Raw genomic sequence first — 72,089 nt, forward strand, 5'->3', positions numbered from 1 at the left:
GTGATCTGTCCAATCCTTTCTGCTGCTTCTCACCACCTTAGTCAAAATCCCTTCCAATGCTCTATTAGTGACTTCCACCAGCCCATTTTCTTGTGGATGATATGGGGTGGAAGTCCTGTGTTTGATCTTGTGATGAGCGAGCAAGTATTCAATCAGGTTAGAGGTGAATTGGCTTCCTTGATCGGTGACTAACTCTCTTGGGTAGTCAAACTTGTAGAAGATATTTTCCCTTAAGAACTCAGCCACATTTTCTTCTCTCGTTGCTTTGATTTCCTTTGTTTCTACCCACTTGGTCAGGTAGTCGGTGCACACAATGATGTAAGACCTTTGCTTTGAAGGAAGGTTGATAGGACCCACAAAATCCATGCCCCACTTCTCAAATGGCTCGAAGGTCACTTGAGGATGGAGAGGCATTTCATCCCTTGGAGTCGGTTTCCCCATCCTCTAACATCGGTCACACTGGCTGATGTACCTTCTGACATCTTGATGAAGAGTAGGCCAATAGTAGCCTACCTGTAGAATTTTGAAGGTAGTCGTTTTTGCCGCAAAGTAGCCTCCACAAGGCCCATCGTGATAGCTTAGGAGGATGTCAAAGAATTCCTCCTCCCTAACACAATGCCTCAAGATCTAATCTGGGCCAAGTTTAAACATGTTTCCCTTGATCCAAGTGAAGGGGGCACTCTTCCTCACAATTTTTCTCTTCTCCTTTGAGGATAGATGTAGAGGGAACTATGCTGAGACCAAGTAATTTGCTATATCAGCAAACCATGGAGAGAGTATTGATATAGCAAACAGGTGTTCATCTGGCATCTGTTCATCCACTATCCCTTCTTCACCTGCAGGCAAATCCAATCTAGACAGGAAGTCAACAACAACATTTTCCTTACCTGGCTTGTCGACAATAGTCAAATCAAATTTTTGCAACAAAAGTAACCATCTAATGATACGAGCATTTACATCAGGCTTATTCATTAAATATCTAGTCGCAGCATGATGAGTGTGTACGAATGTTTGATAACCAGTGATGTAGTGTCTAAACTTGTTTAGAGAATGGACTACGGCCAAGAACTCTTTCTCAGTTACAGTATAGTTCATCTTTGCCTTGGACAGGTTTTTGCTGACGAAGTATATGGCATAGGGTAGTTTCTTCTCAACTTGTCCTAAGGCTGCCCCTATGGATTTGTTCAAGGCATCAGTGTGGATGTGGAATGGTAGGGCCTAGTTTGGACCTCTCAAAACCGGGGCGGACACCAGCTTATCTTTCAACTCATCCAGAGCCCCTTGACAGTCGTCAGTCCATTTAAACTCAACATCTTTCCCTAAGAGGCCAAACAATGGTGAGGCTAGCTTACTAAAATCTTTAATGAATTTTCTATAATATCTTGCTAAGCCTGGGAAACTCCGAACATCTCTTACCTTTTGAGGAGGTGGGACCTTTTGGATTATAGCAATCTTGTTAGGATCCACTTGTAATCCTTGTTGAGAAATTGTATGACCTAGCACAGTCCCTTCATTCATCAAGAATTTACATTTTTCGGGACTGAGGGATAGGTTCATCTCAATGCACTTGGTTAAAACTATTCCCACGTTAGTCAATGCTTCTTGGAAGTTGGACCCATAAGGAGTAAAGTCATCCATATAAATTTCTACCGAATCGTGGACAAACTTGGAAAATATGCTCAATACTGCTCTCTGGAAAGTGGCAGGAGTGTTGCATAGCCCAAAGGGAAGGACTCGGTAGGCAAAGGTACCCCATGGACAAGTGAAGGTGGTCTTATCTTGGTCCTCCAGGCTGATTTGGATCTGATTATACCCACTGAACCCATCTAGGAAAGAGAAGAAGTTCTTCCCTGCTAGTCCATCCAACACTTGATCTGTGAAAGGCAAAGGGAAATGGTCTTTCTTGGTGGCTTTGTTAAGTTCTCGATAATCTACATAGATTCTCCACTTCCCGTCTTTCTTGGGCACAAGCACTAGAGGTGAGACCCACTCACTGTCGGAGATGGGGTACATGAATCCTACATCCAACAATTTTTGCAATTCTTCTTTGACAATGTCTTTAAGGGCAAGATTCATTCTCCTCTAAGGCTGCCTGACTGGTTTACAATTTTCTTTAATGTAAATGTGATGGGTACAGACTGAAGGGTGGATTCCTTTCATCTCCTTACAGCTCCAAGAGAAAGCATCTAAATGATTGTTCAACAAGCTACGCAGCTCCTTCTCTTGGGAGGGAGATAGGGAGGAGTTGATATTTAAAGTTATTTTGGGGCCAAACTCCACATTCTTAACTCTGGGAGAGGTCGGATCAGTCACACAGAGGTCCACTAAAGCGCTGGCTTGGGTACCTTCCACCAACGCCTCTAAGGGCAGTGCACTGGGAGGTGGATTTTGAATCAAATTCTCAATCAAGTCATCCTCGGTTTGAGGGCCTCCCCTAGTGGCTTCTACTGCGCACAAAGGTGCAGCGTAGACCTCATCCTCATCTCCCTCTTCCAACCAGAGTGGTAAGTCATGTTCTAGCAAAGGTTGGGCAGGAGGGTATAGGACTAGCTGTTTGGACATAGGCCCATTCTTGATGGTCATTCTCCTCGCTCGACAACTAATGTAAGCATCCGCAGTAGCTAACCAAGGCCTTCCCAAAATGAGGGGGTATCCAGTGAGCTTTGCCTTTGGCTAAAGGACCAAGAAGTCCACAGGGTACTCCCAAGAGTCAACAGAGACCAGGACATCTTCCACAATCCCTTCGGGAGTCACGGTGGAGCAGTCTGCTAACTACATTACTATCGAGGTATTCCTTAAGGAACTCTAAAGGTTGACTTTAAGCATAGTGTCCATGGTCATCACATTAATGTCAGCCCCTAGATCAATCAAGTTATGGGGGATTATGGTGCCATTGATGTGCACATCAACTACAGGACTCCTAGGGTCCAAATACTTTGGACAGATTACTTGCCCTAACATTAGATCAGACTGTTGTCCTATGACATTGATAGTCGAGGCATCTCTCTTTCGCCTGCCTGGGTGCCTGAAACACTTCTCCTTAATCAATTTTTTATATATTGGTACATCTTTTATGGCCTGGAGAAGTGGTATTTTCACACACAACTGTTTAAGTTCTCCCAGAAGTTCTGTCTCCTCTGGGTTTGGTTGCATGGTTATTGTTAGTCGCTAAGGAAAGGGTGGAATGGCTTTGGGTTCACTTTCCTATTTCTCTTCCTCATCCTTCGGGGGAGGAGGTTGGCGATCTGGAAGGACCTTCCCAGATTGTAGGTTGATCTCCTTGATCTCCACAACATAAGTAGGGCATGTTGTCTCCCCAGTGTACACCTGTTGGGCCTGTCTGTTGTTGGGATTCGGGTTTGCTTGAGCAAGAATTTGGGGTTGTCTTGGAGGAGCAGGAGATGATGGTTGTGGTTGAGCCGATGGTGGAGGCAGAATGGCAGGAGGAGATTTGTATTGGGGCCTTGTTGTGGGGAAAAGTATCCGATGCGGATGACCCTATCCCTACTCTAAAGGTGACAGTCTTTAGCAACAACTGAAAGTAAAGCTTTGATATTTCCCTTTATGAAAGTACAGAGAGAAGGAAGAAAAGATAAACCAACCTGGTGTCCTTCGCTTAGTCGATCTTTATCCTCTCTCTTTGTCTCTTGTTCCCAGCTCCTTGCTCTATTTGCCGGTCCAGCTACACACAGATCCTGCACAAAACAAGAGAGCAAACTACAAGATACATGTACTCATAACTGATGCATGGATTAGAGTGAATCAAATATACATGTAAATACAATACATCAATGCAATACAAGTATATAGGAGAACATGCAAAACTTTATTGATAGAAGTAACAGGGTTCTGAGAAGGTTACAACCAATGATGGCTCCAATCCAGCAGCACCTCCCCAGCAGCAAGAACTCTCCTCTTCACCTCTAGTAAAACAATCACCCAATAGCTCTAACTGTAAACCAACAGCACCTCCTTTCTTTACACAAAATTCCAGCCTCCTTAGACCTCATAGAAGAGCTCTATATATAGGATAGAAGAAGAGAGGATGAGTCAGCTTGAGACTCACATGAAGCTGCCTTGTGTCCTCTCCCTCTTCAGTTAATCTTCAGTTCTTGAGTCCACTTGGAGATCCTTGCTTACACATGGTGATCAAGTACCTCTTACTCATCACAGGGCGAATCTCATGAACCAAGTGTCAGTTTGGAAGCTTCCTGGGCAGTTGACACCTTGCAGGATGACTGTGCCACTTGGCCAATCTCGCCCAGCGCAGGTAGCCTTCATTAATTTTGACTTCCAGCGCAGGTACAAGGAGGGACAGTTGCATTCCAGCGCAGAAGCTCAGTGGAGCAGCTGACATGATCCAAAATAAGCCCGTTTTGAAGTGTTTTCAGGTGGAGAACTGATTGGAAGTGCTGTTGTTTGATGACCTTGTTCTTTTAGGGGTAAGAACAACATGTTTAGGGACTGAGGATCCCTGTAATTATTGACATTTCATGCTCCATGCTGCGAGGCACAAAAATGTCTATAACAGGCCTCCACCCTGGTTTAGGTGCATTCCACTGAGGTTGTGGCTGGACATGTGAGTGAAATGAATGAGCAGTGGGTTGAGTATGGTATTGAGATGGATAAGACCATGGAGGAGGTGCGGACTAGGAAGGATGAGCAGGGGGGCCCCAAGAAGGTATGGAGCAGATTGGTTGGGGCTATAATAAGCTTGTGATGTCCCTTTCATCACCTTCTGGAAAGGTCTGGGCCCATGCGGCCTCTTTTGGTTGAGGGAGTAGAGAGGTTCAGTGGTTGCTTCAGTCCCTTGGTACATGGCTTTAAATCCGGGTAAGGTTGGGCATTGGTTTGTGGGGTGGTCTTCCTCACAAACAAAACATACCTCTACTGAGTGCAATGGACACTCATTCTTAGGGTGCTTCCTCATACATTTGGGACAAAAAATGGCCAAAGCCCTCTCAACTTCCTCTTTCTTTTGTTGGATTTGGAAAGTACCAAGTTGCATGGCAATGGCTTGTCTCATCTCACTTTTGAGGTCTTCCATCTGATTAGAAAACTCATGCTTCGAGAAGGCGGCACTAGCTGAAAGTGGATTCCCCCTACCTCTTTTCCGGGCTGCCTTAGAATGGTTTCTAAACACAGTCTTTATGACCTCATAAGGTAGTTGGTAGATGTCCCCTCCAACTAGCAAATGAAGGGTATCTAGAAGGTCTTCAGGGACTCCTCGGAGCAGAAATAGCTTTAGAGATTCAGGGTCAAGTGTGCACCTGGTCCGTTTATAACTAAGTTGGAATCTTTCCTCGTAGTCTTCTAAAGACTCATCATTTCCCATTGTCATTCAGAAGATTTCTCCCTTTGTTTCCTTGGACCTACAGTAGTCCTGGTATTTGTTGTTAAAGTCTTGCTGCATCTGAGCCCAAGTGGTGATACTGTTTCCAGGTAACCCCATGAACCAGCATAGTGCTACATCCTTGACGGTAGAAGGGAAGAGCATCAACTTTTGCTCGTCCTCAGCAGAGTCATAAGTTCGACAAAGGACAACAAACTCAAACAGGAAGGTATCAGGGTATTCAGTGGTCAATCCATGGAAGTGAGGTAAGGCTGAGGGACTTATGTTTTTCATTTTCATGTCCCCATTGGTCTCTCAGATGGGAAAGGCCCCTTCTATTCTCTCGTCATCTTCTATATTATTTCTGTGCTCGGCCATGGTCTCAAGAGGAATGTTCTCTCACTCCTCTTCTCTTATAGGATCTTTGTATATCTCAGGAGGTTCACCTATAGTTTCGTCTAGATCACTGTCACCAAAGAAGAGAGAAGGGTGACTTAGTGATGTGGTGGGGATGTTGGGCAAGAATTTTCCAGTATTTTTCTCAATTCCTACGAGGCATGAAATGAAATATTTTGGTTGCTTTTGCTTTTTTCTGCTTGTACCTGAAAAAATGAAACAGATGGAATTGCAACTAACTAAAATCTATCTTGCAGAAATGAAAATGCGGAATTGGAATGAAAGTAGGAAAGGACTAATCTATTTTGCTGAAATGAAACTGTGGAATTGAAATGCTAATCTAAGCTTGCAGAATTGAAATTGTGGAATTGAAATGCTAATCTATGAAAGCAGGAAATGTCTAATCTACTTTTGTAGAAATGAAATTGCAGAATGGAAATGAAATAAACTACTTAGCAGAAGGTTCTAGTAGAAAAATAGAAGAAAAGCAGCAATCACAAATACTCTGACGCTTCCCCGACAATGGCGCCAAAAGGATGGTGGGCTCCACTATTACAGCAATAATGTTGCAACTCCTGGGACTCCCTTCTTTACTTTTATCAACCCGGTAGTTCGTAACAAACTTGGAAGCAATGGTGTTGTATGCACAAGTACTAGCTCTTGCCGCAACTATCACTTGGTCAGTTGGCAGAAGTCTGCTAGGAGCTTAAGCCAACTTCTATGAGCTCTGAGAAGAATATTTCTAACTGATGGATGGAAGCTAACTCAAAGGAGGCTAATCTACTTGCAGAAAGAAACTAAAAAGCTGAAAGGAAATGCAAACCCTAGAAAACCCTAATTTTTCCAGCTAATCCTACTGATGCAAGAAAGAGCACGAAAGCTACTAAAAGAGATGCCATTGACTTCTAAGAAGGTGAAATGCATGTGTCTAAGCTACTTCTATAGTAAAATCTGAAAAAGAAAACATCTTTTTGTATTTTTGAGTAGAGTGTCAGAATTGTCACGCATGTGTTTTAGCTGGTTTTTGACTGTGCAGAGGTGGATTGGAAAGCGGAAATGCTTGCAGGAGGTTAGGAAGGTTGGAAGAGGGCCTAAGGGGTCCCTAGCACCCTTCTAGAGAGTTTCATAGAGTTTGGCTATCAAGAAGCTGCTTTCGTGAGCTTCTACAGGAAGTCTGCAGGGGTTCTACAGGATGTTCTGTATTTTCTACAGGATGTTCTGTAATGGGATTCTGGAGGGTTGATGGAGGAAGAAAGGTGAAGAAGTGGGTATGGAGGTGAGATGAGGGTGTGAGGAGGTCCAGGACTGGGTGGATGGAGCTGAGGAGTGATGAGGATGGTTGGATTTGTTCAAGGAGGAGTGGAGCAATGTTGCACAAAACTTAGGGCTATGCAAGCGAATAAACGTAAGGCAAGAATCCAACTTAGGGGATGGAGTAGATGGGATTGACGGAGTACGGGTAGATGGAGAGGTATTATAGGTTCTCTGCAAGTTATTTCTCAAACTGAACAAACAATGACTTGGAAAACCAATGACCTAGCTACTTTACTCTAATCTGACCTAAGTAACAGCAAAGGAAATGAACAGAAGTTTATTTGCAATGAAATCATGTGAAATAGCTATGAAAACTAAGCAATCATGGACTTGAACACGTAACCACAACTGGTATCAATTTCTGCAAATGAGAATCTAACACTAATGATTGCATGGTGAAGCAAAGACATTGTTTATGTTGGCAGTAAGGTCACCTTTGTCCCAGCTCACGATCCCACTGAGGGAGAGGTGAGATCAAAGGTGCTTCATGGCCTTTTTCTGAAGATATTCCCTGTTATTAACCTATCAACTCAATCTGAACATGAAAATCCTTTCTAATCATCAACAATGACCTAGGTAACAAGCAAGATTTTAATCTACTTAACAGAAATTATTTTGCAAAGAAATAAAAAGCAAATAACAGTACATAAAGGAAGCCTTGGCACTTTGGTTGGGCCCAACCCCAAGGGCTATAGGCTCCTAAGATAAACTCAGAACTGATGCCAAATAAAGCTGCTTTTCATTACTCAAAAATAACCATGTCACAAGAAATTTATACAGCAGTAGCTATGAAAATGAGCTGATAAAATGACAGCACTATAGTGCAAATCACAACAGTTCAAAAAGTAACCTATGAATGTTGAAAGCCTTTCTATTTATGCACTACGAAGATCTTCAGCAGCCCTCCTTAACTCAAGGGGCTCGGTTGTTCAAACTTCCAGTAAATAGTCACTTTTCACAAAGCTACTCGGCTACCTTTAGGATTCGTTTTGGTGGCCTGCTGAGATTCGAGTTGAGGGTGGAGATTTCGAGGAAGGGCCATTTAATACAAGAGACACCCTTCCTATGAATCCTCACCCTTGTTCCTTCATGCTTGGATGTCATCTAGCTCATAATTGCTTGGCTTTGTTCCAAAATTTGTCCAAAAACCTGAAATAACCATGTATTAGCCTTCTTGGTAAAGTGACCATCCCCATTCGTTCAACTAACATAAATATACTCAAAAAACATGCATAAATTACGAAAAATGGTGGATTGATGAAGAACAGTAGGCAAAATGAGCCCAATAAGTTACCCATTTTTGGGGCTCATCACTACGTTATGTGCTTACTAGGTATAACTACATTGGCTATGGCTGGCTGATGAGGCATGCCTGCCTAAAGATAGGCTAAAAGAGACTAGATAATACCCTTGAGCCACAAAATATGACACAATAAAGTTCATAACCTCAATCGATACACCACAACATAGCTCATGAATTGCACCCTCAAATCCAACAATACAACATAATAGAGCTCATGACCTGAGTCAACACCCAACAACAAATTTTACAAGCTACACCAATACACCACAATATAGTTAACGACTTAAGTCAATACACCAAAACAAATTTCATGACCTAAGCCGACACACCATAATAGAGTTCATGACCTACACCTTTGGGTTAAACAACATAACAATGTTGATGCCCTAGGCCAATACATCACAACAGAGTTCACGGCATATGCCCTCTAGCCAAACACTACAATAGAACTCATGACCTGCACACACAACAAATATCATGAGCTACGTCAAAAAAGACATGACCCATGCCTTCGAACAATAGTAATGATCTAATATTCCAAAATAAAGATAGCATCCACAACTCAATATGCAATGAAGTTACCAATCCAACTCTTGACGTCTTTGAACCAAACATATATTGCATTGAGCAAGAACACCCCTTAATCAAATTTACCACACTTATATATATAATTATGAGTGGGAATGAAATTGATCAAGGCAGATGTGAAGTTAAAGTTTCGGGGCTAACATGAATTTGAAATTTTGGGGCTCACACAAATTAAGGAAACTTCATGTGCCCTCCCCATGTGACCCAGTCTTGGGGTCCATATACAAAATGATGTTAACATTATCATGAAATCACTCTTAACACATGTAATTCCTTGTATGGGCAATGTTTCATTGAGATTCCATCTAATTGGCCAACAAAAAAACATAGTCAACATGCCACATGCTAGCTACGACATCATAATGCACACTAAATCTCTTGCCACCACGTGACATTAGGGTACTAAACAAATCTTGTCATGGCATGTGTGTTTCTAGTCACCCTGCAATGTCATCTACTGAGGGGATATTTGAAATCATTTAGAGACTACCACATATCATATGTTGATTGGACAAACTTGGTGGAGGAAAGTGAATGAGGAAGGCATGTAGATGTCATCACACAATCCATCATTCATGAATTCTTTGTTGGCATTATGATGCATGTGTTGTACTTGATCGCAACCCTCTCATAGAAGAATATCTCACTTATGTATAACTAGATGAATTTTCAGAAGAGATGTCAGATGTGAATGATGGAGGACAGCTCAAAGGAATCAGATGATAGTTCTAAGTGTAACAAGTTAGCTTTGCCATCAAGTCCAAAGGGGGAGATTGTTGGCATTATGATACAAGTGTTGTCCTTGATGGCAAATCACACTAATGACAAATCATAGTGCAGAAGGATAACAGCAAGGAATTGATGATCAGTCTACAAGTATGAAGAAAAATATATACACGCTGGTTCACTATATACCAAGTCGCATATACAAGCAGGTTCACTATATACCAAGTCGCGTATACACAGGTTCGATATATACCAAGTAGGGTATACACGCATGTTCATAAATGGAAAAGGGCGTATGTGTCGGAAAGCTTACTTTTGGTCCGTGGTAGTTAGTCCTCAGTACTTGAGCCTATGTTTTTGGACCAAGGTATCTCGACAGTCGTGTTGATCCCGAGTTTTGAAGTTGATGGTATTGTATTACTATGGTTTTGGCCCATGGTATTGAGCAAGGCCTAAGGCTATATAAGGAGAAGAAGATCATTAGGCAAAGTATCCGAAAAGTCTTGAATATCTGATGAAGTATTAGATCTAGTATGCAGGTTATGGGTTGATGATGCATTGCTTGATCTGAGCTAAGGAGAGATCTCACCAGTTGATAGAGAACAAGATCTAAGGAGAGATCGGGATCAAATGGTTTGAAATGAACTATCTTTATATGGTTGATTATGCTTATTCTAGATCTGCATACTGACACAAATAATGTTCTATAAGTGTTATAGTATGATTGATGTCTGGTATGGCTGCAAAGTTATAAGGAAATATTTTTAGATCTGTACGCAGGTTGACCTTGGAAAAAGAGCGTATACACGCAGGTTGGGTTCATCCAAGTAGCGTGTACATTGTAAAGCTTGATATTTGAAGTTGCAGATGGGTCTGATGGTTATTGCAGAGTTCTGTGTCTACTCTGTGTTCTGGTGACTATGTTGTTGACAGAGTTTCAGTGTTTCAGTGATTAATGATGCAGGTTGTACTACAAGGTGATTGTCTTATGGATCCAGTATGAAAATGTATGAAATGTGGTCCTGGGTAGATCGTAGGCCGGAACCTACGTACTGGTAAACATATCAGCCAGTACAAGAGCAAGGGGAGTAAAGGTTGGAGCATTCTGTAGGTAGGCACCTACGTACTAGTAAATGGATTGGCTAGTACAAGAGCTAAGAGGATTGTAGCCCTCTGCAGGTTGTAGCCTGCGTGCTGGTAAAGGACTGCACCAGTACATTGTAAAAGAAGTTTCTTATTAAAGAAGAAAGAGACGAATTGCAGCAGGTGGTTTTCACCCACATTCGGTTTCCACCTTATATCATGATGTTCATGTGTGTGGCTTTTGTGTGATGATCTGTTCTGTTATACTACACCTGTTTACTGTTAATATGGTTAATAATGTTCTGATGCAATTACTGAAGATAAGCTAACTGAATCATAAGATCTCTTGATATACGCTAGTTGCAATAAACACAGTCGCGTGTACACGCGGGTTCACTTAGCTGAAGTAGTGTATATGTTTCTAAGTATGAAATGAAAAGTTTTATTGATCTGATAATACTGATTCACCCCCCCCCCCCTTCTCAGTATTATTTCCAACATTATTCAATGGTTAGATCAACCCTAAAAGGCACGATCTTTAACTTATTAACAACTGTAAAATTTCCTATGCCATATGCCCTAGATCACACCACATGATCATAGATTGATTTGAAGATGCTTAACCTTTAACAAATTTGGTGTTTTTCAGAATATATTTGGTGTTTTTCCCTAATTGTCCCTATCAACTTAAAACTGACATAAATTCTCATCTGGGAGGAATTTTACCAAGTTTGTTACACCATTAGAAAGGTATTTGAGAGGACTATCTAACCATGCCATCCATAGTTTCATTTAAGAAACACAACTTCAAAAAACGTTATTAAAATTTTAGCCACTTTCACACCATTTAATGGGACCTTGTCAAGATGTCAAACTTATCTTTGAAAAGAGTATCCAACCATGAAATTAATAGCTTCATTTCCCTTACCCTTTGACATTAGTGACATAGGCTATCCTCAATTACAACATTATGTCCAATAATATCCCCCTTTGTCATTGATGGCAACAACATGAGACATAAAGGGTCCTTAATGGTAATAACATGAACTCCCCCTATCAAGCTGTTACTAAACCAAACACTACTCTCTACGGTATTTGTGAATAATTACTTTATCTGCTTCTATATCATAATTTTTTATTCAATGTCTTCTCTCTCTCTCTCTCTCTCTCTCTCTCTCTCTCTCTCTCTCTCTCTCTCTCTCTCTCGCCCCCCCCCCCCTTTGACATCAATTAAAAAGGGTGCTACTAATCGTAGCTTCTCATCGATGATTAAGAAATGTTCTTGTATTTTTGTATGTACTTGTTTTGTTGCGAAATAATTATTCCCTTGATAATACGCTCCATAATATGTGTATCTCCCCCTATCAATAAACTCTCTTTCCTTGAATTTTCCTTTAATGACCATACTCCTCCTATGTAGGTTTGTGGTGAAGTTTCTTTAAAGTTGCATGATGTCATATCCTTTTTGAAATCAACCATGTATGAGATATCACATTCACCTATCATTTAAACACATACTTAACTCAATATGAGTTTCTCAATTTCTCTAGATTGTTTAATTGCTCCATGAAAAGGATAAGTTCCTCCTTCATAACTTCTCCTCTTCAATTTCTCCCTCTTCCTAGTGTATAATCTTCCTCCATTTATCTTCCATAATTTTGCTTCTTTAAGTTTTATATATAAACATTATGATCTTTGAATAAGACTTCACCAATGGATTATATCTTAGAGGATATATCTTACCTTGGCTCTTCTTGTTTTACTCTAAATTCCTTGGAGTTCATTCTCAATTTAATATCAAGTCATTTTCACCTTTACCATCTAAAATTGATTAGTGCTAAATGATCCTCATTATAACACTTGAAAAATTATAAATTGGATTTTAATATTGGCAGGAACAACCCATATGACCTGTTGTCATAACTTTTAATTTGATTACCCATGTATTTGTTCCTGGGAGTTTCATAGAATTGTCTATACCTAACATAATCATTTAAGGCACAGTTTCCAGAATCCCTGGGTTTATGTCCAAACTTTGACCATGAGAAACAATGACCAAAAAACATATTTTGATACCTAGTTGCATGAAGTTGTCTTAACGAGGAATATACTCTGAAGTTCTTCCTTGGAATATCTTCATTTCTTTGCTGATTTTTTACTCCTGTTATGTTTTTTTGTTGTGGATTACTTGAGGAGATTCCTCGACTTATTGGGAATTTTACTTCCATCCTAGTTCCTTTTCTTAATTGGGCTAGATGTATCTTGTTGAGTCATGGTTTCCTTTCGAGTGCCATTTGAGATGATGAAATGAACATGCTTGGGTTGATTCATTGATTGATTGTCCAATATTTAACTGAGTTACTCCTAGATCCAATGAATGTTTGTACATGATTCTCATGTTGTTCTTAATTTGAGAGATATTTATATTTGGATAATTTACCATCTTCCTGATAACCAAGATCTATTTTTATGAGAGGAGACCTTTGAATTTTGAGGATGTGACCTAATGACTCAAACCATTTAATGAGTTTTAGGTTGTGATTGATTTTTTCTAATTCTCATTTCAAATAGACAACTTCTTCTACCAAGTTTTCATAAAGTTGTTGCTTCTTATTTTTTTCAGTTGTTTTGATAGAAGCTCCTATATCATTTTCACTTCTTCTAGTTCAACTCTGTAGGAGACAATGGAATATGCACCTTGTTCTTTGTCTTGCATTTGTTGTTCTATTTGACCCACCATATTTTTAAGATATTTTATTTATTTTAATGCACTTATAAGTTCTCCTTCATAATCTACTTCTACTTCAATTTCTTCTTTAGATAATAACAACATCTCACCTCTGTTATCATCAATCACACTTTCATTAATCTCATAATCACTTTCTTTCTTAGAGAACAAGCTTTTCCTTTAGATTTCATCTTTTCATATGATCCTTAGACTTGAATTTTATTTCATTATCACTATCATTTATTTTTTCATAAGGACATTTAGAAGTATAATTTCTTATTCTTTGACATTGAAAACATTTTAGAAGGAATCTTACATTTAACCTTTCTAGTTCCCTTCTATAGATTTCTAATGGACTTGGCTTCTTCTTCATTCGCTTCATGACCAGAGTCTTATTGATTCAAGTGCTTTCCTCCATCCTTGGCTACTTTAAATGTTGCTTCCTAATTCCTAATTTCTCCTTTCTATTCTTTCCTCATATTTTTTTAGTGCTCTATGAATCACATCCATATTAAACTTATACATGTTTGATAGTTATTCATGGGCTGATACCTTGGGATTGGATCTTAAAGGAAGTGATCTCATCAAACAATATCATGTTCGTTAACTTCTTCACTGAGACCTATGATAGAGTTGACAATATTGTCTAATCAAATAAAGTATGAAGCACTATTCTCATCTTCTTCCATTTTCAAACTTTCAAACTTGTTTTCCCAAAGTCCACACTGGGGGGGTGGTTAAATCAATGTGAGATCAATTTTACAAGATCACTACATTTCATAATCATACAACCATATAGCAATGAATCATAAGCATTATATCAACAACCATAACAATGCATCATCATATTAGTAACTTAACAGGAAGCAATCACAATAGAAAGAGACATGGGTTTTTAAGTGGAAACCTATATGAGAGAAAACCACTAATATTCTTATTTTTTATATGCTTCAATTCATTTCATCAATTTGCATGCTTTGACCTGCTAGAAGATAATGCCCCCAAGAAATGCAGGTTACCACCTTAATTCAAAAAATAAAGAGAAAAGGAGGAAATGAAAAAAGGACTAGAATTAGTACCAAGGACAAGGTGGAAATATATCCATTAAAACTATGTATGATGGGAGAAATTTGAACACCACAAATTAAAATCAATATGTTAACCAAAACCAAGCAAGGAAAGAAACCAACTTTGAAAGATATTTCCTTGCATGCTTTGCAACCAATATAGGTATTATAATCATCACTAAAATCAAGAAGATCATGATGCTCCAAAATTGAGTCATTCCCTTGGTATCAGTACAATGGACCTACTACAATTTTTACCATGCTACATGGGATCATGAAGACACCGGGAAGGTTGAAATACCTCATCCTTTTGAACAGTATCAGTTGTAAACATGTATATAAAGTACTACATGCATCACATAATTTTTTTTGTTTTTTTTGCAAGAGGGGGGGTGGGGGTTGAGGATGTAATACCCTAATGCAGGAGCATTCAACCCAAGGAAAATCATTGTATTTTAGTAGACATAGGGGGTCATGTGTTTTAGGGAAGTTGGTTTCCTAAGTGTTAAGCTAATGTAATATTTAGGCTTTTGAGTGAGTAGAATAGGAATTAATTAGATAATGTGAGATGTTTGTAAATGCTCTTGAATGAAGAAGGACATGAGTGGTTAATAATGACAAGAGAGTTAGAAGTTAGTTATAACTCTTAAGGTAGTTTCGTGATTCGAGGAACTAGAGAGGATTCTTAAGGATTAACTGGAGTTAGAAGTGGACATAGATGAAATTTAGGAGTTATTTCAGTAGATTAAGGATTTGAACCAGAATTAGTTCAACGGAACCTTTCTAGTATAAACGTAAGCCTATAGGCAGAGTGTAAGGGAAGAGGCCACTAATATTGAAGACTAAGCCTGAGAGACGGAGAGTCTCGATATGTAATCAATTGCTTATATTTATATATACAAATGTTTATTCCATAACTGTATAGATGTGTGAAATGAATATTGAATGATTGAATTACGTGAAAGTTGTGTATTCTGCAACAGAGATTGCAGGCAAATTTTTGTAGAACTACGCAAAGAAGAAGAGTTATTCGGAGGAATCATAATGGATCATTGAATCCAGTTGAAGGATCAGAGTGAAGCTATGGAGAGGCAGCGATGTGGGAATTCGTGGAGTTAAGCTCAGAGAGAGTTGAGCAGTGGAAGAGCAGAAGGTTGAAACCCTGAAGAAAAACCCGAAGCCACAAATAATGAAGAAATGACGCAAAGTCAAAGTGAGGAGACAGATGGAGAATGAATGCATAGGATCCATTGGATCTTGGAGATCAACGGATGAGTTTGAAGGAAATGAACGATCAAGATTAAATCACGTAGATTGGAGTCAAGGAATGAATGGTGGAGATTAACCAGAAGCAGTGGTGGAAGAGTAATCTAGAGGAGTCGTCACAGTCATCGATGGTTGAAGATCTACAATCATCGGGTGTGAAAAAGTCCGAATGTTAACCAAGGAGAAAGGCAGGTTTATAAATGGAAGTGGTATTTCAGGTGAGGTAAAAGTGGTAAGTGGTATTGAAGGGTGAGCACCCAATTCCACTAACCAAGTGACACGTAGCAGCGAGGAGGAGAGAGGAAACTGCTTTATTGGGCGGTTAATCCTCGTGCATGTTGTCTACCCGAAATCGTTGTGAACCGTTAGATCCATTCAGTGCAGATCGGCGATGGATGATTGTTGCGTAAATTTGATTGATCGAGAATAGATATCAACTATCAAATTGTGGGGTTGAAATCTGCAGTGGAGAGTGAACCCGATAAAGGTGGGCCTCGGTAACTGTGTGAAGGCGTGGATTGGTAGAAAGGTAAGTTTATGTTTATTTCTATTAAAAATGGGTATAATAGAAATAATGCGTGGTTGTAGGTTTATGGGTTAAGTCCGAATTAACCAAAGTTAAGAGCGGGCATGGTTATATATATATATATATATATATATATATATATATATATATATATATATATATATATATATATATATATATATATATATATATATATATATATGCGGCTAAGGGTTAATGAAGGTTTATGAGGGCGAATGAGTCCCGATAGAAAGAAGAGGATGGATTAAGGGTTAGACTTCGTTAGTCTATAAATTATTCTGTAGAGATTAATAAAGGGTCCTTAACCATATTCTAAAGGAATATTTGACTCCTTAGAGAGTTAAAATTCCTGGGACAAATGTGCTTATGCATTTGATATGCATACTGTGGGTGTAACTGGGGGTAACCCTACATCATTTGGTATCAGAGAAAAATTGCAATTGAAATAATTGGTGTTAAAACAGAACAAAGAAATTTGATGTGAAAGAATTAAGAACAAAGTTATGTTTTAAGATGTTTATGCATGCAAGGAAGGATCAGATTCTAATCTAACAGAAAGTAGGCACATAGAGGTGATGTGCAGCAGAACTCGCAGATGCAAGAACCAAAGGACAATCCATTCAAGATACAGGTGGAATGGTGGAACAAGATCATGCAGAGATCTTGAAGGTGAGGTGATATGTTCTATTTTGATTTGATTGGAGAATGTGTGTTTGTACATTGATGCATAGATAACAGCAAAAGAAGGTGAGAAGGTTATAACATCTAGAGCAAGGATTACTTCAATTGGTTCCAGAGGAAAGAACTAGAGAAATGCTAAGAGATTGAACTCAGAGCAGAGAAGCTTAGTAAATCATATGTAGCAAGAAGGAGACTTATTACTGCGAAGGTATTGTTGCAGCTCAAAAAGGCAATTCCACAAAGGATGTGGGTAGAATTGCTAAGTAATGAAGGAAGATGGTAAGACTTTCTAAGTGAAAGAAGAGGTGGTCAGAACCAAGTATTTTATGGTGATTGAAATACAAGAGGACAATTGTGTTCCTAGGAGATTGTTGTAGGGAAAAGTATCCGACTCGGATGACCCTATCCCGCTCTAAGGGTGATAGTACCTCAGCAACAACTGTAAAGAAAACTACTTAAGGTTTACTTCTTTACGAAAGCAAGAGAGAATGAAGAAATGCACTAACCGTTGCCTTGCTCTTAATGTCGAATCATAACTCTTCTCTTTGCTACTTGCTCCCAGCTCCTTGCTCTTTTGCTGGCCCAGCTACAATGAGATCCTGCAAAATAACAAAGAAGGAAACTACAAGAAGCATGCAATCATAAATGATTCAAGGATTAGCATAAATCAAATATACAATTATCACAATACATCATTGAAACAAGTGCATATAGAAGAACCTCAATAGATTTTATTAATGGAAGAAGTAAAGTTCTGAGAGTATTACAACCATTGAAGGCCCCAATCCAGCAACGCCTCCCAGCAGAAAGAATTTCTCCTCTTCACCTCCTTCAAGCAATCACCCAATAGCTCTATAGTGAAACCAACAGCATATCATTACTTTGCACAAAATTCTAGCCTCCTGAGCTCATAGGAGAGAGCTCAATATATAGATGAATTGAGAAAGGATGAGTCAGCTTGCAACTGATGTGTAGCTGCCTTGTGTCCTCTCTCTCTTCAGTTGATCTTCAGTTCTTGAGTCCACTTGGAGAACCTTGCTTCCACTTGGAAAAACAGAGCCTCTGACTCATCACAAGGCGAAATCCCTGATCCAAGTGTCATTTTTGGAAGATTCCAGAGCAATGACTCAGTGTGCCACTTGTCCCATCTCGCTCAGCGCAGGTGGCCTTTGTTCTACCTGCTTTGCAACGCAGGTACACCATGGAGGAGTTGAGTTTCAGCGCAGAAGCCTAGTGGAGCACCTGCTTTGATTTCAGGATTGCTTGTTTTTGAGTGTTTTCAGGTGGAGAACTGATCTCTGAGCTGTTGGTTTGCTGACCTTGTTCCTCTAGGGGTAGGAACATCATGTTTAGGGACTTTGGATCCCTTGGATTATTGACAATTCATGCCTGATGCTATAAGGCACAAAATTGTCTATAACAGATGCCCCCTAAAGTATGAGGTCGTTTATCGGGTGAAATGCTTTATTAGGAGGATCCGAAGTTCATTCAATCTGCTGAGAAGTGTCCTGTAATAAGATACAATACAATACATTATTTTTCATTCTTTTTCATGATCTAGCTGAGGCGGGCATTCCCATGCTCAGCTTTATAAATTCATTTTGGTACATAGCACAGACGATCGTCTGATGATAGACTGATAATTCTCTGCTGAAATTATCATCCTTTGAGAAGGATGATCATCTGCTGCAATGATGTACATATCAAATGTCTTTATATCCTGAATATATATCGCAACCCGGATGGATGAAACTAGATCTGGGGTCTTCAATCTCTTCCGATCTTCACTCGATGTACAAGTCGATCCACGTGAGAATTTCTTGAAGTCGAACATGGAAAGACATTGCTTGATTACCGGTCAATGATGTAAACCGTTAACAAGCGCGAGAGGAATCACCGATAAGGATGATGACCCTCAAGGTACGGCAGTACAATTCACATGGTGGGAATAAAGGACTTGGCGTCGACCACCATGCAAAATCTTCTGGTCGAAGGTCATTGATGTATACCTGTCGCCGGAAGTGAGAAACTTGCCATTGAGGCATGCAAGCTTCAAAGTACTGAAGGAGTTGTTCCTAGATCAACTCCTTGGATAATGAGCTGATGTCGACAAGGAGCGATCCGTCAAAGGAGGGCCTTAATGAATCCCACATCAGTGACACGGAACGGAGCTAGTGATTGTGATGAGGTGAAAACAAACTGTGATGTATGATTCAGGGTGGCGGTCATGAAATGGATGAAGGACAATGTATGGCAGTGGATGGGACACGGTTGACTCTTTGCAGAACAACATCTCTTGAACATATAACGACACTGATGTGATGGATTGGTAGCATTACCCCAAATGTGGATGGTGTGGCGAGGACCATGGTGATGAGACCGGTGAATGAAACAACCCAACCCGATGTGATACGGAGGACAAAGTGTCATGTTCAAGAGTGACTTGCTACCATTAAAGCTGTGAGGTTCTCCCAATTTTTCCCCAGTCATTGCTGACCAATACCTCTTTATTTTTATCAAGCTTGAGGAGGATAACATATGCTTGTTCTATAACCTGCCCTTCGGGCAAGCCTATCGCTATTTTTTAACGAGCCTAGCGATAGGGAAACTCGTTCTCGTCTAAAGACAAGTTTGTCACTATTTAATGAATTTAACGAGTCTAACGACAAGGATAACTCGGTCCTTTTCATTTTTAGAGAGTCTGAAAAGGTACATAAAGTCAACTCCAGGATTTCTTTTTCGTCATCTAATCCCTTAAGTCCGAAAAAGTATAAAACAATACAGAAGGGATGAATTTTCGATTGCTTTAACGAGCCGACCAAAACAAGCGCTCGATCTTTTTGTGCAATAATCCCTCAGGTCCAAAAAGATTAAAATCTAGAGGAGGGATAGCTCTTCTGGTCGTTTAACGAGCTGGAAGGCCAAAACTCGGCAAACTTTTCATATTTTACGAGTCAGGAGAAAAGAGCTCAAAGAAGACTCGTCTTTTGAGGAACGAGTGATAAACAGGGATAGCAGCAGATTCCAGGTACAGGTTGGAATTTTCCAATCACGGCAGTGTCACAAGGATGGCTAAGTGAAATCACTCTTCGCAGCTGTTCCTCAAAATGGGCAAACAAACATATGGAGATGAACGATTGGCCAAATGAACGGATGGAGGTGAGACTGCAAGAACACGACCAAGGGCTTTAATATGGCTGTCAAAGGTTACATTTACCAAGGTTATTTACCGGTTCATTTTTTCTGTGTGAGCTTGAACTGTAGGGGAATATTGCTCACAACTTATGTTTATTTTTTAACGAGCATGAACTATGTGCTAAAACTGCTCGGATCTTGCGTTTATTTTTTAACGAGCATGAACTGTGTGCTAAAACTGCTCGATTATATGGTTTACTTTTGATTTTTTTACCATAAATAGCTTCTCTTTTTTATTGATAGCACTGCATTTTCAAATTGCTGCAACAAACTAGTTAGAAATGAGTAATATTTACTTGAAAATGAGATTAACACATTAATATTTACCTTGAACTACGTAAAAAAGCAAATAAAAAGGGTTTTTACCTCTCACTTTACCATTTCATTTGCATTTTGCTTGTTGGAGCTTTGGAGGAGCCTCTTTCCCCTTGATTTTCACCAGCTGATTCCGGGAGATTCTGCGGACGATTTTCGGCGCCGTTTGGAGCAGGTAGGAGCTAAACCTTAGCTCTTCATTTTCATGGTTTCATTTTCCTGTTTTATGCCTGTTTTGATGTTCTATTGAGCCTCTGGGGTTTTGCCAGGGCGCCCTCTGATCAGCGCAGGTTCCCCATTCGAAAACTGCGTTGGGATTCAAGTTGTTTGAAGGCAGCTTGTCCCCCAACGCAGGTAGTACCCTGGGCACCTGCGTTGGGGCATAAAAACAACAATTTTTCACAGATTTTGATGAAATTTTTGCCAGTTTTTCATCAATTTCAGGAGCTGACTCATTCTCTTGTTTGTTTTGCAGGGATTCTTGATCAAGATGGCCCTAACATGGCGAGAACGAGAACATGAAGAAGAAGATATGATTGCCCTTCATGATCCTGTTACGGTGGGCGCATTACGAGACTGTGGTTTGCTGAAGTTTTTCCGTATCTCTAGCATGAGAGCACAGATTTCTCTACTGCAGTATATGCTTGATGCTTGGGATCCTGTTAACCAAGTATTCCAGATCAGGAACAAACCTATTCCATTGACTGTGACAGATATTTATTTCTTGACTGGCTTGTCAAGGCGGGGTGCCCCCATTTCTTTATCAGGTACAGTTCGGGGGAATGATTCCGTGAGAGATTATGTCCGCCAGTACTGCAGGGAGGGGTCCCAGCCGAGCAGAGACGGCAAGGTGGTTATCCGTGATGTTACTAGCAGGCCTCTCAGGTCCATTCTGTATACTCTTGGTAGGATGGCCGGTAGCGCATCTTTACATGTTGCCAACAGGTCTCATATGCAGCACGCCTTGGAATGTCTCCAACCGAAGATCTTCAACTGGAGTGATGCAGTGCTTACTCAAATGAAAAGTCAACTGAACAAGGTGAAGGACGGGAAGCTGAAGAACTTTGGTTTTGGTTCGATTCTGACTGCCTTCGCCTTGGAGAAGATCCCTCTGATGCAACCTCAGTACATTGATCTCGGAGTGCCTTCTCCTACTGAGCCACGTATGCAGCGATGGGTCGATCACATGTCCAGACATGCAGGTCAATCCCAGATTTCTTTCAATGCCGCTTTCTTCAGGTGGTTCGATAGCCAGGAGATGGCTTTTTCCGAGTACCCATATGTTGGTATGGATTTCCGGGGTGATCCGGATATGGTACTGCCAGACGGTGCTCAGTGGGATCCTACTGGTAAGAACTTCAACCATATTACTGTTCATTGTTTTCATTTATAATGTTCTTGTGCTTTATTCTATCAAGACTTTAATTGAACTCATGTGTGCTTGCAGATGTCGGCCCTGTTCGTCCGGCAGTTCGTCTGAGACCACCTGTTGCTGCTCCGGCAGAGGAACCTGCTCGGAGAGTTATTATCCGTGATCTTAGCGATACTGAGACCCTTACAGCTGTGCAGGGGCAGGTTGAGAACCTTACCCGTGGTCTACCGGATGTACAGATTGACGAGTTACCTTTACCGATGCAACAGCATACTATCGGTGTACCTAGACGATGGACCCGTCTTCTGCGCATGATAGCACAGACTGTGGCTTACTATCAGGAGCATCACTAGGCTAGGGTGCCCCCTAGCATTTTTGAGTTTTTAGGTCACATGACCAATTTTTGTCTCGGTTACAGGACATTATGTATGAACTTTATGAACAGCTTATATATATTTTGATTTTCGAGTCTCATTCTGGTTGATTTGGATGATTCATATGTACACTTTTTATGATGTGTCTTTTTATAAATGTTGCAAATGTCTATCTAACACATAGTTTGCCAATGAGTCAGTTAATGTGTTTAGATTTCTCGAAATATGTTGATATTGAATTGAATCAAATCGTCTTTCCAAGATCTTTACCCTTAGGAACATGCGATAAATAGCTGGATTATGAACAGAATATATACCATTGAGTTGTAGTACTACGAGCTGTGAGTCTAGCATGACAATTAGTCGACGTATGCTTCGTGTGATGGCATCAGAGAGTAGTTCTATCAACGCGCTATACTCAGCGATGTTATTCGTTGATTGCCCAATACATACACCTCTGAAACTTACTAACTCGCCACTTGGATCAAAAATGGCCCATGCTCCGGAGGATAGGTTCCGCGAACTACGACTCGCTCCGTCGGCATATCCAACACATGTCTCCATAAGGCTTGACATCTGCAACGAACGAAAACAGGGGAATCACTCAACCAGAACAAGAACTTTGGCGAAAACAAAATACAACAAAAGCATGCAGGTTACTATTTAAGCATAGTAACGCTTGAGGTACAGCCCGTTCCGGGGCTGCGCCAGTGGAATTCCGTCGTAATCTATTAACTCGTAGGCTCCTTTTGCTAACACTCTTTTAACAATATAGGGGCCCATCCATAAGGAATTGAATTTACCTGCTCCTAATTTATCGGATTCTTGGTCATAAAGCAAGACCAAATCACCTTCTGAGAAGACACGGGGTTTGACATTTTTGTCGAACTGAGCCTTGACTCGTTTCTTATGGGCTTCATTAGCCAAAGTGGCATCACGACGGGTTTCATCCAAGTGGATTAATTCCAAGAAACGAGCCTCTTCTTCCGAAGTTCCGGGGAGGAGATCAATTGCGAGTTTAAGTGACAAAATTTCACACTAGATCGGTAAGACTGCTTCTAGACCGTACACCAATTGGAAAGGTGTGAATCCGGTTGCGTTTCTTACCGAGGTTTGGTAGGCCCACAAGGCTGCATACAGGATTAGGTGCCATCTTCTTTTATGAACCCCGATCATCCTTTGCAACATACGCTTCAGGACTTTGTTGATTGCTTCAACTTGTCCGTTGGCTTGTGGATAATACGGAGTAGAGCTGTCGTGATATAGCCCTAATTTGGCAGCTAATTCGACCATCATGTGATTGCGGAAATGCGATCCATGATCTGTAACTATAGCCTGGGGTACGCCGAACCTGGCGACTACATGATTGAAAAAGAATAGGGCAGTTGTTTCACCGGTATTGTCCAATGTAGGCATCGCCTCGGCCCACTTGGTAAAATAGTCTACTGCGACTATAATATGCCCATGCCCCCGGTCGAGGTGGGGTTACATTTCATGAAATCAATGCCCCATTTGGCGAAAGGCCCAACTGCAACTATTGGTTGCAGGGGTGCGGGCGGTCTTCTGGTTTTGCTATCAAAGATTTGGCAGGAATGGCAACTTCGGACTGCAATTATGCAATCTTTGAACATTGTTGGCCAAAAATATCCTGCTCTTAATATCTTTTGGGCTATAGCGAAACCTGATTGATGCCCCCCACACGCGCCTGAATGACACTCATTCAGGGCTTTTTCGGCTTCTTCATGGGTGAGACACCTCCTCAGAACGGTATCGATACCACGACGGTAAAGAGTATCACCGACGATCACGTAGTCTTTTGCTTGGTATCGTATACGTTTCTGTTCGGAGTGTGAGGTGTCTGGCCGAAACTTTTGGGTTTGGAGATAGATAATTATATCTCCATACCATTCATCGTTTGCAGATATCAGAAACAAAGTCTCGTCCACGATTGATTCCTTGGAGGTTTCATCGTTGGACGATGAAGGGAGGTCGCATAATAATTCTGCAAATACCAGAGCTTTCTTTGACTTGGATTTCACAAATTCCAGATCAAACTCTTGAAGAATCTCTATCCATTTGGAATACTTGCCCCCCAGCAACTGTCGTGACAGTATATAAGTCATGCGGTTGCAATCTGACAGAATGGTAGTTTTCCTAAAGAGGATATAATGTCGAAACCTCTGTACCGCTTGAACGGCAGCAAGCGCTAGCTTTTCAACGTAAGAATATTTACTTTCTGTATCATTTAAGTTTTTACTTAAATAATATACAGGATGTTCAACTCCATCGACTTCTTGAACTAAAACCATCGCAATGGTTGTATCTGCTGCAGCTAGATACAGGTTAAAATCCCTAAGATAATCTGGGGCGTACATTAATGATGCTTTTACTAGAGATTCTTTCAAAGCGTCAAAGGAAGATTGCGCAACCTGGTCCCAATCGAAGGGTACATCTTTTTTCAAAAGACGTGTATAACCTTTAGCAAGTTCTGCGTAATTTGGAATGAACCTACTCAGAAAGTTTGCTTTCCCTTGGAGTTTCTGAATCTGAAGCAAATTCGAAGGTGGAGGCAAATTGATGATTGCCTGAACCTTACAAGGGTCGAGACGAATCCCATCTTTAGAGACTACAAAGCCAAGTAAACGACCAGAACCGACGCAAAACACACACTTGTGTGGGTTGAGTCTTATCTTGTAGTGTCGGCAACGTAGAAATATCGCTCTTAAATGCTGCGGATGATCAGTCCGCTTTCGCGAATGAGCCGGAAGATCGTCAAGATATGGTTGAACAATGTTCTTGATGTCATGGAAGGCATAATTCATAGCCCTCTGAAAAGTCGCCCCTGCGTTCTTCAAGCCAAAGGGTAATTTTCGATAAGCGAATGTGCCCCACGGACATATAAATGCAGTCTTCGACTGGTCCTGCGGGCGGATATTAATTTGATTATACCTGGAGAATCCGTCCATAAGGGAAAAGATTTCACATCCGGCGCATTCATCAATTATCTGGTCGATGAAGGGTGTAGGGTAGTTGTCCTTCGGACAGGCTTGATTTACATCCCTATAATCGATGCACACTCGTATTGTTCCTTGTTTTTTCATAACAGGAACAATATTCGATACCCAATCGGTTAGAGGAACCGGGTAGATGAATCCAGCATGGAGAAGTTTCTCAACTTCGGCTTTAATGGCAGCGGCTTTCTTAGGGTGCACCTGTCGAAGCCGTTGTCTTACTGGTTTGACATCAGGATACATTTTAATTTCATGTTCAACGATACTCGAGTCGATGCCTGGCATTTCATCATACGACCAAGCAAAGACATCTCTAAATTCGTGAAAGAGAGCGTTATATATTTCCAGTTCTGAAGGGGAACAACCTTTTCCAACATGAATATTCTCTACAATACCTGTTTTGGTCGAGATATTTATGGCTATAGTCTCTTCAATATTGGATAAGTTTCGCTCAGAATCCACCGTGTTTACAGTATTTTCTAGGAATTCAAAGACTGAAGGGTGGTAAAGATCTTTCTGAGTATCTTCTTCGTATTCCGGAAGAAGGGAACGATGGTGGTGATCATTCCATGGTGCCCCCTTAATCATCATTGATTGTAAGATTCCTTCGTCAGTCCCATGTACTTTCGACCAAGGATCTAATGGGGTACCATATTCTCTAGATCTATCTACCCAAACGCTCGAAGAGCGCTGATCGGGATTCGCCTCCCAGGCATGAAACATTGATTGCTACAATATTTCAATGGGGCTTGGTGGCAAAACCATTGCATGATCCATAGCGACTTTGTCTTCTGTGTCTTTCAAGGTGGATACCATATTGCATGTTGCTACAAATGGTACATTTCCTATGCAACTAGGAGGTGGTAGCGCGAAAGTTCCCATCATAGTGGGATCTTTTAACAGACCTACTCCAATATCTTGAATCGATCGGTCGCTGCCATGGATCATGGGAACGCTTCCTGTAACTTGTGAACCATTAGGGAGGAAGTTTTGTTGATCGACGACCGTAATCCCTCCTTCAAAGGGGAATGCGATCTTCCTAAAATAAGTCGACACAACAGCTTGCATGGCATAAATCCATGGTCTTCCTAGTAGGATGTTATAGTCAAGATTGCCATCAATGACTTCAACATCTATTTCTACTGTTTTGCCCCCTAGTTCAACTTTCAGGTTACTAAGGATACCGTAAGGGGTATATATATCCTTCCGTCGAATGCTTTTAATGTTGTCGATGATCGCGACAAGGTTGGAGATCCTAAAGTTTTCCAGCAACTCATCGACATAATACATGTCGATGCCCCCTCATCAATAATCGTTCTATGAACAATTTTGTTGAGGGCTTTCACTTGGACGAGGAAAGCTAGTTGAGCTGGTAACTGAGGATCATACCCTTTGTGATCAAAGGATACCAGATTGGAATCTTTAGGATCCACCCCACCAATTGATAATAACAATGCCTGCCTTTGGGATGGGCAATGTTGTAGTACCTCAAGAGTCGACATAGCAGATGGCGATTGCGCCAAATCTTCCACTATGTTATAATGTTGTGCCGCTCTGGCACGAGGATTAAAGGTCAACTTGTGTACTACTCCCTTTGGCGGTTTTATCGTTAATTCATGCGTGATGGGGGGTACAACTTCTGCCGAAGTTGTTGTCGAACTGCTAGGTTGATCTTTACCTTTATCGTTCGACACCTGTGGATTCCCGTAATCTTTGTTCCTTGTCGAAATCAAAGCATCATTTTGCTGTTTTGAAACCGACAACATAAGCACTTGAGATGGGGAAGCGTTTCCACTATCAACCAGATTTTGACCTGGGTTAGGAAATGGATCACTTGACACAGCCGAGGTATGCGGACTCTTAAAGAACTTCTTTAGCTCAGCTTTGAATGGGCAATTCTTAGTGTTATGATCTTTGTCATCGCATATTTGACATGGATTCGGTTTCCTATTCCCAGGAGGATTCGAAGAATTTTTCTTAGGGGATGACTCACCTTGTTTATTCTTCTTCCCTTTGTTTTGTTTCTTCTTGCTTCCTGGTTGATTGGTTTCTTTGCCCTTATCTGTCGATACGGCATTTACGTCCGAAGCAAGAACTTCTTCATGCGCATTTTGATTCGAATCCTTACGGGCCTTCTTTTGATTGGTCCTTTTCGGATTCGTGTTTGCCGTTCCAATCACGCCATCGCCGGCATGAGAGTCACTATTTGATTTAGGAAGAGGAGGGATTGAAAACTCTGGTCTAGGGGCATCTGGTATTTTGTCATAGAGCGTGCCGGACTGAGTATATACTAAGTCCAAATATTGTGCACGAGCAATAACCTGCTCTTCTGTTACGACCCCCCCCTTTGCCACATCTTCCGTTATGGCCGGAAGTAACGACTTTATAAACCACTCAGCTAAAAGCTGGTCAGGAACGTATGTTTTAACAATTCTTCGTCGACGTCGCCACTCATGTATATGATCTGATATATGAGTTGCGGTTGTCTGTTTGAAGTTAGTCAATATCTCTGTTCCCGTTTCATACCTTATTGGTAATTGAAAGTGGGTTAAGAATGTCGTGGCAAGGGAGCTAAAATTGTCGAACGAAGGTCTTGGCAATTCTATATACCATTTCGCCGCTGGACCTGTCAGTGTCCTCTGAAAGAGGCGAAGCCTTATCGAATCATCATTTAAAGTGTTCGACGAACACCATAGATGAAATGTCATCACATGATTTGACGGGTCTTCGCCTGTATTTCCATTGAATTTAGGAATGTCGGATGAAAGTTTGTGCGGGATCACTAGCCACCATGGGGCATAAGCAATTGGATCATTGGTTAACCGATGTAAATTAGGCAACTCTAAAGTCGCCACGAACGGTAACTGTTGATTCAAGTTAGGGGAAGCGTAACCAGGGTACGATGGAATTGCCTGAACAATTGGTCTTTGCATACCAGCATAATGGAGTTGATGTTGGTATGATTGATACGGTTGATGGACTTGACCACTATAAAGTGGTTGATTTTGGCCATTTTGGATATATGGTTGTCCAGTATTTGCAAAGATTTGCTGTTCAGAACCTTGGTACACTTGTTGGAATTGTGGCTGTTGGTATTGCACTATCCACGGTTGCGATACCATGGGTTGTTGTGCTATACTAACCATTGGACCAAGATGTGGGGTGATTGTACCCGATTGTACTTGTGTCGCCCCACCAGTAGGCGATTGTGGTTGGGTCGCAGGGTCAAGGGGCTGTTGCATGAGAACCTGAGAAATCTGAGGTTGACATACAACAGGCATCGTTTGAACTTGCAACACGGTTACGATAGCCGGTGTAGTTGGGATGTTCGTCACAGGTACACACTGTTGCATAGAATATACAACTCTTGGTGGCTGGGATAGCATAGGTACCCAACTACTCGTTGCAATTCCACCATAACTTGAATAAGGTTGAGAACTCCCGTATGGGTACCCTCCCAGAGGGGGTAATGAAAGGGCATACTGCCCCCCATACGGTGGTAATCCAGAACTCAAGGCAATTGATTGTCCTGGAGGACTGGATGGCCTAAATTGATTCCCAAAAGGGTCAATTTGATGAGTCTCACCATAAGAGTTACCAGACATTACTCCGGAACAAACAGGAACAGACCATACTGCCGAGATAGTCCCTTGGTGGACTCCTTCTAGCGATTGAGAGCTAGTTGGGACAGATGGTATGCCGGCGAACATTGTTGGATTTGCAGCAGGTAATTCTACCGTCGCCGTGTGATTTGACACAGTCCTAGATGTCGACGGTTGTTCAGACATTTTGAGTCTATCCAATTGATTGCCTAGTGATTCTACAGGAACTTCCACTGGTGATGGACAAACTTCTGCTGTAGCAGGAAATAGAGTGACCCCTACTCCAAAATGAGGTTGAGTGGATACTTGCGGTTCCTCTATAATTTCCTCTATCACAATCAGACCAGGTGGAAGAGGAAGACCGTCAGGTCCGTAAAAGATTTCCGGTGCCGAAGAAGGGGTTGTATCGATAGCGACAGATGTTTGAGGAACAAAACTCTCTGGACCAGTTACAGATGGAACTGGTTCAGTTATACAAGTATTTGCCCCCAGACTAGGATCAGTATTACTGTCCTTCTACGGCGGTTGAACTTCTTCTATAGAGGCAGGGTTTCCGGAAATGTTTGGAGTAACCAGAATCTCAGATATTGTTGGAACACTTGTTCTAACTTTTAAAGGAGATTTTGAACTGGTTTGACGAGCTCGCTTTGTCCGGACTGTTTTCGATTCCGGAGACAAAGACGGTTGACTCGCAAGCCTCCGAGAACGACGGATATTCAATTGACTTTCTTCCACGATTGCGGATTACTCGATCAACTAAAATATAAAGGGGAAAATTTGTGTTTCCGATTCGAATGAATTTTATTAGACACTTTTAAACATAACTTTACTTTTTCATGTTTTAAGAGTTGAGAAAAAGCTAAAGATGACTCTAGTCTCCTTCGATGTATTAACGAGCCCGAAGTGACAAATGCTCGGTTGGGCCTTTTCAGTTATAGAGTTTGAAAAAGGCCAAAATAAACTGCTCTGAAGATCTAGGCAGAGGGTGTGCCAAACCTTTCGCGAAACCACAGAATACGTTTTACGGTACGGGTGGTCGATCCTCGTGAATGCTGTGTTCACTGCATCGCGATCAGTAGGGCGGCCGACACGGCTTCCTAAGGATAAAGGATAAATGCCTATAGGGGTCTCCCAATATATACGCGACGGTACGTGGGAGCACAAGTCTGTATTAGTGCTATCGTCCCTCAGGAGGAATCACCCACCTTCGTAGAGATCGACAGTCACTATGTTTAACAACGCCGGAACGCGTCTCTAGCTTAGACCTCTATGTATTTGCGTTATGTTTCAATGCGTTGTTAGGTTCATTCAGTATATTTTAAGTTGATCTTTTTAAAGTTTGCCTTTCAAGGTTCACCACGAGATGTACATGAAAAATTCCTAAATGCAGCCTAAGATGAGAAGCAAGCTTTTTCAAATCTTTTTGACTGATGAAAATCTTAACTACTGAGGGAGAAGAAAGGCAAATATTTTCACACAGTTCATACAGCACAAACTAATGCACTTTCTCCTAAATCATCATGCAAACTTTTTCAAATGCAAAATGCACAATGCATGTATTTTCTTTTCCCTTTCTTAATGTTGATGTATTACAAAAAGAAAGTTGTTATATAACTTTGATTTCGATTTCAAGCGAAAGTAAACAAGCTAGTCCAAAATCAAAAGACACTTTAAGATTTACTTGTTTAAACACTGGAAATGCATGAAATCAAACCATAATGACGAAAGTAAAAAGACTAATCAGCTATGGACAGCAAACAAGCTAACTCTTTAGACCAGGAAAATGCCTAACACAGGTTTAGATCTAAGAGGCCAAGGCAATACTAGTTCACTTTCGTTATGGGAAATTGTAAATGATGTAAGAAATACAAAAGAACAAGTACAATTTCTTTATATAACAGAGGCGGAATGATGGCAAGTAAGGTTGGTTTCAGAACAGGTACAGGACTGGTAACTGGCTGCAAAATCTATAGTGAAAACAGGCAAGAAAAAGGGAGGAAACCCCAAATGCACAAGGCAAAATTGGGCCAACGCAGGTGCTGCACAGCCAGTCTAGCTCTCAGTGTAGGTAGCCCCTTCGGGACCTGCGTTGCAAAGCAGGTAGCCTGTGTACTACCTGCTTTGGAAAACGAAAGTTGCGTTTTCTCAGTTTCCGGGTCACAATTTTCTCAAAAATTCACAGTTTTTGCTCAAATCAGAAGCTATCAGTCAAGCACACACTAAGGGATGACAAGGAAGATGAAAAGCTATAACTAAGAGCTTACAAGGATCCTTGTAGATCAGCTCTTCAAATCATGAACATGCTCAGAAATGAGCTAGAGTAGCTGCCCTCTACTTCGCTTTTGATATAGTCAAAAGCTTTTCGATTTGGTACTCTTTTGTTCAGGAAATGAATAGCAAAATACTACAAACAATCAAACAGATACGATCCCCAGTGGAGTCGCCAGTTTGTTGTAGGGAAAAGTATCCAACTCGGATGACCCTATCCCACTCTAAGGGTGATAGTACCTCAGCAACAACTGTAAAGAAAACTACTTAAGGTTTACTTCTTTACGAAAGCAAGAGAGAATGAAGAAATGCACTAACCGTTGCCTTGCGCTTAATGTCGAATCCAAACTCTTCTCTTTGCTGCTTGCTCCCAGCTCCTTGCTCTTTTGCTGGCCCAGCTACAACGAGATCCTGCAAAATAACAAAGAAGGAAACTACAAGAAGCATGCAATCATAACTGATTCAAGGATTAGCATAAATCAAATATACAATTATCCCAATACATCATTGAAACAAGTGCATATAGAAGAACCTCAATAGCTTTTATTAATGGAAGAAGTAAAGTTCTGAGAGTATTACAACCATTGAAGGCCCCAATCCAGCAACACCTCCCAGCAGAAAGAATTTCTCCTCTTCACCTCCTTCAAGCAATCACCCAATAGCTCTATAGTGAAACCAACAGCATATCATTACTTTGCACAAAATTCCAGCCTCCTGAGCTCATAGGAGAGAGCTCAATATATAGATGAATTGAGAAAGGATGAGTCAGCTTGCAACTGATGTGTAGCTGCCTTGTGTCCTCTCTCTCTTCAGTTGATCTTTAGTTCTTGAGTCCACTTGGAGAACCTTGCTTCCACTTGGAGAAACAGAGCCTCTGACTCATCACAAGGCGAAATCCCTGATCCAAGTGACATTTTTGGAAGATTCCAGAGCAATGACTCAGTGTGCCACTTGTCCCATCTCGCTCAGCGCAGGTGGCCTTTGTTCTACCTGCTTTGCAACGCAGGTACACCATGGAGGAGTTGAGTTTCAGCGCAGAAGCCTAGTGGAGCACCTGCTTTGATTTCAGGATTGCTTGTTTTTGAGTGTTTTCAGGTGGAGAACTGATCTCTGAGCTGTTGGTTTGCTGACCTTGTTCCTCTAGGGGTAGGAACATCATGTTTAGGGACTTTGGATCCCTTGGATTATTGACAATTCATTCCTGATGCTGTAAGGCACAAAATTGTCTATAACAGATGCCCCCTAAAGTATGAGGTCGTTTATTGGTTGAAATGCTTTATTAGGAGGATCCGAAGTTCATTCAATCTGCTGAGAAGTGTCCTGTAATAAGATACAATACAATACATTATTTTTCATTCTTTTTATATGAGAAGTGTCCATTTGTGAAGCAGAACAGGGTGAAGTTCTAAGTGAAAATGAAGACTTGAAGACTAAAACTTCAAGTGAGGCCAAAAGGTTACATGGTTCTAAATCTGAAAATTTGTGTATATTTGCAGGTGAAACATGTAAAGAAGGAAAATTTGTTGATGTTTTCATAAAGGAGGAAGAAGAAAAGCATAATCTAAATTCTGTTCTGAAGAATATGAGATAGATAGGTCTCATATACAGTTGGGGAAAGATATGAAGCAACCAAGTGAATGACTTGAGGAGATTGAAGAGGAGACCATCGAAGAATTTCTGAGTCATAAAGAAACCTTGGAACAACAAGTAGATATGATGGTTGAAACGTCAAGTGGGGCCACAGGGTCTTATGTTTTTAAGACTGATAGTTTGTCTGTGGATGCAGAACAAATGCAGGAGAATATTAATGAAAATGGTGAGGCAAGGATAGCTCTTGGAGAAGGTAAACAGCAAGAGATTAAAGGAAAATTTGAAGAAGATACTATGTTAGCTGAAAACATAATAAAGGATTGTCAATTCACGATGATGATAGAAACAGTGGAAATAACCATGGAAGTTGTTGAGACAGTCAGTAAAAAGGAAGGACATCTACTAAAAGATGTTAAGAAGGAAGAAACCTATGCAAGGGATTTAACCTTGGGAGAAAGGATGCCTGATGATTGGTCACTAACAAAGGATGGTTTTGTAGAGGATGAGAAATCTTTTGAAGCTTTCAAAAGTATGGAGAAGTATCTTTCAAAAGACGAATACTCTGGAGTAAAGGATAAGGGATAATATCTCTTGAATGAGGAAGGCAGTGACTTAGTAATGAAACTATTATCACACAGGGACGATTTCTTGTGGGAAAAAGAGATGAAGTTTAGTTTGAAGAACTGATATGTGAAACAATAGTTGAAATTGTTGAACCTTGTAATTTTAAATCTGACAATTCGTTTATAAATGCAGGGATTATAAGTGATGATGAAGTACTTGCGAACTGTCACAGAGAAATTGCATTGTTGGAATATTTGCTGAGAGATTCAGAGTATGACAGTTTGATTGTAGAGGAAGGAGTTCACTATGGTGGAAAAGAGTAGGAAGACATCATTAGAGCAAATGACGTGGAGGAGAGACTAGTTGACAGTCTCATGAATTCTTTTGAGAATTCAAAACAACATACTGATGTGCTGACAGAGGAGAAAGGAGCAGAGCAGCAAACTAAATTGTTGCCAAAGGAAGATAAGGCACAAAAGGCTTATATTTTTTATTTTAACAAGTGTTTTGTGAGTGAAGGTTTAGTTGCAGATGCTGGAGGAAATTTGGAACAGATGAGCAACTGAATAAAGATGAAAGAAAAATAATCTATGGAAAAGTTTGATCCATGGAGAAAAGATATTATACTATTGAGGAAATATGTTGGGATTGATGAACAACACAGTGTTGTATTTGAAAGGAGTCAAGTACAAAGGAAATTGGAGGACTATCTACTTTTTGAAAGTAAACTTATAGAGATGGAACAGAGGGTTTTGGAACACAACAAGATGGTAAGCATGAAAGGTTGGCAGTAAGAATCCAACAACTTCAAAGAGAAGACAGAAATTATCAGTCAGAAGATATACTAGATAAAGAGATTGAATTGATAAGAAGGATAATGATAAATGTGTCTTAGAAGAAGACAACAACAAGAAAGAAAAGGAGCAACAGGAAGAGAAGGACAACAATAGACTGTGACAGCATAGCCAATGGGACAATGCAACATAAAGTATGGAAACCTGGAGAACAACGACAAACAACAACAACAACGAAAGACAAATCACAAAACAAAGTATGGGATCCAGGAAGACAAAGATCAGAAACACATGATCAAGATATCATGACTATTTTAACCTTGGGAGTCTGATGCAGGAGCATTCAATCCAAGGAAAGTCAATGTATTTTAGTAGACATAGGGGGTCATGTGTTTTAGGGAAGTTGGTTTCCTAAGTGTTAATTTAAGGTAATATTTAGACTTCTGAGTGAGTAGGATAGGAATTAATTAGATAATGTGAGATGTTTGTAAATGCTCTCGAATGAAGGAGAACATGAGTGGTTAATAATGACAAGGGAGTTAGAAGTCAGTTATAACTCTTAAGGTAGTTTCATGATTCGAGGAAGTAAAGAGGATTCTTAGGGATTAACTGGAGTTAGAAGTGGACATAAAGGACATTTAGGAGTCAGTTTAGTAGATCAAGGATTTGAACTAGAATTAGTTCAACATAACCTTTCTTGTATAAATGTAAGACTACGGGAAGAGTGTAAGGAAGGAGGCCACTAATATTGAAGACTAGGCCTGAGAGACAGAGAGTCTCGATATGTAATCGGTTTTTTATATTTATATATACAAAGGTTTATTCCAGAACTGTATAGATGTGTGAAATGGATATTGAATGATTGAATTACGTGAAAATTGTGTATTCTGTAACAGAGACTGCAGATAGATTTCTGTAGAACTATGCAGAGAAGAAGAGTGATTCAGAGGAATCATAATGGATCATCGAATTTAGTCGAAGGATCAAAGTGAAGCTCTGGAGAGGCATTGATGTGGGAATTCACAGAGTTAAGCTCAGAGAGAGTTGAGAAGTAGAAGATCGGAAGGTTGAAACCCTGAAGAAAAACCCGAAGCCACAAACACCGAAGAAATGACGCAAAGTTGAAGTGAGGAGACAGATGAAGAATGAACGCACAGGATCTGTTGGATCTTGGAGATCAACGGGCGAGGTCAAAGGAAATGAATGATCAAGATTAAATTGCATAGATTGGAATCAACGAATGAACGGTGGAGATTAACTAGAAGCATTGGTGGAAGAGTAATCTAGAGGAGCCATCGTAGCCGTCGATGGTTGAAGATCTATGGTCATCGGGCGCGAACAAGTCCGAACGTTAACCAAGAAGAAAGGTGGGTTTATAAGTGGAAGTGGTATTTTGGGCAAGGTAGAAGTGGTAAGTGGTATTGAAGGGTTAGCACCTGAATCCACTAACCATGCAACACGTAGTAGCGAGGAGGAAAGAGGAAACTGCTTTAGCAGGAGGTTAATCCCGGTGCATGTTGTCTACACGAAATGGTTGTGAACCGTCAAATCCATTGAGTGCAAATCGATGATGGAGGATTGTCGTGTAAGTTTGATTGATCAAGAATAGATATCAACCGTTAGATCGTGGGGTTGAAATCTATGGTGGAGAGTGAACCTGATAAAGGTAGGCCTCAATAACTGTGCGAAGGCGTGGATTGGTAGAAAGGTAAGTTTATGTTTATTTCTATTAAAAAGGGGTATAATAGAAATAATGCGTAGTTGTAGGTTTATGGGTTAAGTCCACATTAACCAAAGTTAAGAGCGGGTATGGCTATATATATACGCAGTTAAGGGTTAATGAAGGTTTATGAGGGAAAATGAGTCTCGATAGAAAGGAAAGGATGGATTAAGGATTAGACTTGGTGAGTCTATAAATTATTCTGCAGAGATTAAGAAAGGGGCCTTAACCATATTCTAAATGAAGATTTGACTCCTTAGAGAGTTAAAATTCCTGGGACAAATGTGCTTATGCATTTGACATGCATATTGTGGGTGTAAGCGAGGGTAACCCTGCATCACACCCCCAAGAAGATTCATGTGTATTTTGTACATATTTTATTAGGCGAGTGAGCCATGATGTGTTGGACCTTCATGCACATGTGTATACAACTATTTTGTGGTATATGTTCCTATGTTTATATGCTTTAAGGCCATAATGCCTATGTGATTTTAGATTGGTGAACCTATGTGCTAAAATATGAGTGAGCCTAACTACCTAAATATGTAATCACACCAATGTTAATTAAAATATATTGTTGCTTCCAACCAAGTAGATGAGACTGTATGGGGGATTAAGACTCCACAAGTGGGAAAGGCTACTTAGGGATAAGTGATATGCTTAAGCTAAGGGGCTCAACCCAATATTTAATTAAATCCTAAAGTTATTGCGCATATAATTCTTATCCTAGGTTATGTGGGGAAGTGACTTCTTTGAGTGCCACTTGTCATTTTTGGTGCTTGCACATAGAAAGTGGTGTTTTATTGTTATTTTGGTTACTACTCACTCATTCTAACAACTTTGACAAGTATGTTTTCTCTAGAGGGAAGTGTGACCTTGTGATAACCTTATCATATGGATATTTATATTGGGTTATGGAGATATATTTCCCTAGAGTGGTGCCTGGTAGGTACTTAGAGAATCACGAGGGTACTTAAAAAGTCCTCAAGGCAGAGGGATCTAACACTCCCTAATTTCCTTGTGTTAGAATCCCTAGAAGGGTAGTGGCACAACCTGAAGTATTATAGGTGCCAAGAAATGGGGTGTATTATATTGGGTTATGTAGGTTGATGTGGGAGGAGAGACTATAGGTTTGAGGCTGCTAGATTCTAGTAACCTAGCTTGTGAGCCTTTTGGTTCTATCAACATACCTTATTTAGTTTTAGGAAGCCTTTTACTTTGGCAGAGTCATAGCCTCACCTTAAGGTTGACCCAATATTAGAGTAGTGGAGTAGTGTGATCTATGGTTGGGTGAAATTTCTAATATGTGTAGTTATTCAATAACATATTTAAAACATCAGTGCTCTTAATTATGTGTTATATGTTTCTGTATGTTTGTTCATTTAGATATATGTTGCTATGGTCTGTGTGATTCATGCATTATGATGTTGTTGTTATTATGACAATATTGCTACATATCATGTTCGTGAGCATTAGGAATCAGAGTGTTGTCAAATAAAATAAAAGTAAAAATTAACATCTAAGTTATGAAAACTAGAGTTTATTTAGTAATTTCCTTTAGTTAGAAGGTTCTGGGTGTTACACCAAATTTCAAATTTTTTTCTAATGCGAAGTTAAGGGATGCCAATTCCTTACCTAAGAAATATAGGTTGTGTGAACTATCTTTAAGACTATGTACATATCTAAGAATTTTAGTTACTTGAATTCTTGTATTTCAACTAGGTCCCTGATTTGCATGTTATAGAAGGGTCTCAATCCATTGTTATAAACTCACAATAGTTGTCATTGGTGTCTTTAAACCAATTGAAATCTATAAGGTTAAAAAGGTTGCATGTTGAACAAAAAAAATGGTTAACTTGATGGTCTAATAAGTGATCATGTATTGATTGGTTCCCTTTCAAACTGTAGGCAAATAAAATGCATCTTCCGTGATATTATCTATCTCAAAATCATTATGCAATATATATCTATATAAAGTTAACTTTCTCATCTCTACCCTTACCCATGTAATGTCACGGCTTTACTAAGTTTAAATTGGATTTTTTTCTTCAATAAATTGTTAACAATAAAATTAATTAGATCTTTCTCTGTAAGAATGATGTTGTCTAACTATTTTATGCTTTGGAGATTTGAACCTAAATTCGGCAAAGCAATTTTTAGTACATTATGATCATTTGTTGTTTATAATTCATGTTTCATCACATAAATGGGCTGAAACACCATGAAAATTCATTGAGACACTAGCATTGTGAAGATTTCATAACTCAAACTTGTAATTCCAACAAAATTGATTCGAGACAAATTTGATGGAAAATATGCTTGGAAAAGCTTCAAAACTTAAAACAAATAAGCTAAAACCATAAGAATTCCAATTTATCATTAAATTTTAAATTTCTAAAACACCAAGTGAACATTTGAACATCTTCACCTTACTATATCTTACCGTTTACACTTTTAAAAGTAATTGTTTGTTATCCGACTTAGAGAGAAGCATGGACCTCAACAACATTGACTAGTGCTTGAGATATTTTTGAACTTATGAATCACTAATGGAAATTTCAACCTTTTCATCTTATTCTAGTATACTTTTTATGCTCTCTAATGTAATCGATAGTTGTTGGACTTACATAGGCACATGACTATGAATAACTTTGATTAGTGTTTAAGGTATTTTTTAGAGATTGACTTAGTCACATTTTGATCACTTATCTTAATTAAATAGTTGATCTACTCATTATAAGTTAACATTGATAAAAGTTGAGTTAATTATATTTGATTATCATATTAAATCATTTTATCCCAAAAATTATGGGAATAACAAATTTGAAAGGTTGATAATACATAATCTAAGTGTATTAAATAGTTAAGAAAATTGATTTAATTTATATATTCAAAAAACAATTTAAATAATGTAAATTTGCACTTTTACCAACCATTATAATAAGAGTTAAACTTATTTTTGTATTATATATTAAAATGTTATTAAATTAACATAATTTGCTTTAAAATATTAATTTTTTTAAATTAATTTTATGGTGAAATAATTAAATAAAAAGTATTAATTTTACTTAGAGTTTAAAATACTTTTGAAAATTTAAATATTTTTTTTCAAATATATATTTTTTAATTACTTTAATTACACATCAACAAAAAAATTAAATAAAATAAAACAAAATTAAATAAAATAAAATAAAATTAATATATGATGATGGTTAAAGTCCACTAAAACCAAACTTTGTTCTATCGGACTTAAAATAATAAATTATTTAGTTTGATTTAAAATTTTATTTCTATGCTCAAAAAACTTAGAGAAAAACTTTTTATCTTAATAATCAATTCATTTTATTTCCCACAAAAATAAATCCATAAATCCATAAGAGAGTTACACTCCACACTTTGAAATTCAATTTATTTTCCAATATCCTATGGGGACAAGATTTCAACTACATTACTTTTCCGAGTCCTTTTATAGTTGTGGCTTTAAAGCCATCTTTCTTCTTTCGTTTTCTTTTCCATTAAAATTCGGACCACCAGCATTTAATTGGCTTCCTAACCTATCGAGAAACATTGCGTTGGCACGAATAATTGGCCTCCAATCATGTCCAGCGAACTAGCTCAGTATTAAAGTCAACTGAGACACTACAACGCCTTCATGGGCATTGTGTCTTCTTCTCAACTACTCCACCCAACATGATTGAATAGGTTAACACGCTTTCAGGCCGATATACGGTCATAAAGGTGTGGGTTTATTTTTTTATTTAACCAAACATAGCATTTAACCCATCATTTCTGCGTGAAACAACACCCCACGGCATTAATTGTTTTGCAGAGGGAGATGAGTTTGAAGAAGAGGAAATGGGTATAGATCGCTCAAATGCAAATCTAGTTTTAGGTGTTTTACTGACCGTATCTTCTATAGCTGGCTTATATGTGAGCTCCTTGATAAGTTGAGTCTATGACCTATCTTAGTATGACTTGCTTTTATCTTAAGAAGTGCAACCCTATCTGTGATCTAGTTTTGCGACTCAACCATCACACTAACACTTCAAGTTGAAAATCACAATTATGAACCTTAGCAATATATTAATAGTATGCAACCTTCCTAATTATAACTAATTTTATATCAATATTAATTTAGTTATGAGTTTTATAAATAGTTTCCAGAAAACCTTAACCCCAACCCTAACTAATTGAGCCCATAGGTTCATTTTATAACCCAGTGTGATGTGTAACCTTATCCTTCTGTCATGGAAGTTGAAATTTTACTCATATAGACCCAAATTAAAGTTAAGTTGGACTGCCTAAGCTTATATTGTTCTCAACACACGATATTTCTCACTTTCTATCATTGTTACAAACGAATAGAGTCACGTCGTCACGGGCGGGCATTATCAACAACAGGCGAGTCATGTGGTCACAGGCGGGCATTATCAACAACGCGCGTCCATAACTTTTACAATTCAACTTAATCCCTTAATGTTTCTATCGCGGTTACAATCATTTCTGCTGGCCACTTGCCTTTAGCGTTACCAACTCTATCACGAATAAGATTAATGCGATATTTTCTGCGTGTCATGTGGTCACAGGCGGGCATTATCAACAACACGCGTCCATAACTTTTACAATTCAACTTAATCCCTTGATGTTTCTATCGCGGTTACAATCATTTCTGCTGGCCACTTGACTTAAGTGTTACCATCTGTATCACGAATAAGATTACTACGATATTTTCAGCGTTCCCACTTACCGCAAGCGTTGCGAACTGGTATCACGAATAAGTATAATCTAAGAATTGTATATTAGGGTTTGGTTGGAGTGCCTACGCTTATATTGTTGTCAACACACGATATTTCTCACTTTCTATCATTGTTACAAACGAATAGAGTCACGTCGTCACTGGCGGGCATTATCAACAACACGCGAGTCATGTGGTCACAGGCGGGCATTATCAAGAACGCGCGTCCATAACTTTTACAATTCAACTTAATCCCTTAATGTTTCTATCGCGGTTACAATCATTTCTGCTGTCCACTTGCCTTTAGCGTTACCAACTCTGTCACGAATAATATTAATGCGTATTTTCTGCGTGTCATTTGTCACAGGCAGGCATTTTCAACAACACGCGTCCATAACTTTTACAATTCAACTTAATCCCTTGATGTTTCTATCGCGGTTACCATCATTTCTGCTGGCCACTTGACTTTAGCGTTACCAACTCTATCACGAATAAGATTATTGCGATATTTTCTGCGTGTGATGTGGTCACAGGCGGGCATTATCAACAACACTCATCCATAACTTTTACAATTCAACTTAATCCCTTAATGTTTCTATCGCGGTTACAATCATTTCTGCTGGCCACTTGCCTTTAGTGTTATCAACTCTATCACGAATAAGATTATTGCGATATTTTCTGCGTGTCATGTGGTCACAGGCGGGCATTATCAACAACACGCGTCCATAACTTTTACAATTCAACTTAATCCCTTAATGTTTCTATCGCGGTTACAATCATTTCTGCTGGCCACTTGCCTTTAGTGTTATCATCTGTATCACGAATAAGATTATTACGATATTTTCTGCGTGCCTACTTGCCGCAAGCGTTCTAAGAATTGTATCGTGACGTGGCCCCTTCGTTACCTCCTTTGGCCGATATTGTTCACATAATGAAACTTATTTCAAGCCTCTTCAAGGGGTCCTCTTAGTACCAGCCTCCAGGTTAAGAGGCGCTCGAAATACCTTGCAGCTAAAATGCCCAAAAACGTTTGTTGGGGAACTTCTTTGTTCGCGGCAATTCTTAAAAACAAGTCACTAAACTAATCATTGGTAACGGCATGGTACTATGGTAGCATGCATGTTACTCCATTAGCATTCACTTTCGGATCAGATCCATCTCTCCAGGCCTCCGGCGTCCGCTGGCAACACCACTCCGACTTAAACTGATCTGACACATTAATGTAAATAGAAGCAGGTGGAACATGCATTGAGTGACAGTGTCGCTTCCATTATATTTCAAACTCGGCTAGTCGCGGGAAATTTTAAAAATTGAAATGGAACGGGTGAGAGAGCGCGGTAAGATCGCGCGGCAAATTTCAAAAATTGAAAGGAAACGCTGAGGGAAGGCAGTATGGAAAAAACTATGCAGAAATTTAAAAAATCGATGCCTGACTTAATCGTTTGTGGGTTTTTAATTCTGGTGGTAGCAAGCATAGTCATCCACGACTTGTTTTACTGACCATATCTTCTATAGAGGGTGTTAATTTCGCGTCCGGGGAAGCGGATTGCTGGACTCTACAGGTCAAAATCTGATCAGTTTCCGCGACCTCTCTCATTTACGCGTTTTATTTAATATTGACCTCTCATATTTAAAATTAGCGAAAGTTAATATTGATTGTATTATTAATATATTAATAATAAAAAAATAAATTTATTATGACGGAGAAAGTTTAAATTGATTTAAAAAAATATTTATCTTAAATTAAATTTTAAACATTAAAAAAAAATATTACGATGAAGAAATTTTAAATTCATTTAAAAAGAAAAATCTGGTTAAAAAAATTATATTAAACATTTATGAATAATTAAAATTTGAAATCAACATCCATTAATATTTTGGTGAAAAATAATAATCATTATACTTAATAATTTAAAATGGTAAATTATTTGTTTTATTTAATATCATTAATTTTTAATAAATTTTTATAAATAAAAACAATTTAATTTAAAGTCTTGAATTATTTGTTTTTATTTAAAAAAATTATCTTAATAATACGTATTTATTTTATTTGTGATTTTGATTTAGTTGTTTTATTTTTTATTTTAATTTTGAACACCGATATATACTATATGATTTAAGAGATCTGTTGTATTTTTTGAACCATTGACCCGAGAATCCACAGTATAAACATTTTTATACCAACGTTTCAAATGTCAAATGGGATCCATCATCAGGGTTTGAGAATGATGATAAAAGAAGATCATAATGGATAGAATAAATACCCATGAAAATAACTTTTTTTTTAAGGAAATGAGATTGTTGTCCCTACAGTTTTTAAAAAAATCCAAATCTGCAACTCTTCTTTTTATCCTCACTCTAAAACTTTCGAGTAATCACTCCTAATCCATTGGTTAATGAATTTAATCCTCCTAAACTTGCTGATCTAATTTTTTTCTAAAGCAGAGTGATATCGTTAATCATTTGGTGTAATAAAATGTTTATGATGATGATGTAGGATCTGTACCATAGCGGTGCAATGAACTTCGTTGTAGGAGATATATTCCCTTTGGGATGCACTCCAGCGGCTAGGCTTGTTATGATGATGATGATGAGTAGTGATGAGGGCAACGATTACAGTGGTGGATGTTTGGAAAGTGCAAATCAATTGGTTAATGAAAAATGATGGGTTTGCGCACATGATTCGTAATCTAAAGGATAATGATGTTATGAGAGATGCTAACATCCTTGTCGTTCATTCTTTCCCTTTCTTCCTCCACGTCATTCATGACGGGAAGACCCTCCTGTGTAGATAAGATATATGATGTCTAATAATGGTTATATATGTCATAGTGGTGCGAGTGCAGGGTTTTGGGAGACAGAGTCAGCTTGTTGTGGAGCAGGACCCTCAATGCAGCAGTGGACTGTGGAAAGGATATTCCAGAAGTATAGAGTGGAAAATACAAGGAATTTCTGTGTAGCCATCCAGAGAAGTACTTGTTTTGGGATGCAACACACAGGACTGACAAATTTCATGAACTTCTTGCTGAACGTATTTCGAGTGGGGATTTATCTTCCATTTTGCCATTCAATCTAGAAACACTTGTTCAGCAGCAAACCCATCTCGGATTGCAATACTCGGCACTTTCTGACAGTATTAATTCAGCTGATGAGACGATTTGGTTTAGAATTGTAACAAAATCAAACAATTCTGCCCAAATAACACAACTGTCATAGTGGAGATATATTATGGATTGTAGAGATGATATGGTTTAGAATTGTAAATAAATGCAACACTTCTTCGCAAATAACACAACCCTCATGGTAGGCATATACTTTGCTAGTGGTGAATTGCACATCTTATCTTGAATGGCACATCTTATCTTTTCTTGGTGGGCAATAGTACAAGCTTACAAAGCATAAGAAAATGGTTATTTTTAATTACTCTTCTATTTACAAATTGAAATAAATATACTTTAATTAAAATAAATGTTTAAAATATTTAATTTATCACTCAAGTTCAAATAGTTCGAAATAGTTTATTGTTATATAGGTATTTGTCATGTGTTAACTTTATAGTGAGCATTTTTGAAAATGGGTTGGTGCAAAAACCATTATTATTATATTGGAAAGATTAATTCTATTAGTATTATTAACAAAAATATTATTAATACTATTAATATAATTAACAAAAGAAGGTAGTCTAAAATGTTACTTTAATCAATAGTGCATTTGGATATAGCTAGTTTCCTTCTATTTTTTTTTAGATGTTTGAGTTTATTAGGGATGTTATTAATGAATAGTTTATTTGTTAAAAATTGTGAATTCACTTTTGGAATTATTCAGTTTAATTTTTGAAAAAAGTTATTAGAAAATGAAAAAAAAAAACTAAAAAGAATTTTAATGACTCAAGGACCATAATAAAAAGGAAGAAATTAGAAACTTGTTACTAAGAAATTAGTATATTTCTTGAGTTTCAATGGCTCTAAGAAAAGGTTATTGTGAAAATTCAATGTGATAATGGGTGGTTTTCTAATTACAATTACAATATTGGTGTTAAGTAAAAGTTCCTCTTTTTTTCACCCTTTATGGAATTTACCTACATAAAATTGGGCTATGTTTTGGAGCGGGACGATGTATTGGTGTTAACATTGTCAAACTCATCAATATTCCTTTATATTGATTACATTTTTTTATCACCATAATTTCAATAGCTTGTAACATTTAAATGACTTCACTTTGAAGCATTGCAATTTTGCAAATAACTCACATAATACAATGAAATACATGTTTTGATCTTTCCCCATAAAGAAAAAATCAACCTCCTAGGGCTTCAATAAATGTCTCTATAAGTTTTTAAAGAGGTGGTTGTCCTTTTTCAATGCACACTCAAATTTTCAATATATCCTAAGAAATAATATACATTGAGATCATGCATGTGTCATTGAACCAAGTGTGTTAAAAAGAACACAAAACATAAATAAATATATGAAGTTTAATTGATCATATCCATTCCATTGATCATTTGTAAGGTAAGTATCATTCAAGCAAGATAGACAAAGACAAAAGCATAATGGTCTAAATATTTAGAGAGTTATAGAATATTTTCATTTATCAAATTCATAAAGCGTGGAGAAAATCATTCACAAGATTCATACTCCTTTAAAAAAAGTTTCAATATCACAATGAATCACTTTCTCAAAAGGGAGCTATCTGCACGAGTAAATTTTGTTTTTTAGAAATTCAAAGTTTTCAAAAGTCAAGTGCCTAAAGCATCCTTCATAATCACGATATTGTAGAAGTAAATGCATTCGTCCCATAAGGGGACTCAGATTTAGCTCCCATGGACCAATAAATATTGAAGGTATCTGAAAGAATGGAAGAACTATAGTCAGGGATCAACTTAAACGATGTACTGAAACATTCATGAAAGTTGGATGACAAAAGTCTAAGAAGAAAGAGGGGAATTGTTTCGATGGATTTAGATACTCGTAAAAATAATGTGGAAAGACCTTTATTTCTTGAAGAAGATGCTTATCTATATGACTAAAAGAATGTAATTAATCTAACCGTTTGACAACTATTGAAGATTAACAATTTCTTGCGGTAATTTATTTAGTTAGTGTTTTATATATTCCTTCATTGAAGGAACGAGTATGTCATGTTTAACATGTAGGTTGAATATTTCCTCCTTGATATCTTCGGCATCTACTCCCAAAAATATAGTTGTAGCTAATAGGTCCTCATTATAATTAACAAATGTAACTAAGGATTCTCTAATTTTAGTTTATGGGAAACTAGTTAAGCTGTCTAATTCAAAACCCATTGATGTTTTAATAACTTCTAGCTCTTCTTGTAGTATATCTTTGGAAACAAGAATAAATTCTCTAATCATATGTGGTCCATAAAGGTCCCTTGACAAGTTTAATAGCCTTAAGAAAGGAATTGGACCTTTTATCATCAATATTTGAACAACCAGCAATAGCCTATTAAAACATTTTGATTCTAGTAGACCAAACAACTTTGATTTGCTTGAGTCTTTTAGGGCCTAGTGTACTTTGTTGTGTCCTCCAAAATTCGTTGAGTGAGTTTATTCTATTTAGAAGATGTGTTACCTTCCTTGATGGGGTGCGTCATATGTATTTGTAATAGCGTTGGGTTCTTTAATAGCCAAAGGGGTCATAAATAGAGACATTGGATTGGAACTTATTTAATCTCATTTATTGTCCTTTTTAGTCTCATATTTTTTGCCTCCTATTCAGTAATAGTATGCAAGAGATTCATTGGTAATTTGGTATAGCATTAAGGGCCCATTAGTTCCTACTTTAGAGACATCCATTTTATTCTTGGCTTATTAATGACGCTTTTATTATGAACCTTTACTCTTTCCACCCATAGCTTGCTATTACTCCTACCATAGTCTACATCTTGTGGATGGTCATCAAAGATGGTTAGTTCCTCAAAAATTTCTTCAATCATTCTTTGGGTTTCAGCCATATGCGCTGCAACCTAATTAGGCAGCATGGTGCCATCAACTTCCATATCCGCTAGCTCTTTCGTAGGTTGAGCATCCGTAGAAATTTTACCCTTCAATGATTGAACAATGTGTGATCTTTGAAAGAACACATTGGGAGGTGATTCCTCTCCAAATCCTCCACCTGAAGACCTATAATTAATCATTCTTCCAGTTACATTTTTTCCCTTCCTATAGATTTTCTTATAGATTCACAACTCATGTAATGTACTAAAACACAAGACAAGAATCTACTCTACTCTTTAAATAGCAAAAACCAATGATCGATGAAAACAATAATCGAAAAGGGGAAGATAATCAAAGACACATAACAAAATTGTTTCTCTAGGGAAATCCATTGCTCAAAACCCCGACTATCTATTGCATTAATTAGAAATCTAAGTGATAATGCAAATCTTGTCCTCACAAGAATGATGTCTGCACAAGTATGATCAACTCTCTTCCTTGCAAGCCCGCACTGACCAACACTTAGCTAATGTTTCCTGTTGAGCCCCTATTTCCTTGCCAAATTCCTAAGAGGAATAACCGATATTTAATTGGGAATTCCTTCCTCCATAAATATGAAATCTAAAATAAGGTCCTCTTCTGATTGCATGCATGATCTGTACAACCTGGATCACTCTACAGCTAATAGTACACTATCCCTGCACTCTAGTCTCAACTGGGTCTTTCTTTGAAATGACATGCATACGTTTATCATGAGGGAATCTTCAGTTAGCTAGAGTATCACTAAGGATGCACCAGTGCACCAACTCACTACTACACCTCTATTAGTTCCACCAAAAGTTAGAACTAGTTTAACTATCTATAACTCATTCAAACTGAGTTATCTAATTACAACTCAAATAAACTCATCATGGATCCCTAAAATTTAGGGAGAACATATACATGGCTACAAAAGGAATTCCAACTTGAAATTCCTAAGCTAATTAAGTCAATTAAAATTAATTAACTATTTAAAGTTATGAGAATAGAATTCGATTTTAATTCTCAGTTTAATTCAAGGACAAATTAAACAGGAATTTCATGTTACCATTTCTCAACACTCCCTCTCCACAAGAAAGGGATTATCAACTACCCGAATCATGTCTATGTGAAACTCCAATTTACATATTGACAATTCCTTTGTCAAAATGTCATCATCTTGTTGCTCCATCGGAGTGTACTCTGAAAACATAATCCGTCTCAATACACAATCTCGAAGACGATAATATCGGATATCGATATACTTGGATCGGTCATGAAAAATAGATTTTCTTAGAGTCTGATACAACTCTGATTATCACAGTAAATCACAGTTGGATCCATCTGTTGCCCAAACAAACCAACCAGAATCTTCCTCATCCAGATGACCTCACATGTTTCCTAACTTGCAGTCATGTACTCTGCCTCTACTGAACTAAGTGCAACTGATCTCTTTTTCTTATTGTACCAAGAAAATGTTGCTGACTCAATACTAAATATACCTCCTGATGTGCTCTTCCTATTGGATGGACTCCCTGCCTAATCTGCATCGATGAATCCTTGAAGCCTCACTCCCTTTGTCCATCTGTACCACAATCCATACTAAGTAGTGACCTTGAGGTATCTCAATACATGATTTTTCACCTTCCAATATAGCTTGGAAAGGCTAATGATCGCTTGACTAAGCTAGTTAACTGAATAGCACATATCCAATCGTGTGTTCACCAAATACATGAGTGAACCCATAAGTTGCTTGTAAACAGTAGCTTCCACTACTTCCTTTGAAGTAGCATCATTCTTCCTCCAGTTACCTGATAAAGGAGTCTCCATGGGTTTGTTTCTCTCCATGCAGTATCTCTTGAGTATCTCATTGGCATACTTTCCCTGAGACACAAACAATTCTCGATCACCCTACCATACTTCCATGCCTATAAAGTAATGCATGAGCCCCATGTCTTTCATCTCAAACTCTCTTGCAAGATCCTCCTTGCAAGACTTGAAGCTGGTCATCACCTGTCGAAATCAAATCGTCGACATATAACACAATGATCAACAATTTACCTTCCACCACTATGCGGTATAGGTTCGCATAAACTTCACTCTTGGTGAAGCCCAACTCGGTGAAGTAGCTATCGATCCTAGTGTACCAATCACAGGGTTCTTTCTTTAGCCCATATAACTCTCTATTGAGTCGGCACACATGCGACTGATAGTCAAAGGTCTTAAAGCCTTCAGAATGCTCCATGCACACATCTTCCTCAATCGTGCCATTAAGGAAGGGTGTTTTACATCCATATGATGTATCTCCCATCTGTGCTTATAGTGCTAATATAGATTTGATTGATGAGTACCTTGCAACACAAGAAAAGGTCTCATCATAGTCAATCCCCTCTACCTATGACAAGCCAGGGCCACAAACATGGTCTTATGCTTCCCCACACTACCATCTGAGGCTTTCTTTACGTTGTAAATACATCAAGAGCTCACCACTAACTTGTCCTCTAGTCTCGGGACCACATCCAAAACACTACTACGAACTATGGATTCATACTTCTCCACCATGGCATCAACCCAAACCAATTTTTGCACTATTTAATCAAAGGAATATGGATCTGTCTCAACACATCCGCTCATAAGAGCCATGTATCTAGTGTACCTCTTAGGTGACCTCCTCTGCATGTGCTGAGATGTGGGTGCTCGCACATTCTCTTGTGCATCATGCAATAACCTGTCAGACTCTCTAGTGCACTTTCTACAATCTCTAGAAGACTCTGCCTTAGTGGATGTCTCCACTCTCAGATCCTCACTATAAGAAAAAAGGACATTGGTGACGGGCGAAAAATGTCACCATAAGCTCATTGGTGATAGTCAAAATAGCCTTCGTCACCAAAAACTGAATGTCACCAAAAGTGGCATCGCCAAAATTATAGGTGTTGTAGTGACATTCAAAGTCTGTCACCAATAATGGTTTATAATGATAGATAGTTACCGTCACCATTTCATATGAGCAATGGTGACAGACCATAGCCTCCATCACCAAAAACTGAACGTCACCAAAGGTGGCGTCGCCAAAAGTACAGGTGTTGTAGTGACATTCAAAGTCCGTCACCAATAAGGATTGATAATGACAAATAGCAATTGTCACCATTTCATATGAGCAATGGTGATGGACCATAACCTCCATCACAAAAAACTGAATGTCGCCAAAGGTGGCGTCACCAAAAGTATAGGTGTTATGGTGACTTCAAAGGTCCATCATGAATATTGATTATAATGATGGATAGTGACCGTCACCATTTCATATGAACAACAACGATTTATTGTGATGGATATTTCATGGCCGTCACTACTAGTGCATATATATGGTGACATTTGTTGACCCTCACCAAAAGCTGCATTGCCATAAGTATAGGTGTGGTGGTGACATTTAAGGCCTGTCACAAATAATGACTGTAATGAGAGACATCGACTGTCACCATTTCATATCAACAACAACGATTAATGGTTACAGACCTTTGAGGTTCGTCGTTATTGATGCATATATATGGTGGCGTTCGTTGACCATCACCATTTCATATTTTGGTGACGGTTGAAAAATGTCACCAAAGCTCATTGGTGATGGTCAAAAGCTCATTCCATATGGATCATGTCAGGGCACGATGGAATCGAACCACCAAACTCCTGCTTATAAAGTAGGTGCTCTTCCTTTGAGCTAGCACCCTCTAAATAATTAGACTTTTAAAATTAGACCTTCAAACTTCATAAATTGTAAATTCTACAACTTCAATAAATTAAAGTCTCGACAATATTTTACTAAACAAGCAAAGCAACATCGAAGCTACAGGTCCCTACCTAATGGTTATGGAAGTTATGAAAAGTGGGTGGAGGGAAAAATAATTATGTATAAGAGAATCAATATGTTCAGTTGAATACTCAATTAGAAGTGAAACTCTGAAGACATTTATAATCTATAAATGACCTATAACTAGAAAATGCACCAAATATTGCAAAGGAAATGTCATAAGTTGATAACATATGGAAGAAGAACATTGATGAAGACAGATGCAATATGTTATAGGTTGAGTGAAAGAAAAATCTCAATGTTGTTGTTGTTTGGTGTTTAGATATCTGAATGATATCTAAACTTCTGTGCAAATGTAACACGGATCTCTAGAAACCATGAATGACATATGATAAATAAATATATATATATATATAAACAAACATGCAATTTGGAATTTCATAAGTCCACGCTCAAAACATGATAGCAACCAAAAAATAAAAGAAATTGACCTGGATAGAAAGAAATAACTTCACCTTCATTCTTGAGCTGCTTCTGTTTATTTTAATTTGACTCATGACATTCTTTATCTAACAAGGAATCAAAATCATCACTAGTATTAAATTCATCCAACACAGACTTTGGATATCCCACTAACATCTGCATTTTTGTTGCCATGCCTGAAAACCATGGAGTTTCTTGTTGATAGTAGAATAAGATGTGTGCCTGCTGCTCAAGAACACATTCCTTATTAACCATTGTTACTTGACAAAAACCAAATAGGAAACACAATATCAACGTACAAAAAATCCCCTACCGAAATATAATCATAACTTAGCAAAGAAGTCTAAAAGATGTTCTTAATTAATAAACTTTGTATTTAGAAATATTGTTTCTTTAGATTTAAAAAAGACTATGTTGTACAACACTTTTGTCTATTTATCTAGGCAATTATATCGTAGCATATGTCACACAGTAGCAATCTACAGTACCTAAAGTAAAAAGACAAATTTGCTCATGAAAATAGATTTAGAAAAGAGATTTGAAAACTATAAGTTTGTCATCAAAACTTTACTTAATTTAACAACAAACTAGTTGGAGTATGAAAATCAAAATCATTCATAGGAAATGAATAGGACAATGGCCAAAGTTATTATTCATACAAATAAAGCTAGAGTCACTATTTCCATTGCAGATAACTGAAATTTGGGAAGTTGTCTAACAATTAGAGCTTATGTTTTGGAAAGACTCGTCAATACCATCATTTTTTTTCCACGGTCTGTTGTGTCTCTAGATCCAGATTAAATAGCTTGTCATTCTCAAGTTCTACCTTTCAAGTAATGATTTCTGGCTCACCCTTTAAAACACAATTCTACCACTCCATTTTATTTTGTTTTGTCAAGAGAATTTGCAGGACCTTCCCATCCTCTGTTTTACATAATCAATAACCATCCATCAATGATATATATAATAACAGATACACAACAAAGGCCAAAGATGTTCTTGTTGTATATAAACAACTATTGAAGATTAACAATTTCTTGCGGTAATTTATTTAGTTAGTGTTTTATATATTCCTTCATTGAAGGAACGAGTATGTCATGTTTAACATGTAGGTTGAATATTTCCTCCTTGATATCTTCGGCATCTACTCCCAAAAATATAGTTGTAGCTAATAGGTCCTCATTATAATTAACAAATGTAACTAAGGATTCTCTAATTTTAGTTTATGGGAAACTAGTTAAGCTGTCTAATTCAAAACCCATTGATGTTTTAATAACTTCTAGCTCTTCTTGTAGTATATCTTTGGAAACAAGAATAAATTCTCTAATCATATGTGGTCCATAAAGGTCCCTTGACAAGTTTAATAGCCTTAAGAAAGGAATTGGACCTTTTATCATCAATATTTGAACAACCAGCAATAGCCTATTAAAACATTTTGATTCTAGTAGACCAAACAACTTTGATTTGCTTGAGTCTTTTAGGGCCTAGTGTACTTTGTTGTGTCCTCCAAAATTCGTTGAGTGAGTTTATTCTATTTAGAAGATGTGTTACCTTCCTTGATGGGGTGCGTCATATGTATTTGTAATAGCGTTGGGTTCTTTAATAGCCAAAGGGGTCATAAATAGAGACATTGGATTGGAACTTATTTAATCTCATTTATTGTCCTTTTTAGTCTCATATTTTTTGCCTCCTATTCAGTAATAGTATGCAAGAGATTCATTGGTAATTTGGTATAGCATTAAGGGCCCATTAGTTCCTACTTTAGAGACATCCATTTTATTCTTGGCTTATTAATGACGCTTTTATTATGAACCTTTACTCTTTCCACCCATAGCTTGCTATTACTCCTACCATAGTCTACATCTTGTGGATGGTCATCAAAGATGGTTAGTTCCTCAAAAATTTCTTCAATCATTCTTTGGGTTTCAGCCATATGCGCTGCAACCTAATTAGGCAGCATGGTGCCATCAACTTCCATATCCGCTAGCTCTTTCGTAGGTTGAGCATCCGTAGAAATTTTACCCTTCAATGATTGAACAATGTGTGATCTTTGAAAGAACACATTGGGAGGTGATTCCTCTCCAAATCCTCCACCTGAAGACCTATAATTAATCATTCTTCCAGTTACATTTTTTCCCTTCCTATAGATTTTCTTATAGATTCACAACTCATGTAATGTACTAAAACACAAGACAAGAATCTACTCTACTCTTTAAATAGCAAAAACCAATGATCGATGAAAACAATAATCGAAAAGGGGAAGATAATCAAAGACACATAACAAAATTGTTTCTCTAGGGAAATCCATTGCTCAAAACCCCGACTATCTATTGCATTAATTAGAAATCTAAGTGATAATGCAAATCTTGTCCTCACAAGAATGATGTCTGCACAAGTATGATCAACTCTCTTCCTTGCAAGCCCGCACTGACCAACACTTAGCTAATGTTTCCTGTTGAGCCCCTATTTCCTTGCCAAATTCCTAAGAGGAATAACCGATATTTAATTGGGAATTCCTTCCTCCATAAATATGAAATCTAAAATAAGGTCCTCTTCTGATTGCATGCATGATCTGTACAACCTGGATCACTCTACAGCTAATAGTACACTATCCCTGCACTCTAGTCTCAACTGGGTCTTTCTTTGAAATGACATGCATACGTTTATCATGAGGGAATCTTCAGTTAGCTAGAGTATCACTAAGGATGCACCAGTGCACCAACTCACTACTACACCTCTATTAGTTCCACCAAAAGTTAGAACTAGTTTAACTATCTATAACTCATTCAAACTGAGTTATCTAATTACAACTCAAATAAACTCATCATGGATCCCTAAAATTTAGGGAGAACATATACATGGCTACAAAAGGAATTCCAACTTGAAATTCCTAAGCTAATTAAGTCAATTAAAATTAATTAACTATTTAAAGTTATGAGAATAGAATTCGATTTTAATTCTCAGTTTAATTCAAGGACAAATTAAACAGGAATTTCATGTTACCATTTCTCAACACTCCCTCTCCACAAGAAAGGGATTATCAACTACCCGAATCATGTCTATGTGAAACTCCAATTTACATATTGACAATTCCTTTGTCAAAATGTCATCATCTTGTTGCTCCATCGGAGTGTACTCTGAAAACATAATCCGTCTCAATACACAATCTCGAAGACGATAATATCGGATATCGATATACTTGGATCGGTCATGAAAAATAGATTTTCTTAGAGTCTGATACAACTCTGATTATCACAGTAAATCACAGTTGGATCCATCTGTTGCCCAAACAAACCAACCAGAATCTTCCTCATCCAGATGACCTCACATGTTTCCTAACTTGCAGTCATGTACTCTGCCTCTACTGAACTAAGTGCAACTGATCTCTTTTTCTTATTGTACCAAGAAAATGTTGCTGACTCAATACTAAATATACCTCCTGATGTGCTCTTCCTATTGGATGGACTCCCTGCCTAATCTGCATCGATGAATCCTTGAAGCCTCACTCCCTTTGTCCATCTGTACCACAATCCATACTAAGTAGTGACCTTGAGGTATCTCAATACATGATTTTTCACCTTCCAATATAGCTTGGAAAGGCTAATGATCGCTTGACTAAGCTAGTTAACTGAATAGCACATATCCAATCGTGTGTTCACCAAATACATGAGTGAACCCATAAGTTGCTTGTAAACAGTAGCTTCCACTACTTCCTTTGAAGTAGCATCATTCTTCCTCCAGTTACCTGATAAAGGAGTCTCCATGGGTTTGTTTCTCTCCATGCAGTATCTCTTGAGTATCTCATTGGCATACTTTCCCTGAGACACAAACAATTCTCGATCACCCTACCATACTTCCATGCCTATAAAGTAATGCATGAGCCCCATGTCTTTCATCTCAAACTCTCTTGCAAGATCCTCCTTGCAAGACTTGAAGCTGGTCATCACCTGTCGAAATCAAATCGTCGACATATAACACAATGATCAACAATTTACCTTCCACCACTATGCGGTATAGGTTCGCATAAACTTCACTCTTGGTGAAGCCCAACTCGGTGAAGTAGCTATCGATCCTAGTGTACCAATCACAGGGTTCTTTCTTTAGCCCATATAACTCTCTATTGAGTCGGCACACATGCGACTGATAGTCAAAGGTCTTAAAGCCTTCAGAATGCTCCATGCACACATCTTCCTCAATCGTGCCATTAAGGAAGGGTGTTTTACATCCATATGATGTATCTCCCATCTGTGCTTATAGTGCTAATATAGATTTGATTGATGAGTACCTTGCAACACAAGAAAAGGTCTCATCATAGTCAATCCCCTCTACCTATGACAAGCCAGGGCCACAAACATGGTCTTATGCTTCCCCACACTACCATCTGAGGCTTTCTTTACGTTGTAAATACATCAAGAGCTCACCACTAACTTGTCCTCTAGTCTCGGGACCACATCCAAAACACTACTACGAACTATGGATTCATACTTCTCCACCATGGCATCAACCCAAACCAATTTTTGCACTATTTAATCAAAGGAATATGGATCTGTCTCAACACATCCGCTCATAAGAGCCATGTATCTAGTGTACCTCTTAGGTGACCTCCTCTGCATGTGCTGAGATGTGGGTGCTCGCACATTCTCTTGTGCATCATGCAATAACCTGTCAGACTCTCTAGTGCACTTTCTACAATCTCTAGAAGACTCTGCCTTAGTGGATGTCTCCACTCTCAGATCCTCACTATAAGAAAAAAGGACATTGGTGACGGGCGAAAAATGTCACCATAAGCTCATTGGTGATAGTCAAAATAGCCTTCGTCACCAAAAACTGAATGTCACCAAAAGTGGCATCGCCAAAATTATAGGTGTTGTAGTGACATTCAAAGTCTGTCACCAATAATGGTTTATAATGATAGATAGTTACCGTCACCATTTCATATGAGCAATGGTGACAGACCATAGCCTCCATCACCAAAAACTGAACGTCACCAAAGGTGGCGTCGCCAAAAGTACAGGTGTTGTAGTGACATTCAAAGTCCGTCACCAATAAGGATTGATAATGACAAATAGCAATTGTCACCATTTCATATGAGCAATGGTGATGGACCATAACCTCCATCACAAAAAACTGAATGTCGCCAAAGGTGGCGTCACCAAAAGTATAGGTGTTATGGTGACTTCAAAGGTCCATCATGAATATTGATTATAATGATGGATAGTGACCGTCACCATTTCATATGAACAACAACGATTTATTGTGATGGATATTTCATGGCCGTCACTACTAGTGCATATATATGGTGACATTTGTTGACCCTCACCAAAAGCTGCATTGCCATAAGTATAGGTGTGGTGGTGACATTTAAGGCCTGTCACAAATAATGACTGTAATGAGAGACATCGACTGTCACCATTTCATATCAACAACAACGATTAATGGTTACAGACCTTTGAGGTTCGTCGTTATTGATGCATATATATGGTGGCGTTCGTTGACCATCACCATTTCATATTTTGGTGACGGTTGAAAAATGTCACCAAAGCTCATTGGTGATGGTCAAAAGCTCATTCCATATGGATCATGTCAGGGCACGATGGAATCGAACCACCAAACTCCTGCTTATAAAGTAGGTGCTCTTCCTTTGAGCTAGCACCCTCTAAATAATTAGACTTTTAAAATTAGACCTTCAAACTTCATAAATTGTAAATTCTACAACTTCAATAAATTAAAGTCTCGACAATATTTTACTAAACAAGCAAAGCAACATCGAAGCTACAGGTCCCTACCTAATGGTTATGGAAGTTATGAAAAGTGGGTGGAGGGAAAAATAATTATGTATAAGAGAATCAATATGTTCAGTTGAATACTCAATTAGAAGTGAAATTCTGAAGACATTTATAATCTATAAATGACCTATAACTAGAAAATGCACCAAATATTGCAAAGGAAATGTCATAAGTTGATAACATATGGAAGAAGAACATTGATGAAGACAGATGCAATATGTTATAGGTTGAGTGAAAGAAAAATCTCAATGTTGTTGTTGTTTGGTGTTTAGATATCTGAATGATATCTAAACTTCTGTGCAAATGTAACACGGATCTCTAGAAACCATGAATGACATATGATAAATAAATATATATATATATATAAACAAACATGCAATTTGGAATTTCATAAGTCCACGCTCAAAACATGATAGCAACCAAAAAATAAAAGAAATTGACCTGGATAGAAAGAAATAACTTCACCTTCATTCTTGAGCTGCTTCTGTTTATTTTAATTTGACTCATGACATTCTTTATCTAACAAGGAATCAAAATCATCACTAGTATTAAATTCATCCAACACAGACTTTGGATATCCCACTAACATCTGCATTTTTGTTGCCATGCCTGAAAACCATGGAGTTTCTTGTTGATAGTAGAATAAGATGTGTGCCTGCTGCTCAAGAACACATTCCTTATTAACCATTGTTACTTGACAAAAACCAAATAGGAAACACAATATCAACGTACAAAAAATCCCCTACCGAAATATAATCATAACTTAGCAAAGAAGTCTAAAAGATGTTCTTAATTAATAAACTTTGTATTTGGAAATATTGTTTCTTTAGATTTAAAAAAGACTATGTTGTACAACACTTTTGTCTATTTATCTAGGCAATTATATCATAGCATATGTCACACAGTAGCAATCTACAGTACCTAAAGTAAAAAGACAAATTTGCTCAAGAAAATAGATTTAGAAAAGAGATTTGAAAACTATAAGTTTGTCATCAAAGCTTTACTTAATTTAACAACAAACTAGTTGGAGTTTGAAAATCAAAATCATTCATAGGAAATGAATAGGACAATGGCCAAAGTTGTTATTCATACAAATAAAGCTAGAGTCACTATTTCCATTGCAGATAACTGAAATTTGGGAAGTGGTCTAACAATTAGAGCTTATGTTTTGGAAAGACTCGTCAATACCATCATTTTTTTTCCACGGTCTGTTGTGTCTCTAGATCCAAATCAGATAGCTTGTCATTCTCAAGTTCTACCTTTCAAGTACTGATTTCTGGCTCACCCTTTAAAACACAATTCTACCACTCCATTTTATTTTGTTTTGTCAAGAGAATTGGCAGGACCTTCCCATCCTCTGTTTTACATAATCAATAACCATCCATCAATGATATATATAATAACAGATACACAACAAAGGCCAAAGATGTTCTTGTTGTATATAAACAACTATTGAAGATTAACAATTTCTTGCGGTAATTTATTTAGTTAGTGTTTTATATATTCCTTCATTGAAGGAACGAGTATGTCATGTTTAACATGTAGGTTGAATATTTCCTCCTTGATATCTTCGGCATCTACTCCCAAAAATATAGTTGTAGCTAATAGGTCCTCATTATAATTAACAAATGTAACTAAGGATTCTCTAATTTTAGTTTATGGGAAACTAGTTAAGCTGTCTAATTCAAAACCCATTGATGTTTTAATAACTTCTAGCTCTTCTTGTAGTATATCTTTGGAAACAAGAATAAATTCTCTAATCATATGTGGTCCATAAAGGTCCCTTGACAAGTTTAATAGCCTTAAGAAAGGAATTGGACCTTTTATCATCAATATTTGAACAACCAGCAATAGCCTATTAAAACATTTTGATTCTAGTAGACCAAACAACTTTGATTTGCTTGAGTCTTTTAGGGCCTAGTGTACTTTGTTGTGTCCTCCAAAATTCGTTGAGTGAGTTTATTCTATTTAGAAGATGTGTTACCTTCCTTGATGGGGTGCGTCATATGTATTTGTAATAGCGTTGGGTTCTTTAATAGCCAAAGGGGTCATAAATAGAGACATTGGATTGGAACTTATTTAATCTCATTTATTGTCCTTTTTAGTCTCATATTTTTTGCCTCCTATTCAGTAATAGTATGCAAGAGATTCATTGGTAATTTGGTATAGCATTAAGGGCCCATTAGTTCCTACTTTAGAGACATCCATTTTATTCTTGGCTTATTAATGACGCTTTTATTATGAACCTTTACTCTTTCCACCCATAGCTTGCTATTACTCCTACCATAGTCTACATCTTGTGGATGGTCATCAAAGATGGTTAGTTCCTCAAAAATTTCTTCAATCATTCTTTGGGTTTCAGCCATATGCGCTGCAACCTAATTAGGCAGCATGGTGCCATCAACTTCCATATCCGCTAGCTCTTTCGTAGGTTGAGCATCCGTAGAAATTTTACCCTTCAATGATTGAACAATGTGTGATCTTTGAAAGAACACATTGGGAGGTGATTCCTCTCCAAATCCTCCACCTGAAGACCTATAATTAATCATTCTTCCAGTTACATTTTTTCCCTTCCTATAGATTTTCTTATAGATTCACAACTCATGTAATGTACTAAAACACAAGACAAGAATCTACTCTACTCTTTAAATAGCAAAAACCAATGATCGATGAAAACAATAATCGAAAAGGGGAAGATAATCAAAGACACATAACAAAATTGTTTCTCTAGGGAAATCCATTGCTCAAAACCCCGACTATCTATTGCATTAATTAGAAATCTAAGTGATAATGCAAATCTTGTCCTCACAAGAATGATGTCTGCACAAGTATGATCAACTCTCTTCCTTGCAAGCCCGCACTGACCAACACTTAGCTAATGTTTCCTGTTGAGCCCCTATTTCCTTGCCAAATTCCTAAGAGGAATAACCGATATTTAATTGGGAATTCCTTCCTCCATAAATATGAAATCTAAAATAAGGTCCTCTTCTGATTGCATGCATGATCTGTACAACCTGGATCACTCTACAGCTAATAGTACACTATCCCTGCACTCTAGTCTCAACTGGGTCTTTCTTTGAAATGACATGCATACGTTTATCATGAGGGAATCTTCAGTTAGCTAGAGTATCACTAAGGATGCACCAGTGCACCAACTCACTACTACACCTCTATTAGTTCCACCAAAAGTTAGAACTAGTTTAACTATCTATAACTCATTCAAACTGAGTTATCTAATTACAACTCAAATAAACTCATCATGGATCCCTAAAATTTAGGGAGAACATATACATGGCTACAAAAGGAATTCCAACTTGAAATTCCTAAGCTAATTAAGTCAATTAAAATTAATTAACTATTTAAAGTTATGAGAATAGAATTCGATTTTAATTCTCAGTTTAATTCAAGGACAAATTAAACAGGAATTTCATGTTACCATTTCTCAACACTCCCTCTCCACAAGAAAGGGATTATCAACTACCCGAATCATGTCTATGTGAAACTCCAATTTACATATTGACAATTCCTTTGTCAAAATGTCATCATCTTGTTGCTCCATCGGAGTGTACTCTGAAAACATAATCCGTCTCAATACACAATCTCGAAGACGATAATATCGGATATCGATATACTTGGATCGGTCATGAAAAATAGATTTTCTTAGAGTCTGATACAACTCTGATTATCACAGTAAATCACAGTTGGATCCATCTGTTGCCCAAACAAACCAACCAGAATCTTCCTCATCCAGATGACCTCACATGTTTCCTAACTTGCAGTCATGTACTCTGCCTCTACTGAACTAAGTGCAACTGATCTCTTTTTCTTATTGTACCAAGAAAATGTTGCTGACTCAATACTAAATATACCTCCTGATGTGCTCTTCCTATTGGATGGACTCCCTGCCTAATCTGCATCGATGAATCCTTGAAGCCTCACTCCCTTTGTCCATCTGTACCACAATCCATACTAAGTAGTGACCTTGAGGTATCTCAATACATGATTTTTCACCTTCCAATATAGCTTGGAAAGGCTAATGATCGCTTGACTAAGCTAGTTAACTGAATAGCACATATCCAATCGTGTGTTCACCAAATACATGAGTGAACCCATAAGTTGCTTGTAAACAGTAGCTTCCACTACTTCCTTTGAAGTAGCATCATTCTTCCTCCAGTTACCTGATAAAGGAGTCTCCATGGGTTTGTTTCTCTCCATGCAGTATCTCTTGAGTATCTCATTGGCATACTTTCCCTGAGACACAAACAATTCTCGATCACCCTACCATACTTCCATGCCTATAAAGTAATGCATGAGCCCCATGTCTTTCATCTCAAACTCTCTTGCAAGATCCTCCTTGCAAGACTTGAAGCTGGTCATCACCTGTCGAAATCAAATCGTCGACATATAACACAATGATCAACAATTTACCTTCCACCACTATGCGGTATAGGTTCGCATAAACTTCACTCTTGGTGAAGCCCAACTCGGTGAAGTAGCTATCGATCCTAGTGTACCAATCACAGGGTTCTTTCTTTAGCCCATATAACTCTCTATTGAGTCGGCACACATGCGACTGATAGTCAAAGGTCTTAAAGCCTTCAGAATGCTCCATGCACACATCTTCCTCAATCGTGCCATTAAGGAAGGGTGTTTTACATCCATATGATGTATCTCCCATCTGTGCTTATAGTGCTAATATAGATTTGATTGATGAGTACCTTGCAACACAAGAAAAGGTCTCATCATAGTCAATCCCCTCTACCTATGACAAGCCAGGGCCACAAACATGGTCTTATGCTTCCCCACACTACCATCTGAGGCTTTCTTTACGTTGTAAATACATCAAGAGCTCACCACTAACTTGTCCTCTAGTCTCGGGACCACATCCAAAACACTACTACGAACTATGGATTCATACTTCTCCACCATGGCATCAACCCAAACCAATTTTTGCACTATTTAATCAAAGGAATATGGATCTGTCTCAACACATCCGCTCATAAGAGCCATGTATCTAGTGTACCTCTTAGGTGACCTCCTCTGCATGTGCTGAGATGTGGGTGCTCGCACATTCTCTTGTGCATCATGCAATAACCTGTCAGACTCTCTAGTGCACTTTCTACAATCTCTAGAAGACTCTGCCTTAGTGGATGTCTCCACTCTCAGATCCTCACTATAAGAAAAAAGGACATTGGTGACGGGCGAAAAATGTCACCATAAGCTCATTGGTGATAGTCAAAATAGCCTTCGTCACCAAAAACTGAATGTCACCAAAAGTGGCATCGCCAAAATTATAGGTGTTGTAGTGACATTCAAAGTCTGTCACCAATAATGGTTTATAATGATAGATAGTTACCGTCACCATTTCATATGAGCAATGGTGACAGACCATAGCCTCCATCACCAAAAACTGAACGTCACCAAAGGTGGCGTCGCCAAAAGTACAGGTGTTGTAGTGACATTCAAAGTCCGTCACCAATAAGGATTGATAATGACAAATAGCAATTGTCACCATTTCATATGAGCAATGGTGATGGACCATAACCTCCATCACAAAAAACTGAATGTCGCCAAAGGTGGCGTCACCAAAAGTATAGGTGTTATGGTGACTTCAAAGGTCCATCATGAATATTGATTATAATGATGGATAGTGACCGTCACCATTTCATATGAACAACAACGATTTATTGTGATGGATATTTCATGGCCGTCACTACTAGTGCATATATATGGTGACATTTGTTGACCCTCACCAAAAGCTGCATTGCCATAAGTATAGGTGTGGTGGTGACATTTAAGGCCTGTCACAAATAATGACTGTAATGAGAGACATCGACTGTCACCATTTCATATCAACAACAACGATTAATGGTTACAGACCTTTGAGGTTCGTCGTTATTGATGCATATATATGGTGGCGTTCGTTGACCATCACCATTTCATATTTTGGTGACGGTTGAAAAATGTCACCAAAGCTCATTGGTGATGGTCAAAAGCTCATTCCATATGGATCATGTCAGGGCACGATGGAATCGAACCACCAAACTCCTGCTTATAAAGTAGGTGCTCTTCCTTTGAGCTAGCACCCTCTAAATAATTAGACTTTTAAAATTAGACCTTCAAACTTCATAAATTGTAAATTCTACAACTTCAATAAATTAAAGTCTCGACAATATTTTACTAAACAAGCAAAGCAACATCGAAGCTACAGGTCCCTACCTAATGGTTATGGAAGTTATGAAAAGTGGGTGGAGGGAAAAATAATTATGTATAAGAGAATCAATATGTTCAGTTGAATACTCAATTAGAAGTGAAACTCTGAAGACATTTATAATCTATAAATGACCTATAACTAGAAAATGCACCAAATATTGCAAAGGAAATGTCATAAGTTGATAACATATGGAAGAAGAACATTGATGAAGACAGATGCAATATGTTATAGGTTGAGTGAAAGAAAAATCTCAATGTTGTTGTTGTTTGGTGTTTAGATATCTGAATGATATCTAAACTTCTGTGCAAATGTAACACGGATCTCTAGAAACCATGAATGACATATGATAAATAAATATATATATATATATAAACAAACATGCAATTTGGAATTTCATAAGTCCACGCTCAAAACATGATAGCAACCAAAAAATAAAAGAAATTGACCTGGATAGAAAGAAATAACTTCACCTTCATTCTTGAGCTGCTTCTGTTTATTTTAATTTGACTCATGACATTCTTTATCTAACAAGGAATCAAAATCATCACTAGTATTAAATTCATCCAACACAGACTTTGGATATCCCACTAACATCTGCATTTTTGTTGCCATGCCTGAAAACCATGGAGTTTCTTGTTGATAGTAGAATAAGATGTGTGCCTGCTGCTCAAGAACACATTCCTTATTAACCATTGTTACCTGACAAAAACCAAATAGAAAACACAATATCAGCGTACACAAAATCCCCTACCGAAATATAATCATAACTTAGCAAAGAAGTCTAAAAGATGTTCTTAATTAATAAACTTTGTATTTAGAAATATTGTTTCTTTAGATTTAAAAAAGACTATGTTGTACAACACTTCTGTCTATTTATCTAGGCAATTATATCGTAGCATATGTCACACAGTAGCAATCTACAGTACCTAAAGTAAAAAGACAAATTTGCTCAAGAAAATAGATTTAGAAAAGAGATTTGAAAACTATAAGTTTGTCATCAAAGCTTTACTTAATTTAACAACAAACTAGTTGGAGTTTGAAAATCAAAATCATTCATAGGAAATGAATAGGACAATGGCCAAAGTCATTATTCATACAAATAAAGCTAGAGTCACTATTTCCATTGCAGATAACTGAAATTTGGGCAGTGGTCTAACAATTAGAGCTTATTTTTTGGAAAGACTCGTCAATACCATCATTTTTTTTCCACGGTCTGTTGTGTCTCTAGATCCAGATTAAATAGCTTGTCATTCTCAAGTTCTACCTTTCAAGTACTGATTTCTGGCTCACCCTTTAAAACACAATTCTACCACTCCATTTTATTTTGTTTTGTCAAGAGAATTTGCAGGACCTTCCCATCCTCTGTTTTACATAATCAATAACCATCCATCAATGATATAAATAATAACAGATACACAACAAAGGCCAAAGATGTTCTTGTTGTATACCTATGTTCTAGGACTCATCTGACCTTATTGGTGCAAAGAGATCACCCTGAAAAAATAACATCCACATGGAATTTAGGATTTTTTTTTTTAAATCAAGCTCCAAGTAAACCAATAAAAATATGAACATCCTTTTAATCAATAAAATCTCTGACTTAAAATAAAAGTGGCCTAGAATTGAATGTTATATCAACCATGTCAAGTAACTAACATCAGGTGAGAAATACAATCCATGCATATTGGATTACTGAAATAATTAATCTGGTAAAACTCAAAAGTAGATGAATTAGAGCTAAGAAACACAAATAAATGACTTAGAACAAAGACATGAGGTTGCCCTTTCAACCCTGTCATTAAATAACTTCTCTTTATGTCACTTACCATTAAACTTTTTTTGATACTAGGCGGAAGTGGTATTGTAACATTAACCTTTGATAGTTTGTTTCCATGACTAATTCTCAAGATCTTCTCCATTACCAGCATTTGGGGCTAGATCAAATACATGCAAAAAAAATCAACATGAGAATCAAATCTACATCCTTGTAAAAAAATGGGAGGAAAAAAAATATCCACAAATTGAAACAGGCTGTAGGATACCTCATTCCTGCAACATGATTATCTTGTCAAGAACAATAAAAAAATAAATCAAGAGAAATGTAATTTTTGCCACATTTTGACAATGAAATTTTTTTCATATTCTATGAATAATTGATGAAAAAATTCAGCTAAAGCTTTTCAACATCAGGATTATAGTAAAACATAAAGGAACTCTCCAACACATATATAATCCTAAACATAAGTATCTATATATATAAGTATTTATTGAGGACATTGTAAATTGTGAAAATATGGAAGTCAAATATTTGAAATAACACAATTTATGGTACCACTGCCTTATGAAGTCCATTCATTCGAGTATTTACGAAGTCCATTTAGGAATTTATTCAAAGTTCAAAGTTAAAACAATTAACGTGTAGCCTAAAACAACTCATATTTGAAAAGGAGATAACCCAAAGATGTAGAGTATATATCTCACATTTATATATCCTAATTTCAAGTCATTGAAATGATACTTTTTAGTATACTATTGTGAATTCAGCCCAAAATGCTAGAAAAAAATATTGATGGTTATTTTGCTAATATAGAAGTTTTATACATGCATTTATTTAAACAGCTAGCTTGCAATGTCAAACACATCTAAGGATGCACACAATACGTTGCATCTTTAGCACTAGTGTGTGAAATTGAGACAACGAAGTCCAATATTAACAATTTGCCTACAATATGCACTAGCAGAATAGGTGAACAATACTATTGTAGGTATGTGTTAGGAATATATGTATTGCAATCCAATAAGAGTATGGTTGGAATAATCATGTCCAACCCTTCCAATTTTTCCTATAATTTTCACTAGTCTAATAGGTGAACATCAGAACTATAGGTGTGAATTTTGTATCACTTACCTAAATCCAACACCTTCAGCATAGAAATTTCAAAGAATATGTCCAAAACTGGTAGGTAATTTGAAAAATGAAAGAGTTGGCTTAACTGTTTCTTGAGAAGACTAGATTCTTACATTGTTCAATGTAAATTCATGACACTTTTCCAAGATTACATGGAACAAAATGGAACCAAGATAGAAGGTTATTTAAAGAATCCTTACTTAGCTAGGGTAAAATGTTAGCCCTTTTTTGTCAAAAAGCATAAATGTAAAAAATTTAAGAAATTCAGTGAAGAGACTGTACAAATGTTCTTATAAAATCACTAATGTAAACAAAGCTAAGAAATATTGCTTTGTAGAAGAGATATTCATGGTGAAATTAATAAGAAAGTGACCTTTTGGCATAGTTAATACACTAGTGCTCATGTCGTAGTGTCCTAGGGAATGCTAGGGACTACAGGGAGTGCTCATGTACATCTAGAGAAGAGGTGGGGAGACATCGAGCTATAGTCAGGAGTACTACAAGTGATGAGGGGCAGATACTTGAGGTACCCAACCTCTTGGATTATACCTTGCTATGGGATCCTTGAAGAGAGAGTAGCAGGACTAGCAGATGTGGGTAGAGACGGATGCAGATGAAGTAGCAGAGAATGCTAGATTGTAGGAGTCCCAGGGTAGCACGAGGCTAGTAGGCTACAATAGTGCGAGCCCTAGTTGCGGTCACAAAGGAGACCTAGCTGCAGTTATGAAGGGAGACCTAGACGTAGTCTTGAAGGAGCTCTAGCCATAGTTGAAAAGGAAGCCTTAGCTGTGGTAAAAGGCAGCCCTTACCGCAGTCAAAAGTAGGCTTAACCACAATAAGAGAGAGGCCTAAGACACAGTCTAGAGAGAGGCCTAAGATGCAGTCAAGAGAGGCTATATACACAGTAAAAGGAAGGCTCTTATCCACAACAAAGGAGGCCTTAATCCGTAGTTAGAGGGAGGCTCTTATCGGCCATCAAGAAGAAGCATATAGCCACAGTCAAGAAAGGTCTGAAGCAGCACTCAAAGAAGCCCTAGATGCAGTCAGAGGGAGGCCCTAGCCACTGCAAGAAGGATCCATAAGACAGCAAGAAAGAAGCCCTAGAAGAAATGTGGAAGTCTTATGTTTTGTTGTAGGTACAACGTGTGAAAGAGAGGTTGTTTTGAGTGTTTTTCTTGGGTGCTCTTGTAGGGAGAAGGGTCGAAGTTTGAAGTTTAAGATCACAGCAAGAAGAGGCATTCAACGTGGGTTAAATAGGGTTGTTCTGTAGCTATTCCAGGAAGACTGAAGGGTTGAAAAGAGGCTGAGTATCTTGCTTGAAGCTTCAACTAAAGGATGAAACTCAACTAAAGGATGACTTAGCTTAATAAATTTCATGATGGCATTTTACAATCATATACTTATGAGTGAACCCAACTCTTATTATTGGGACTTATCCTAGTGTCCTAATAGGTGGGATATAGAGGACAAATACGATCTCCCTTTCTCCATTGCATTCCTCCCACCTTGAAAATCAAAAGGGGACATAATGAATTTCATATACACATACTTAATAGATATATATTCCCAATCTCTTGCCATCTACTAGTTGCACCTGCTTGAGCTAGGCTCAAGCAATTAGTCAATCCAGAGCATGCATATCCCCACTTATTCTCCACACGCCTCTGGGTAGATCTCTTTATCCCTGTAGTGCTAGTAAAATGGTTTGGGTATGGTAAGGGCTTCTAGCTAGTTTTTTGAACCTTTGTATTTACATCTATTTTTGCCTAGCCTTACCCTACTCTGATCTCTTTGTATTCTCAAATTAAACCAACTACACAATAAAAAACTTTGTTCTTGTTTGGTATCTCAAAATAATTTTCAAACATAAAACTACAACATATTGTCACAAGGAGACTAATCATGGTTTAACAGATCAAACTTGACATCTTACATTAACAATTTCCTTTTATGTGATGCCAATCTTCTGCCCAGGCCTTGGAACCATGTCTAAAGGGGTGTACTACATGGTCGAGGGTTTGCACTGCCAGTAAACTTAATTATAACTAATTATGAGAACAAGATAGCATTGTTTATATACCAGATTGCTTAAATTAAAGATTAGCTTCCTGTATGAATTACAGTGCACTGATAGAAACAAAGATAGTTTCCAACAAAAAGCACCCAAAAAAGAAGCAAAAGTCATAGGAGACACTTATTTCGCTTCTTTGGTGCTAGTCTTTGAAGACCTCCACCACCATCATCACTTCCACATTCATCCTCCTACACCTCAAGAGTTGCAGGTACCACTCTGCCCCTGTTTCTTGAAATCTCTTTGATAGGAGTCTCTGCAGCCTTCTTAGAACAAGGAATCATAAGTGGATTGGTTCTGTGAGGCATCAACTCCTCACCACTTTCAACAGATTCCATCATCAACTTCCAGCCTTTAAAATCAAACTGTGAAACAAATTGGCTATAAGAAGCTTCTCTAGATGCCATTTTTGTAGCTTTGGGAGCATTTTTGGGGACAACAAAATGTTTTCCATTTTCATCGACATTTATTTCAACTCTACAATCCTTTACTAGAAATGATAACGCAGAGATGTTTTCTACTATCTGGGAAAATGATATTCTATTTAGAACCAAATTCTCTAATTTGGCTTGCTTCTGTTTTCCCAAAATGTTAAATATGCTTGCCATATTCTTGTCTGTTTCCGATTTTTCATCTTCCGAGGACTCTTTCGTTGCTTCAGGTCGAGTTCTTTCTATCAACTTAGTCTGTTTTCACTGTACTATAGCTTTCCTTTGCTTGGGTTCATTATCCATTGGTCCAAGCATAGTGCAAATTCCTGCAACATGCTGAAAAATAGAAGCAGCTAAAAGCCTAATATTTCTACATGATATTTGGGTTTGATCATCATTTCCCTCCAAAGACCTGCTTCCATATGCCTGGTCACTATAGTTTCTTAGAATATCACTACTAATAAAATCAATTGGAGTATCACCATCATTGTTTTGTGATTTGTTAATAGTAGTGAGGAGTGTGGATGTGAGATCAAAGAGTGTATCAACGTCTGTAACTTGCTCACGAGGTCTCTAAAAAAAATTGTGGAAGCTTTCCACTTTGTTAATTATAGCCTCGAATTTTCCAGATCCTGCTTTTAAAATATTTTCTCTCTCCTCAACAATCGAAGTCTTGATGGGATGATAATGGTACCTTAATATACAATGTTTCACCATACTCTGATTGTTACCAATGCATGCAATAGCATCTTCTTTCTCTCTCGGGGGCTTACTATGGCCTTGTTGTGATCCTTTTACCCCATGAGAGGAATCTTCCTGTGTCTAACTCAATGTTTCTTCCTCTTTAACTCTAGCTTGGGTACCAAGCCTTCTACCCATCCTTTCTATCGCCTACTTTTGGATTTGATAGAAATGAAAATATTCAACCAAATCTGGAAGGAAGGGCTTGAAATTGAGATTTCTGATTGAAAAATTGTCGTGAAATGGAAAGATAGCAAGAAAATATTTTCGTGTTGCATTGAAATGAGGGAGGGCAAGGAGTTGTGATTTCCCCTACCCTAAGGAGTCTACTTTGTAATAGAATAGGGATGAAGGCCCGCTATAGTGGATATAAAGTCCGAAGACATATGCATTGTCGAATGAAATGCATAGGTGCAGTGTGCCAATTAAGCGTGAGGATTGGGAGAAGTGACACATGTGGGAGAGTGGCCATATTATTGAAGAATTGTTTACATTAAGGAAGGACACCATTTGAATATGGTAAGAATGTCAATTCTAACATGGAGAGTTTCCAATACCACTTTCTCATCTACATGAGGGAGTTTACAATTTGTATATCTTTGTCTTAGTCCCATGGTGAATATATTAGTGTGAGGATCCACTATTTTATGATCCATATATTGGATGCTTTGGTGAACTTGAGCTTTATAAGGAAATATCTTTAGATATCCAGAACATCTCAGAAATTTATTTGAACAATTATTGTCTTGCAACAATGTTTATTGATGATAAATTGCTTGGTAATTTACACATGCATAGAAGAGTGTGACTGATGGCATGGATACTCGACTTTTTGGGTTGAAATGGCCACCTCTAAAGATAACATTTGGAATAGACTTTGAGCCTTTCTTTGAGATGGCATCCAAGAAGTTGGAGTGAAGACATCAAGGAACTTTATATTTTGACATATTCTAGTTGAATTGCCAAACATGCAAGAGAAACTAAAACCAGGGGTTATATAAGGAATAGCCCCAGTGTATGGGAAATCCAGGCTTTTAAAGGAATATTTACGCATTTAATAATTGGATGAGGATGAATATTTATGTTACAGTACATGTTGTTATTGATATGTTTGGAAATTTTGGGTCAACACTTGGCCCATCTTCAAGAACATCCAATAACGTTCAAGTCCAAGACAGATTTAAAGAGATAATTTATCAAATTAGTTGTCCAGCTATGAAAGACAATCAAGTTTTGGAAGAGATACATTGTAGTACTATCAAAGCAGACTGTGGACCATGTTAGGAAATGGATCAAAAAGGTTTTTATAATGTCTGCTAAAATTTGACATTTAGCATTGTCTTAGCATTTTCTTATCAGCTTTCATGGAGGCAAAAAGTGACAGGAGAAACTTGCACAATAATGGCAACCACTAGAATGAGAAAAACAATGAATTAGCAAAATGGAATTTGTTGCTATGATGACACATGGTAAGATACATTTACTCTCAACATGGCTGTACAGGAAAAATAGTTTTTGCCTTTGAGTATAGTTGATGTATCGTAATGTAGCGGTTGTTTCCCTGCTGCAATAAAACAAATATATATCCATCTCAAGGTGAAAGAATAACACCAGTATATCTTCGAATGATATGGGCTATGTGTTGTGCTCAACAGCTAGGAAAGTCTCTATCGGTCATAGTGTGATGAAGCGATGGGTTCGGGTTTTCGTTCATGTGCTATCAAAGTATATCGATACAACTGATCAAAAAAATATGTTCAATTCCTTGGAACATATCTTATTTTCATTACTTATCCAGGATAAATCCACGACCATAGTTGAGAAATGTAATAAAAAGAAAATAAAAATGTAGTTTATTTAAACAAATGTGGCATGAGTAGAAAACATATGCACCAAATTACAAAATGTTGAAGTCAAAGTTCTGTATAAAAGTTTTAAATTAGAAAAATTTCAAACAATTGCCAGGAAGTTTAACGAATGTAACTTCCCAGCACTCATCCAATGGCCATTCGATGAGGGTCGAACACATCCATCAATATGAAGAGATCTATAAAAGCAAACAGGGACTTTGAAGAAGGGATCCCTGATTTTTCATACCGAAATGTTGCCCGATTATTGAGTAAGGGCCTAATGAGTTAGTGAGGGTTTTCCTTTTGTTTTTGTTTCAATCTATTTTCATGCTTATATTTTTGCTAATATGATGTCATTGGTGGACCTTAATATATGGTGTTGTACCATACTATGATTGTTACCACTACATGCGGTAGCATCTTTGTTCTCTCTCGGGGGCTTATTGTGGCCTTGTTGTGATCCTTTTATCCCACAAGAGGAATCTTGTAGTGTTTAACTCAATGTTTCTTCCTCTTTAACTCTATCTTGGGTACCAACCTTTCTACCCATCTCTTCTATCACCTGCTTTTGGAGTTGAGAGCAATGCAAAAATTCAACCAAAGCTAGAAGGATGGGCTTGAAATCTATGTTACTAGAATCTAGGAAGGGAAAACCAAACAAGAAACGACAACGAGACGAGAAACAGAGTTTGGAGATTTTACATTCACGAAACAAGGAGAGATAAAAACAAGACAAATATGAAACATAAAACCAAGCATTTGTTTCACATTCAAGAAATAAGGAGAGAGAAAAAACAAGAAAAATATGAAACTTAAAACCAAGCATTCATCATTAACATTCTCGAATACTATGGTTCATAAGTAGTTTCTCATAGGCTTTAGCTGCTCATATTGGCCATTCTTTAATACTTATAGTGATAAAAAGGCTTCCATTTCTCACGTAAGCCATCCTTGAATACCCATGTTTGATCCTCTAGGCTGACAAATACAATAGTGAAGAAACACTTGGCACCAAATTCAAGTTTGATTTTTCTTTTGCATTTTCCAGATGAGTACATGATCCCACATACATTGTATATATTCTTGGATGTGACATGAGTGGACCTCAAATTTGGGATCTATTGTATCATTTTCCACACAGTTATCGGGTTATTGTTTTCATGGTTGGGTAACAAGATAGTGGAGATTGAGTTGATCTCCATTGGATATAGAGCCAAAAATACATGGTTGTCTCAAACTATTACCACTTGCAGAA

Source organism: Pinus tabuliformis, chromosome 5_2, assembly GCF_031772625.1.
Source record: "Pinus tabuliformis cultivar Carrire ecotype Pingquan chromosome 5_2, CPIR1, whole genome shotgun sequence".
In the NCBI taxonomy this organism is placed as follows: domain Eukaryota; kingdom Viridiplantae; phylum Streptophyta; class Pinopsida; order Pinales; family Pinaceae; genus Pinus; species Pinus tabuliformis.